This window comes from Acinonyx jubatus, chromosome C1, assembly GCF_027475565.1.
Source record: "Acinonyx jubatus isolate Ajub_Pintada_27869175 chromosome C1, VMU_Ajub_asm_v1.0, whole genome shotgun sequence".
Lineage (NCBI taxonomy): Eukaryota > Metazoa > Chordata > Mammalia > Carnivora > Felidae > Acinonyx > Acinonyx jubatus.
The window spans coordinates 186,518,444-186,590,532 of record NC_069381.1 but is presented as its reverse complement, the minus strand read 5'-3'; the positions used below and the strand labels follow the sequence as shown (position 1 = coordinate 186,590,532).

General features: G+C 40.2%; 1 protein-coding gene across 11 annotated transcripts; it reads right to left on the bottom strand.

Annotated features, from left to right (window-relative positions):
• Positions 1-35,271: 35,271 nt before the first annotated feature.
• CTLA4 (cytotoxic T-lymphocyte associated protein 4) lies at positions 35,272-59,715 on the bottom strand. 11 transcript variants are annotated; one of them, XM_053215658.1, is made up of 8 exons: positions 56,426-56,562; positions 52,891-52,954; positions 50,282-50,402; positions 41,258-41,391; positions 40,378-40,432; positions 38,324-38,671; positions 37,773-37,882; positions 35,272-36,475 (listed from the first exon to the last, which is right to left on the bottom strand). In XM_053215658.1, exons 2-8 carry the CDS (start codon positions 52,900-52,902, stop codon positions 36,371-36,373), a joined length of 885 nt encoding a protein of 294 aa, XP_053071633.1. In that variant the 5' UTR covers positions 52,903-52,954; positions 56,426-56,562; the 3' UTR covers positions 35,272-36,370. The 11 variants fall into 11 exon arrangements, with proteins under 11 accessions (XP_053071633.1, XP_053071631.1, XP_053071634.1 ...); XM_053215656.1 differs by lacking the exon at positions 52,891-52,954 and having other exon boundaries at positions 56,426-56,871; XM_053215659.1 differs by lacking the exon at positions 56,426-56,562 and having other exon boundaries at positions 52,791-55,675.
• Positions 59,716-72,089: the final 12,374 nt, after the last annotated feature.

Genomic DNA, 72,089 nt, shown 5'->3' with positions numbered 1-72,089 from the left:
TTAAACAGCTCACGATAACCCCCAAAGTCACACAGCCAGCAAATGGCAAAGATAAGCCTATTGACTTCGAGACCCACGCCCAGACCTTACTTGCCTGTCCCTATTTCAGTGCGCTTGTCACTCTTCCAAGTGCGCCACATGCATCATGTCATTTACACCCATGATAGGTGTAACAGGTACTGTTATTATGTCCATTTTGAAGATGAGGCGACTGATGCACAGAGAGGCTAAGAAGCCTGTCCAAGGTAATGAACGTAACTACAAAGTGATGGTGCATGGATTCAGAAGCAGACAAATGGGGCTCCCAAACTGTTGCTCTGAACCAAAGTAGGGTTCCCTCATGGCCCCTCATGGCCCCTCAGCAGGTGCTCAGGCATTTGCTGAGTTACATATTCCTGGACCAAAGGTCATGACTGCCAAAAAAGGAAAAGGGATTGCTCTCCCTGCACTGGGCATGAAATCAAGTAACACTGGTTTAGAGCTATATATATGATATAATTTGGTTCTCACAATAGTCCTTAGAGAAAAGAATAATTATCCTCATGTTTAGGTGGGAAAATCTGTGCCAGAAAGGTTACTTAACCTACCCAAGGACATGCAATTAATAAATACCAGAGGGCAAGACTAAAATGTAACATCTGTTTAACTTGGAGGCATTTCCACTGAAATGTTGTTGAATAAGAAAAGCCAAACCCAAAAGAGTGCATGCAATGAACATGTGTAAAGAATTATATCATTTTGGGAAAAAAAAGGATACATGTTAGGTTGTTAATCTAAGTTATAGCAGAAAGTGTGGTAAAAATGTAAAAAGTACAGACATCACACACTTAACATCTATGAAAATTATGCATGTGTATATATAATATTTAAGAAATTTAAACAGAAGTTATAAAAACTAAAAACGAAATAATTAAAATTTGACAAGATTCAATAGCCATTTCTAATGTATTAGTACGCTTTACTGTTATGGATGTATCTTTCTAATCCTGGATTATTCACAGAAATCAAAAGTGAGCATTACATTTAAGATTAAAATTCTGTATACATTCAAATTAAAGTCAGAAAGAAGGCCAGGGATTCAACTATCATTCTATGGTTGCTCAACATTATTCTAGAAGTTCTGGTTTATGCAATAAGACAAGAAAAGGAATTAAGGGGTGAGAGCCTTGAAAAGGAAGACACAAAATGACACATGCAAGTAATCGAGTTATAAAAGAAAAACAAACATGTAAACATAACAATGACTTCATACAACATAGGAACAAACATAGATAGCAATTCTTAACTAGAAAAAAATTAACACTGGTGCGTTTTAATTCCTCTACTACCTACCACCTACTAATTTCTAGCCTTCCAAGGTTCGACGCTATTATGTTTCTCTAAGTCTTAAAATTACCATCTTCTTTCTTTTCTTACTCATTATCAAAGCTTACTTTCCCCTTTGTAGAAGAAAAAAGACCCCCCAAAACTAATTCATACTAAAATGTGAATAATCACTAAAATTCCCATATTATACCAAATATATTTCTTTACACATATTTTTTATTAATACACCATATATTTTAGAGCAGTTTTTTAAGTTCACAAGAGAATTGAGTGGAAAGTAAAGAAAGTTTCCATATACCCCATGTCCCCATGAATGCACAACCTTCCCTACTATCAAAATCTCACACCAGAGCGATACACTTGTTATAGTTGACAAACCTACACTGACATATCATTATCACCCAAAGTTTGTAGTTTATAATAGGATTCACTCTTGGTGCTGTACTTTCTATGCAGTTTGACAAATATATAATGACCTGTATCTATCATCATAGAATCATGTAGAATAGTTTCAAGGCCCTATAAATCCTCTGTGCTATGCCTGTTCATTACCCCCCTCTCATAACCCTGGCCACTAGTAACCTTTTTACTGTCTCCGTAGTTTTTTCTTTTCCAATGTCATATTGTTGAAATCATGTAGTATGTAGCCCTTTCAGATGGGCTTCTTTTACTTTGTGATATTCATTTAAGTTTCCTTCATATCTTTTCATGGCTTAATAATTCATTTCTTTTTAACAGTGAATAATCTTCCATTATTTAGATGTACCAGTTTGTTCATTCACTTACTGAAAGACGTCTTGGTTGCTTTCATGTTTTGGCAAGCATACATAAAACTGCTATAGATATCTATGTGCAGGCTTTTGTGTAGACATTCGTTTTCAATTCTTTTGGGTAAATATCAAGGAGTCCAATTGCTGGTTTATATGGTATACCTATGTCTAGTTTTATATGAAAATGTCGACCTGTCTTCCAAAGTGGTGGTACCATTCTGCATGTCCATCAGCAAAGAGTAAGAGTTGCTCCATGTTGTTGCTAGCATTTGGTGTTGCCAGTGTTGCATATTTTGGCCATTTTAATAGGTGTGTGATGGTATCTCATTGGTGTTTGAATTTGCAATGTCCTGACGACATATGATGTGGAGCATCTGTTCATGTTTATTTCCCATCTGTGTATTTTCTTTGGTGAGGTATGTGTACAAGTCTTTGCATGTTTTTAAAATCAGGCTGTTTTCTTGTTGAGTATTAAGAATTCTTTGTATATTTCTGATAATAGTTCTTTATCAGATGTGTTTTTTGCAAATAATCTCTCCCAGTTCGTGGCTTGTCCCCTCATTCCCTTGACATTGTCTTTCACAGAGCAGATGTTTTTAACTTTAATGAATTCTACCTTATCAATTATTTCTTTCATGAATCATGCCTTTGATGTTTTATCTAAAAAGTTACTGCCATACCCAAAAACCATCTAGGTTTCTCTCCTGTTATCTTTTAAGAGTTTCAACATCACTCCTCATCAGGGAAATACAAATCAAAACCGCACTGAGATACCACCTCACACGGGTCAGAGTGGCTAAAATGAACAAATCAGGAGGTTATAGATGCTGGAGAGGATGTGGAGAAACAGGAACCCTCTTGGATTGTTGGTGGAATGCAACAGTGTGGAGGTTCCTCAAAAAATTAAAAATAGACCTACCCTATGACCCAACAATAGCACTGCTAGGAATTGACCCAAGGGATACAGGAGTGCTGATGCATAGAGGCACTTGTACCCCAATGTTTATAGCAGCACTTTCAACAATAGCCAAATTATGGAAAGAGCCTTAATGTCCATCAACTGACAAATGGATAAAGAAGATGTGCTTTATATACACAATGGAATACTACGTGGCAATGAGAAAGAATGAAATCTGGCCCTTTGTAGCAACATGGATGGAACTGGAGGGTATTATGCTAAGTAAAATAAGTCAGGCAGAGAAAGACAAGTACCATATGTTTTCACTCTTATGTGGATCCTGAGAAGCTTAACAGAAGACCATGGGGAGGGGAAGGGAGAAAAAAAAAGTTACAGACAGGGAGGGAGGCAAACCATAGAGACTCTTAAATACTGAGAACACACTGAGGGTTGATGGGGGGTGGGGGGAGGGGAAAGTCGGTGATGGGCATTGAAGAGAGCACTTGTTGGGATGAGCACTGGGTGTTGTATGGGTGACAATAAATTACATTTAGTATATAAAAAAATATTTTCAATATACCAAAAAAAAGTTTTATAAAGTTTTGGGTTTAACGCTTAGGTCTGTTTTCCATTTTGAGTTAATTTTTGTGAAGAGTTGAAGATCTGTGTCTAGATTCACTTTTTTTTCCTATGGATGACCAGTTGTGCCAACATAATTTATAGAAGAAATTATCTTTGTTCCATTATATTGCCTTTGCTCCTTTGCCAAAAACCGAGTAACTACATTTATATGGGTCTATTTCTCGGCTCTCTGTTTTGCTTCCTTGATCTATTTGTTTATTCTTTCAGCAATAAGACACTGTCCTGATTATTCTGGCTTTATAAGTCTTAAAGTCAGGTATTGTCAGTCCTGCAACTTTGTTCTCCTTCAATACTGAGTTGGCTATTTTACATCTTTTGCTTCTCCATGTAAACTCTGGGACCAGTTTGTCCATATTCACAAAATAACTTTCTGAGCTATTCATTGGGATATGAATGAATCTATAGATCAAGGTTAGGAAGAACTGATATATTGACAATATTGAGTCTATCAATGAATACCTCTTTATTTACTTAGTTCTTGCGGTGCCTGGGTGGCTCAATCAGTTATGTGTCCAACTCTTGATTTTGGCTCAGGTCATGATCTCATGGTCCTAAGATCAAGCCCCACATAGGGCTCTGCACTCACAGTGTGGAGGCTGCTTGGGTTTCTCTCTCCTTCTTTCTCTGCCCCTCCCTCATAGTCTCTCTAAATAAATAAACACTAAAAAAGACTTGCTATTTAATTCTTCTTTAATTTTGTTCATCAGAATTTTGTAGTTTTTTTCACATAGATCTTAAACATATTTTATTAGGTTTATACTTAAGTATTTCAGAGGTACAAGCAAAAGGAGGTTTCTAAAAGACTTCATATGCTGAAGAAGACTCACGAAATACTGGAGGTCTAGCTATTGTCAAGCTAAGATTATTTTTCCCTCTAGTAAGGCATTGACATGAAGACAGTAGGGAGTACCTGGAGGAATGTTTCGCTCTGCCTATCTGCCTGTCAATGGTCTGCAGGTTACAAGGAAATTTAATTTTACCTACCATTTCTTTCTTGCCTTTGTTCTCACATCTCTAGGGAGGAGAGGGTGATGTTAGTGCTCCAGGAAACTGAGTCTATGAGTTTCTGGAGGCTGGGGTCTTGATAAGATTGCCTTTTTCATGTGATTTACCAAGACATTTGTAAACTGATGGAGACTCACGACCTTCATGACTGTGATCTCTATCAGTTAACAATTTGTTTTTCCCTTCCTTTTGTTTTTGGGCAGTCAGGGGTGCCTGAGGAATATCCCACATATCCCGGTGGGGGGTGGGGGTTGCATGGTGTCAGCTTGCCCTCTGCTCCCTCATCAGTCAGTGTTCTCCATAGAAACAGAACCAATAGAGTGTGTGTGTGTGTGTGTGTGTGTGTGTGCGCATGTGCACACGTGCATGCAATATATGTATGTGTACACATTATATGGAATTGGCTCATGCAACTATAAAGGTGACGAGCCCCAAGATCTACAGTCAACAAGCTGGAGATCCAGGAGAGCTAATGGTATAGCTTTAGCCCAAGTCTAAAGACCTGAGAACCAGGAGAGCTGACAGTGTAATTCTAGTCTGAAGGCCAGCAGTCTCTATACCCAGGAAGATGTTTAAATTCAAGTCTGAAGTCAGGAAGAAGCAGATGTCCTAATTCAAAAGCAGTCGGGCAGGAGGAATTCTCTCTTACTCAGGGGAAGTTCAGCCCTTTTGTTCCATTCAGGTCAAGTGACTGACCGAGTCTCACATCAGGGACAGTAATCTGCTTTACCTGGTTTAGCAATTTAAATGTTAATTCATCCAAAAACACCCTCACAGTCACACCCAAAATAATGTTTGTCCAATATTCCACACCCTATGGTCCAGCCAAGTTGACACATAAAATCACCATTACAGCCACATGGGAATAGGAAGAACTGATCTTGCTAAGAATCTAGCTTCAAAATTAGCTCTAGATCATTCTGTTTTCATAGCATCTGCCCTTCCTTTATCTCTGAACCTATAGGTCGTTTAAAAAGTCCAGGTAGCTTTTTAAAGTGGGTTCTAGGACAGTAACAGCAGGGACCTCTCATCTCTATAAACAGGGGAGGGATTAACAACACTGGCTGCTATGGGAGTGAATAATTTCTCTGCAGAAACATATAGGTGAGATAAGATCCAAAAAGTAAGGACTACTTGGAATGCTAACATGTTAAGGGTAATAAAGAATGCACATATTCATGTGCATACACACACTTATATTTGTGTATTACACGTAATACAAATAATTACAGATAGTAAAGGCCAAATGTAGCTAAGAAAATTTAAAAATTAAAATCACATTCTGTTTAGAGAGAGGGAAAAAATATATTTCCCACATAAGAAATGAGAAAATCAGATGGCATCAGACTCCTGTGCCAACGAAGATACACTTTTGAAGTTCTGAAGCAAAATTTTCAACTCACATATCCTTAATCAAATGTGAGGGCAAAAGAAAAACATTTCCAAACTTGCACGGGATCAAATTTTTGCCTTCCACACACCCTTTCTTAAGAATTTACTTGAGGACAGGGGCACCTGGGTGGCTCAGTCAAACGTCTGACTTCAGCTCAAGTCACGATCTCACAGTTCATGAGTTCAAGCCCCACATCAAACTTTGTGCTGACAGCTCAGAGCCTGGAGCCTGCTTTGGATGCTGCGTCTCCCTCGCTCTCTGCCCCTCCCCCACTCATGCTCTGTCTCTGTCTCTCTCTCTCAAAAATAAACAAACATTGGGGCGCCTGGGTGGCTCAGTCGGTTGAGCGTTCGGCTCAGGTCACGATCTCACGGTCTGTGAGTTCGAGCCCCGTGTCAGGCTCTGGGCTGATGGCTCAGAGGCTGGAGCCTGCTTCTGATTCTGTGTCTCCCTCTCTCTCTGCCCCTCCTCCGTTCATGCTGTGTCTCTCTCTGTCTCAAAAATAAATAAATGTTAAAAAAAAATTTTTTTTAAATAAAAAAATAAACATTAAAAAACTAAAAAAAAAGAATTTACTTGAGGACATAACTTAAGAAAGCAAAGGTATGTCTTCAATTTCCTCAGAGGCAAAATGAGAGCAAAGACCAGGCCTTTGGTCTTGAAAAGGCTCATCACAGAGCACAATGTTCCAACAGGGGCACCAGGGACAACATGGGCACCAGGGACAGATCGCAACTTTTGCCCCTACCTCAGTGAGAGAAGTTTCACTCGGAACTGCTTCTTATGGTGGGTTTTTATGGAAGGCTTTATTTAAAGAAAGAGTTCTGCAGCTTTGAATCATTTGGAAGCTCCTAGACTGGACAATCTCCGAAGTCCCCCAGGCTTCAACACCCCACAGATCTGTGAACACAGTCCGGTTTGATCAAATAACACCGCTTGTTGAAATGTACAGTGCCAGGGCTCCCTTTCTGCAAACTAAATCAGAGCATCCATCAAAAATGAAAAGCCATAATTTCTCTCACCCTGCTTAAATCTTTCCCTTTACAGTCTACTTTTTCAGAGCAGAAATCCTGAGAAAGACAATGTGATGTTGTAGAAAAAGAACAATTAGCTAGGAATCAGGAAATCTGGCTTCTAAACCTAATTGCCTTGCTTTAAGCAAGATGGTTAACCTTTGTGGGTCTATGTTCCTTTCCTGCATGAATAATAGAGAGTTGAAAAAAAAAAAAAAGCAAAGCAGAGTGCCATTCAGAGTAAGGGAAACATTTCTGTGATTCTAAGTCCGGAGTTGAAAAAATACATAACTTTGTAGAGTAGCAATATTTCTTTCACTGAAAGAACACTCCAGGCTCTCCAAAAATGTATTGGCTTGCCTGCAGAAGGTTTACCAGCTTTTATCTTTATGAATGAGGTAATCATGAAATAAGTGAAGTCACTAGAACATTAAAAATGAAGTAGTTCAAACTATGAGTACTTTTTTGTTTTTTGTTTTTGTTTGCTTGGTTGTTTTTGTCACTTCATTGGCCAAAGCACATTTCTTAAGCCTGTGGGTCAGTGCTGATTTGTAGAACTTACATAAAGAACTTAGAAAATTCTTTATGATGGAAAGTTATGTATTTTATAATGTAAAAATCATACAGAAATTTTGCATAGGTCATCAAAATGTTTTGTAATCAAATAGCTGGAATGATTCTTTAGGGGTTACCAGGTCCAGCTTCAGTGTCCGAGACTTGGGCAGATGTGAACTGATGTGGCCAGCATTCCAAAGGAACAAAAACTCCAAGCTGGAACTTGTTAGGCTGTTCCAAGGCTAATAATGGCCCCATTTCACGAATTCCTTTGTATTGCTCAAGCATGTGATCAACAGTTTTAACCCAATTCTTCCTATTTTATTGTCTAAAAATATTTAAGGTCCATGTCTTCTGCATTACAACTTCTCTATTTCTGAGGAATGATATTAACACTTCAAGCTAAGTGTCGCCTGGGTGGCTCAGTCGGTTAAGGGTCCGAGTCCGGCTCAGGTCATGATCTCGAGGTCCGCGAGCCCCACATGGGAGTTTATACTGACAGCTCAGAGCCTGGAGCCTGCTTCAGATTCTGTGTCTTCCTCTCGCTGGCACTCCCCGACTCGCACTCTGTCTCTCTCTCAAAATAATAAATAAATACTAAAAAAAAAAAAAAAAAAAGAATAAAAAAAAAGACTCAAGTTAAGCAACCTCAAATCCTTCAAGGATTTTCTAGTTCATAACAGACAAAATAATTGAAGAGAAAAACCTGTTAGAGTAACTAAAAAGATGAAGAGAAAAAGAAAGAGGAGTCCAGGAAGGATAAAGATAAGCTAGTGTAGCATCCACCTGTGGTTCCCAGACTCTTGAGTTTCACAAAGTAAATGTTCAAAGCTAAATTGATCAATTAGCAGGGAACTTTGTTAGCTTTTCACTTAACCAAGTAATAACATTAAGTTTAAACATACACTTTAAAACAACAAAGATCCTACTGTAAACTACCATAACAAAGTCATACAAAGTAAGCATGTTTGACACTGAAATGTAAGGAAGAGCATACATTCGCAAAATAACGACAGTTCTTTAAATGGAATTAAAAGTGCACTACATCACTTGTGTTTTTCTCATCTCACTGCAGACAAATGAAACTTTGTCAAAGAAAAACACTCCTCCTTGTAGGCCCTGGCATTTGAAAACCACTAGACGACTCCATTGTGAACATGAAATTGAACAGAAAAGCCCAACATACTGCAAGCAGGGGTAGTTTCATAGCACTTATGTAGCAAACACCTGGAATGTGCAATTTCAGAGCCTTCTTAGTTTGAACCCCTATCAGAAAGTGATTGTATTTTCCAAAAGAGGCAAACTACCCACCTCCATCTTGTTTCGAGTAGATACAATCCATTTTCACATATCGCTCTTGTATTCTTCAACCTCACTGAACTTGTGTATTAAGACTAATTGTTTTTTGTGGATTCTTTAGGTTTTACTGTACATATGGTCATGTCCTATGCCAGTGAGCTTTCTTTCTTTCTTCCCAATCTGGGTGCTTTTATTTCTCTTTCTTGCTTAATTTCCCTGACTAAAACCTCTAGTACGATGTTGATTAGAAGGGGCTAGAAAAGACATCCTTGTCTTGTTCCTGTTCTGAAGAGAAAAGCTTTCAGTCTTTCACTATTAAGTATCACGTTAGCTAGGGTTTTTTGTAGATAACATTTTTCAGGTTGAAGAAGTTCCCTTTTATTACTACTTTGTTGTTGAGTGTTTTTATCATGAAAGAATGTTAGGTTTTTGTCAAATGCTTTTTCTGCAACTACTGAGACCGTCTTTTATTCCATTAATATAGTGCGTTACGTTGATAGATTTTTTATGTTGAACCAACTTTGTATTCTTGGGACAAATCCCATTTCATTCTGGGGTATAAACCTTCTTACATGCTGGTGGATTCTCTTTGCCAGTATTTTGTTGATCTCCTGTATTTATAGGACAAATTGGTCTGTAGTTTTCTGTAATATCTGTATCTGGTTTTGGTATTAGGGTAATACTGGCATCATAAAATGAGTTAAGAAGTGTTATTTAGAAAGATACTGATGTAAGAAACAATGGACAGAAGTAACAGAAAGATCTCAAGACATTATAGAAAAATAGAGAAGTCGTGCCTTATTAAATAACTATCAGCAGGAATTTTGTAGACTATACTCTAAACAAATGTATTTTCAGAAACTAAGAATTTTATATAATAGGTAGATACACAATGCAAGCTAGACCCAAGGATATAACTGTTGTAGCACAGAAAATGAGCATCATGACTTGATGGCTAATTCCTAATGGAGAAAACTTGAAGATTAATATTAAAACCCCACTGTTGACTATTCATTGTTTGTTGAATATAATTATGCTGAAGTTAACTATACAGGAAAAAAATGTTTAAAGTTTTCATTCCTAGTCACAGTTCGGTTGTTTTTCAATCAATCTTTCCCACCCAACCCCCGCTCCCACCCCCCACCCCGCCCCGGCACACACCCCTTCTTTCTTTTTCTTTTTTAGTAATAGATTTATCTAGGCACATAACTACACAGCTAAAGCCTACACGTCTCAGCCATCCTTGCACGTAGGCATGGCATATGACTAGATTCTGGCCAATAGGAAATTAGAAAAGGTGACGTGCAACTTACAGGTCATACCTTTAAAAAGGTAGCAGTATACTCTTCTCTCTTCCCTATTCCTGCTTGTTGGAATGTGGAAATCATGGTGGAAGTTACAGCAGCCATCACAGACCACAAGATGGAAGCCATGTGTCCAGCATGGCAGAAAAAAGGGACCCCAGGGCCCTGACGTCACTGAATCTTTTCACTCAGACCATTAAGTAATAGAGAAATAGGTTTCTATCTTGTTCCACTGCTATTTTGGCCTTTATTATAGCAGCCAAACTAGTATCCTAATTAATACAATCTTTGTCTACAATTCCAAGTTAAAAAAAAAAAAACTTTGAAATTGTTGGAGGCTAATATTTTTATCTATCAGTTTACAGCTTTCATTTCTATCCATGATTTGGGTATTGAAAAGCAAATGAACAAAAAGACCAGATAAGAAATCTCCCTTAAAGAACACTGCTTTTAGAGGGCTTTCCACCTACACCCCCACCCTGGCCATTTATTTTTCTTCTCACTCTTCCTTGAACACACTCCAGTCAAATCCCTTCTCCCCACCCTTGCACCAAAATTGCTTTTGCCAGGATCAACAATAACCTCCATGATGAAACTCTCTGGTTATTTCTCAGCCCTCATTGTACTCAACCTGTCAGCATCTGATGCATCTGTATATTTTCTCCTCTTTGAAGTATTCCACTTAGTTTGCATAATAGCTCACTCTCCTGGATTTCCTCCATCCCACAGGCTGCTCTTTCTCAGTGTCTTCTTCATCTATCCTACCATGTGTTGCTACTATGCCTCTGTCCCTACAAATCTCTTTTCTATCTACATTCACTCCTTGGTGATCTTATCCAGTCTCATGCTTTAAATATTATACAGATACTACAACTCCCAAATTGTACTTCCAGACTACTAGAATGTAAACTCTATGAGGGTAGGAATCCTTCCCTGCTTCTTTCCTACGACATTGACAGAGCCTAGAACTGGATCTGTCCTATATCAGTGCAGGAAAAAAATACTGAATGAATGAACAAATAACTAAAGGTGCTTTGCTTTATAAATAATCTCTTTAAAGTGCTTTACTAGTTACTTTCCCCTTGAAAGTCTTAACAGAGGGCAAGGAAAACCATATCCTTGCTCGGCATGCTGAGCACATGCAGAATAAATTTCAGCTATGAATTTCTGGTGGCACAGCCAGGCTGTATTTCACTCTCACTATTCTTGGCCAGCTATGCAGAGGCTGTGATGACGGTGTCCTCAGTTGGTTTTAAGAATTTATAGACCTGCAGAATACAGAATGCTATGCCAAAGTCAATAATGGGCTTAAAGAAAATGAACGCTTATTAGTATTCAGCTCTTCATGTCTGTGAATTCTAATTCCCAATACAAGCTCTGTTAGGGTCATAAACAATGCTCAAAGACCAGCACTTGCAAAGGGTGTTTACAGGGTCTTCTTTGCTTCTGGGTATATTTAACAACCTGTGCTTACCCAAAACTTAACCAGGAACTGCAATTAGCCTTTCCCTGTACAAATCACGTGCACAAGTTTAATTTCTTAAATGTTCATTTAGTGCTATCTGAGTGAGTGACTCAGGACGGGTATCTCTTCATATGTGCATGTTTCAGTGTGCGTACATGCGTGAGTGAGTGTGTGAGAGAATGTATCTGGGTCTAGGTTCTTTTTTTTTTTTTTTTATTCTGAGGGGGAAGGGGCACAGAGCAGAAGAGAGAAAGAATCCCAAACAGGCTCTGCTCTGACAGCACAGAGGCTGATGGAGGGCTCAATCCCACAAACTGCAAGATCACGATCTGAGCCAAGATCAAGAGCCAGACGCTCAACCAGCTGAGCCACCCAGGCACCCCGTGTCTAGGTCCTGAAAATACTCTGTTCAGATCTCCACCAAGAAAAACAAGAGCTGACCATTACCTGAAAATGTGTTTAAAAACAGAGAAAGCAGAACATGCAGGAGAGAAAATACGTCTTCCCACTTGGGAACTTAATTCTCAGAAATGGCATCTCCTGAGTTTGTATCTGACAGATCGTTGCCAGTGCTTCAGTTTGACAGTGTATACCTACCTCCCACATCTGAGAGAAGTGGAGCTGAGAAGAGGGAATATTGTGGACCCAGTTGACTGCCCACACAACCGACATCCATTTCTCCCTTCTTCTAACAGGACTCAATTTTGTTCAGATATCCAACCTCCTACTCATGCAACTCAGGGGACAATTGACCCCATTTGCAGCTCTACAGGTAGATCTTGATTCATCTAAGCTAGGGGTTAGCAAACATTCACTTTAAATGGCCAGATAGTAAATAATTTAGGGTTTTCAGCTACATAAATCCCTCTCACACATTCTTCTTTGTTTTTGTTTTTTGTAACCCTCTTAAAATGTACAAACCCCCCTTTTTTTTAATTTACATCCAAATTAGCATATAAAAAAATAAAAAATAAAAAATAAATAAAATGTGCAAACCCTTTTTAGACCATGGGTCATATAAAAATAGGCCACAGGCTGGATTTAACTCGTAAGCTATAGTTTGCCAATCCCTTGTCTAGCCTGTCAAATAATTTCATTCCCCTTCAGTAGCTGCTTTCGAAGAGAGCACGGCCAATTCTAACCAATGAGATACAGGGGAAAATCTGTTGAGGGTTCTTGAGAGAAGTCTCATCTCTACCACCACCAAGAAACGATTGCAGCTATCTTGCCATATGAATCAACACAGAGAAGGGAGAACCAGGGGCCAAGGGAAGTGAAATCAGATCCTAACTGCACTGTGCCTAGAGTCCATCCTGCCTCTGAACTTACTGCCATGTAGGATAATAACTTTTGTCACTGTTTAAACCAATCCAAATCATTATTTTCAATTTACCTATAGCCCAAAGCCTAAATTCTAATGGATCCAGGTGGTAACGACTTCAGAGCAGATGAGAGGAGCAACAAAGAGAATACTTGAAGAGATGAGATGGAAGATGTTTCCCCAGCTCCCTAGATGTCCTGTCTTTCCCTTTATTCTCTTCAACCCTCTCTCAGATTTCAATTTATGAAGATGATCTGAATGAGTATTAATTACTTTAGTTTTGAAAACCATAGGATTCTAGAGGCGAAAGAGACAGTAGGGATAATATGCTTTAATTCCTTCCTACAGTAGATGAGAAAATGGAACCCAGAGAGAACTAATTTGTCCCTAATCACACAACTACTTGGTGGCAGAGATGCGATTAGAAACCAGATCTCAAATCCAAGTCTACACACAAAAATATATGATCCAAGGTCTATATACTAGGAGATAAAGTCTCCTAACAGCGCTTATCATGAAAGCCTAGAAATCAAGATTTTCTCTTTTGAACAGCAAGAGATTTTGTTATACCCAGACATAAAATCACTACATCTGTGTATTGGTCAGTGTTCTACAGAGAAATATAACCAATAGGATGAGAAATTGTTGGAGGGAGGAAGATTGAGAGCGAGATTGAGAAAAAGAGAGGTTGAAAGAGAAATATTGAGATTATAATGAATTGGCTTATCCCATTACGGAGGCTGACAAGTAGTCAGGAAGCTGAAGACCCAAAAAAGTCAATGTACAGTTCCAGTCCGAATGCTTGCAGGCTTGAAACCAAGGAAGAGTCAATGTTTCAGTTCAATCTGAAGGCTGGAAAAAAACCAACATTCCAGTTTGGAGGCAATCAGGCAGGAAAAGTTCCTTCCTGATGGCAGGAGGGTCAGTCTTTTTGTTCTATTCAGGTCTTAAACTGATTGAAAAGGTCTCACCTTAGGGAGGACAATCTTCTTTTCTCAGTTTACCAATTTAAATGTTAATCGAATCTAGAAACACCCTCACATTCACACCTGGATGTTTGAGCAAATTATCTGGGCACGCTATGGCGCAATCAAAGTAACATAAAATAAACCATCACAATCTGTCATCGCTGACTTTCTGAGATTTCTGGGTCTGGGTAAAAGGGAGGCAAAGGTGCCCATATAGCTCCCAACACATCTATATTTGACAACTGCCCCTGGCCCAGAAGCTATGGAGGATTGTGGTGCCAGGGGAAGAGGACGTACCAAGGCCTCCTTTCTGAGCCCATTCATTTGGAGCTGGGTAAGAAGGTGGATAAACTAGAGCTAAAATAATAACCTCATTTACAGCAGAATTTGAAATGTAAATCCTGACATTTAAGAATGAAATGGAGAAAAAGAATAAAAAGGTAAGATATGGCTTAGAGAAATTTACTCTTAAATCATAAGGAGGATTTTAGAAAGGCAGTGAGTTTTATGAGAATAGCATTATATCTTTGTGGTCTTTCTTGAAAGCAAGAGCCGCCAAGTTTTGATGAAAAGGAGCCATTTTCATTCCCCCAAAGTCCTGTGCTCACAAGTGTAGTGGAATGAGGAGGGAAAAAAGCCATAATAGAAAATACAATGGAAGAGGAGCTTTTACTTATTGGAATTTTGGCAAACCACAGAGCTCTCTGTTAATGGCTATAAAGATCTCGGAGTCCCACTATGAAAAGACTAAAGGCCTCTAGTTGGTGGTAATGGGTGTTGACACCTAATACCTTGTAAATGTTCAAAAATCAAAATAATAGGAAGAAAAAAATAAGGAGCCCTACATAAGTCACACAGAGTAATAAGTTTGCAAAAGAGTAGAAGCAATGTCAGCACTTTCTAATGGGAAGTGAAAGACCGATGAGGAACTCACTATTTAAAGAAATCAAGAGTGGCCCCATGAAAATGAAGGTTCTATTTCACGACCTTAAGTACAATTTCCTCTGAAACTTTTGGGTGATGAACAGGGATTATTTTTAGGAAACGTACATTTTGCAGTTCCACTGCCTGGACTGCATCTTTACGGAATTTTTAGGCCATCAAATGGCTTACATAGCCTAGAGTCCAACCAGAGGCAGGAAGGAGGTTTAGCCATTATTTCTATGGCTTGTGCCAGTACCGATACTAGGGAGAACGCCCAATAAGACCACAAATGTAACACACCTGAGCAACAATATCCTGTTTTTAAAAAATTAAAGAGAGGTTGGTTAATTACCACACTTTGGAGATCAAATCTGGTTACACCCTTCCAGGCTGAAAACCTTCCTACCAAATAATGTACCTGGAAACCTCCCCAAAGGGTGCATGTGATCCCCCACCCCACACCTAAGAATTCATCTCTCTACCTTCTGACAGATCCGGAAAAGGGAGAAAGGGTATTTGATTCTTGAGGCCCCAGAAATGGCATGTTGTTTTCCTGACCTCCTTCAGAATTGTGGCAAGGGGTAAAAGACTGGAAGCAACATATTTAGAACTGGGCTATAAATTAAATGAAAGAGACAGAAGCAGAAATGCCCAGTATTTGTTTACTGTCTAGGCCGTTGTCCAGGAACTGAATTATTCTCAGCTTAGCAGAGTTAGCCTCTCTAGATTCACCCTTCTGGAGCAGTCTCTCCACCACCGTAACTGTCACACAGCTTGGGCACCAGCAGGAGCAAACTGCAGGCCCTAAGCAAGGGGAAGAGAAATAGTAAGGCAGGGTGGGGGTGGGGTTAGGAATTTTGGCTAATGGCTTTCCAGACAATATTACTGATATATATATATATATAAAATATATCTATTTTAACCTCAGGGAATAAGGGTTTTGTAGGGTTTTTAAATAAGAATTAAATGCTCTGATATTTGGAGACATGATTGCTCAAATTATATATGAGAAAAGAATCGCTTGTATTGTGATTGCTTAAAACTCTTAGAACTACTGATGAGGCCAAAGATATTACTACATTGAAACCTCAGAATAACGTTGGTTGGTAGGCATAATTATCTTCTCTGTCTTTTATATAAGAAAAGCAAATGAGACTCATAATTAAATCAAAATGTCTTTAACTTATAAGCCTGGCCGGATAAGGCTGTCTGAGTTTAGAGGCTTTGTCCCTTCCAGGTACCATCATACGTTTCTTCAAAATTGGGAAAGGGGAGAGAAGAGGATGCAAAATACAGGAAACTTAAAAAGACATTTGTTTCATTTTTTTCCTATAATTTTTTTAAATCTCCTGGACACTAGGAAAGTGCCAGACACTAGGAAAGTATTGTAAGTATTATTAGCAGTTACTATGAACATATGTAAGCAATCTAATGCTAATGATATTCTACATTTTAAAACAATCCTCAAAATAGCTGCTAATCTATTAATTTTTTTTTCTTTTTTCTAAGTAAAAGGTACAGAGAAGAATTAAGCTATAGCTCTCTTTTGCTCCATTAAGGACAACTTTGAAAGAAATGTCTCTTCAAATCCCATTGGTTTTCATGATATCCAGTGACAGATATTCCCATAAGAAAAGATTTGTGAGAGAGGCTAAATTAATAACCCTTAGCAGGAAAGGATGTATGTCCTGCCTCTGTTTTGGATGGTCTAAGTCTAGTATGTTTGGTGCCGTGAGCCAGCACCAGCTGTTAAAGGGACAAGATGAAGTATGTGATTCTTGGCCAGCAAGGTTCCGATGATGGGTGAAGGGATGAGGTCCTCACCAGAAAAGCAAGCTAATGCTAATTGACAAAGGATGGCCAAGTAGGTCAAGGCCTCAGTAGGCATTTGGAGGGGTAGTCAAAGGCTGTTCAGGAAAAGGAAACTGAAGTAAATCTCTCTGTACACATGAGACAGGGAATGGCGCTTCATAAAGCCAATGTCACCATGTCTCATGCTTCAGAAGACAACGAAATTTAGGTGTTAGAGAGTATCTAACCATTGTACTCTGGTTCCTCCTCTTAGCAAACCACTTCCATCTTAAGGAACTGGCTTATACTAAAAAGATGGTCTTTCTGACCACATTCCTTGGGAATGATGTCAGAAAGGCCAGTCACATCCTCGGCTAAGCTCTACTCAGAAAAGAGGTGGTCCCTGGAGTGAAGAAACACGAATGATGTATTGAGAGTCTATGTCCTCAGTGACCCAGAGCAGAGACACAAGGCCTCAGAAGGTTTACGTGGCTCCAAAGTAACTTATGGTGGCCATCCCAGATAATGCTGGGTAATCTTTAAGCGGGTCTTCCTTCCTAGTTCACAGTCCTCAGTCTTTTCCTAACCACATTTTCTTTTTTGCTGGGCTTCCTCTGGTCTAAGTGCCCATTCCTTAGTTCTCAGCATCCTTCTTTATCAGTGATAAAGCCTAGTAACCCAGAACTGTGATGCCCAAAGTGACCACATCACATCATAACAGACAACCCAAAGAACGTCTTATATTCAGTTTCTGGTGCTGTAAAATGAGATCATTAGCTTCTTCCTCAGTTCTCCAAGTTCACATTTTAAAATGAATTCCTTTACGAGAAGTCTGGAAACAGGAAGAAATACAGAACTATTTCCCTGTCCTAGTTTTATTCCACAGTTAGCCATGACAAGAAATGTTCAATTTCACAGAGCAACTTGTTCTAATGAGAACTTTATCTATGGTTCTGAACCCTGGCTACACATCAGAATCTCCTGGGAAGCTTTTAAAACATAATGCCTGCATCCCAGCCCTGGTGTTTCTGATTCAATTGGTCTGAGTTGGAACCCAAGCAACAATAGTTTTTTACAAGATCTTCCAAGTGGTTGTAGTGAACACCTTGGGTCCAAGAACCACTGCTAACTTCATAAACAGTGCCTTACTGTATCCATTTTTATGAGTCAGAACTCTATGTTCATCTGAGGAAAGTGGCTTAGAGGAGATGTTTCCTTGATTCATGGGCTGCTCTTGCTGGTCACATATGTTTTCATCATAATTGACTTAAATGTCCTATGACTCATTTCAAAAGTCAAAAGAGCCCAAATTCTATTTTAGCTGTATCTGAGCAAGTACAACAATTTTCATCCTTTTGCACTTGAAAAGTGCATTCTACTTTACAGATCATTTTCTTGGTGTAGTGTCTCATTTCATCCTTACCACAATCCTCAGGTAAACAAATCAGATGTTATTCTGCCATTTTAAAGAAAAGGAAATCAATGCCTACAGAAAGGGAGTGTTTCCCCCAGGATCACACCAAGGGAAAGTGGCAGAATAGGGTCTAGAACCAGGTCTCATCTTTCAATCTGGTCTTCTTTACAACCCTCAATGCTGTCCACAGCCAGATTTGCAACCCAATCCTATTGACCCAGTCCTACAACTTGACTCTGTCTGCCTTCAGTGCTCTTAACCTTAAGGTGCATGAAAATCTCCAAGGGATCTTGTTGAAAATGTAGAATCCAAGTCACTGGGTTTGGAGTGGAGCCCAACATTCTACATTTCTAATGCCAAGTGACACCAATGCTGCTGGTCCGTGAACCATACTTTGAGTAGCAAACTCACAAAATCACAAAATATATCCCTTAGAATAACACTGAAGAAAAAAATCCAACTGAGTTTCACTCATCTTCTGGGTACTCATGACACAAGACATTTATTGAAGCAAATCATCAGATCCTTGGCAGTTGTCTTTCTGACCAGAACACGTATTATTCTTTTGGCAACCAGATCATCATTGTGCTCATGTCTGGAATCACATCAACAGCTGGAGTTGCAGCAGCCACTGACTATAATTTCTCTTTCTCTCCATCTCTCTCTCTCTCTCTCTCTCTCTCTCTCTCTGTTCTGCTTCTAGTTCTCAGGCCAGAAGGATAGGCCCACTGGGACCAGTGAGCCATCTGGCCATGCAGCTGGCCTGGACTTCCGAGCCTGAGAATATAATGGTGATTCACTGTGCGTACGCCAAGTCCTTAGATGACATCTTCAGTTCCTGGAAATAAACTGCCAGGAATGGTTATATTGGCAAAGGGTTTTGTCTTGAAACCCACTAAAATAGTGCTGCATTGGCATTGATGAAAATGTGCTTTTTCAGTTTGTTCTTATCCTTAGAATAACCTAATTGTTGAATAGCTTTGTAATATATAAGAATGTTCTAGAGAACACAAAGGACCCAATGGCTTAAGTTTAGTTCCATTCTTGCCATGGAACTAAATATGGACTAGACAATTGGGGGCAAATTTTATGAGTTTTCCATCCTTTAGAGAATTAAATGATACAACTATATGATCTCCAACAATCTTTCTATGAACCACTGACTCAGAGTATTAGTGCTATCTTCACAAAGTAGGAGGAAAAATGACTTCAGAGAAATGTTACCTCCCCTCTTTCTACTTGTCCATTTCCCCTCAAAAAGTATCCTACATTCCAGTTGCCCCACAGGCCATTTAATCATTGCCCACTATTCTATTGGAGCCATCCAATCCTAAACAATTAGAATGTGTCAGAGAAAAAGGCAGAACTATTCCCATTAGTCTCTCTCCCTTTTTCCAACGAAAGTCCCCAGGGAAAGAGAAGCTATCAAAGGAGCCTGAACAGAGGATTTTCCTCCCTCCCAAAGAGACTCCCCCAGGGATCTGGGGGAGAAAGAGGTAGAGCAGAAAGCAGAGAGTACCTATACTTCACTCTCTTTTGCCAGTACCTGGAAAACAACAAGACCTCAGAGAAGGAAGGGAATGGCTATAGGATGCACACATGCCAAAGGGACTGGAGACAGCCCCATCCAAGGCACCCCTGCCCCAAGCTGAGCCTGAGAGTGGCTGAGAGCCACTATCCCTAAAGGTTGAAGAAGACAGAAATAATGGAATTGGAGAGGTGTGGGAGGATCTGACGACAGCTTACCCCCATGTCTTAACACTGCAAGATACAAAAGTATGACACAATCCTGGGGAGAGATGGGGAAACCCCAGAAAGGACTGAGGTTAATAGTTCTTTCCACTAGCCTAGCAGAATGAAGCTTGCAGTCAAAAATCAAAATCTGAAATTGAGTTACTAAAATGAATGAAATGAACTGAAATATACATTATCTTGGCTCTACATCCATAGAATGTTACATTACATTGCCTTGTATGAGTACCTCCAGTAGGAATTAACCAAAATATTGGGGAGTCCAATTATTATGAAGTATTTCTTGCAAACTAGGCATCCTTTAAAGCACCTGGAGCAGTTTATGTCATACAGGAGCCTCTATGAATATTTCTTGCTGGCTATCTGGTCATCTAAATAACCAGCATACATAATGAAGCACTAATACATCTCCTTTCCTTTATTTTCTTGTGCTAGTTTGAATACAGAAAGAAGACTATTCAAATTAGTAAAATGTGACCTAAGATTAGGCCCTGAATAATAGCTTTTTCCAGATCCATTTCCTCAGATTACTCCAAAGATCTAGCCTGCAAGAATTCAATCATTTTCACCAGGGAACTGACCTGGGAAGCAGATAGTTGCTATATGGGGTCTTACAGGAACTAAAGGCATTAACAGCTTTGAAGCTCTAGGACCACTGTGAAATCTGGGATGCTGTGTTTTGGAGTGAGAAGTTCACCCTTGGCAGCTGTGCTATAACCAAGCATGGCCAGGTGCCAACTGAAATTGAAAATAGGCTTTCAAGAGCCTTAGGTCTTCATTATTTTTAACATTATAGTTCACATTGCCAAAAGTATTCTTCAACCTCTCCCTTCTGATAATGTGGAAGGGGAGTTATGTATTTTGAGAAATAAATAGCTGAATAGTAACCACCTCCCTACTGGAAGTTCAGGATAAAATCTAGCAAAGGCATCAGACATCTTCTGAATGGCAGCCATATTGGATTCTGTCTTGCTGCAGAAGATTCTCCCCCCCTGGCTAAGACATACTTCCAAACAACAGCTTCTACATCTCTTCTTGTATGAAAGTGAAATGGTTTCACGTTTCAAATCTCTAACAGTCACTACTTAAAAGTACCAACTCACCACCCATGAATCCTGTTTTGTTGCTTTCTTTGTTTTAAAAAACATGTTTTTAATGGGACTTGGAATCTGAAGTATAACACAAGAAAACAGGGGAGACATGATTTTAACACTCAATCAAATGGCAAGGTTGTGATACTGGGTCTTATTTCAACATCAACACTGATGTGAATGCCTTCCTTACTGAAGTTTTAAGTCCTAGCTACGGTTAGCCCCCTGCACAGATGATTTTAGTGGTATACATTAAACCCAGAGCAAAAAGAATGAAAGAGTGAGATGAACTTTGACTATTCACTCCACTCCTAGTAGAATGCAAAGGGTGTGCAGAAACTAAATGTCTAACAAGAATCTCCTGTCTCTAAGTTTCAAACCCCAACTTGAAAAGGAGAAGTTATGGACCCAAGATTTTCTAACAAGTCAGAAATCTGAAAATAGGTTATGGGGCAAGGATAGGAATGCCCTCAGCCTACCTAGCCTAGATTCTCTTCCTCGAGTTTAGTTAGGTCATTTGAAATTAGTTGTCCTGTCTTTGAAATACTCCCCTTTCCCTAAATGCCCACACAATCACTCAGATCTTAGCTGTCTACGTGATGTCACCTCCCCAATTCTGATTTTCCAAGTGAAAGTAATAACAGTTCCTACCTCATCTTATGAAAATAAATTAATTCAATGTTGAAGTTTCAGAACAGTTTTGGTGCATAGACAGCACTAAATATTTGTAAATTATTATCCCCGAAGACTCTCATGGTTTTTCTTAAACATATGCAAACACAAAAATACCACTTGCCAATATTGTAGAAATGTCATTTTCAATGGCTATAATCATGATTATTCTAGAACCTGTAGGTTAATTACGTGTTCTTGGTCAGGGTCTTCTCTTAGTTTTATGAGTTCACTATCATTTTCCCTGAAGTTTCTTGGACAGGGCAGCCTTTGTAATCACCCACCTCACTCACTGTTTCTTCATCCACCAACAGGAAACTCATAGCTATAACAATTGAATCTAAGCATACCCCATTGACCCAGAAGCCATCCCTCCATTCTCAGTCTGTGAAAGTCCTCTCTGCCAACCTACCAGCAACGGGAGAAAATGCTGACTCTGCAGCTGGACATAGACAGCTTGGGGCTCTTCAACTAGATGATTATCAGTGAGGAGGTGGCGAAAGAAGATTTTTAGGGTATAGCTTTGCTGACAGAAGCTGTTCCAGGGAGTCTGAAAGTATAGCTAAATCTCAACAGAACTGACCCCGTGGTCGTCTCCTCTCTTCTGTCTTTGCCCTCTTCCCTTCTACTAGGACTTGAGGCCAAACAGACAACCAAGGGTTATGACTGCAGTAGATTTCTATAGCAAGGATGCTGTAATTCCCAGTTAGAAATTATTTTTAGGACAGACTCCCACTATACTATGTTGTAAGAAAAAAATAACTAGTAAATTCCATGTGTGGAGAATGATATTATGGCATAATATGGTGACAAAAAGAGGTACTAAACAAATTCCTCATTCTCCCACCCCCAGCCTAGCAAAAGCATTAGGTATCTCCAATTATACATGGGTCTCTGAATGAGAAAAGCCATAAAATCATATGATGGGATCATCAAATGCATGTGTATACACAAATGAATTCATGGCTTTTCTCTGAATCACGAATCTGAAGTCCTTTCATTAATTCTTAACAAATGGGCCAAGTTCAGGCTATGCATCCCTGTAAGAAGAAAAAAAAAAAACAGCTCACATCTGTTTCTTGTAATTCATTAAGTGGCAAAATGCCACTCTACTGGTTCTGTGCACCTATTGTTTAACTTGGCTCTGTTTTCAGCAGTCTGAATGGTGTTCTCTTAGATGGACAATGTGTTTATTCATTTAGCTGTAGCTGTTCTGTTATTAGAAGTGTGTCTTTGAAACAGACTTATAATGTCTGGAAGGAAGGAAAACACCCAGACGAAAAAAAAAGTAAGCATATAACATTTTTTTCTGAATGCTCTTTGCCCCTTACACAAATATTAAACACATCATACTCCTCAGAACATCTTTAGGAAAGGTGTAGTTACCAAAACAGTAGAAGATCTTTACCCCTGGGCTGGGGCAAAGTGGATGAGCTCCTATTCTTTATTCCTCAAACATTGATAGACCTTCACACGATGCCTCACCTTTATAGAAGTCAGAATCATGCTTCTGTTCATCTCCATTATGCTAAAAATGATAAGCAAAATCCTCCTGTTCAGAGGAAATGAATATTTTTATCACAGTTTTTAGTACACCTTCTCATTTAAGTTAAGGCATCATTTTGTGGTGCTGGAGGGCTAAGATTTGGAATGGTACTATGGAAAGAATTCAAAGAGCACTTCCTGATGGGTTCTTTCAACATAAACAGGATTGTTGGGTTCACCTGATAAGAGTTCAACATGGGAAAACAGAATGAGAGAAGGGACTTTAGCTAAATGACTTGAGTCTCTTCAAGCACTAGTGTTGAATGATTCCATAATAGTAATGTGACTGTATTTTTAAAAATCTACCGGTGACCAGATTTGCTAAGGAGATAACATGAAGGAAAATCTGAGTAATGAGTAAAGCTGCCTGTCAATCATAAAGGAATTCAATAGGGTGAAACAGAAAGAGGTCTCTTGAGAAATGGTTGGCCACACGGTACAACACCTCATCAAATTTCTTGCTGGCGAAACCCTCTTGCTTTGCTGAGAAGGGCTCATTTGCTGAGCTTTCACAGATGTAGAAATATAAACTCAGCAGGTTGCAAAGCCAATTGGCAGTTTCAATGGTGTCACTTACAAGAAGAATTTGATAACCAATTCAGAAATGAATTGTGCTTCTTTCCTCTCTTGATGAGCACACCTCACCAAACCCATTCTTACTGTTCCAAGTGTGCGGTCTAATTTGTTGAGAGTCTAATGGGTTGTGGAGCTTATGTATTGAGTTCTTTCCAAAAAGCAGAGCTCTGAGGTTTAGGGGCAGGGAAGGAGGAGGAAAGAAGGGCATTATTTTAAAAATCACATGACTTTCCTTTCGGTCAATAATAAAAATTAACATTCTAGTAAGAAGGTACTAGGAAAACAGCCTGTGTTGAATACGTTTTACTTGCTTGTTTTCAATCGTACAGGACAATAATTATATTAACATTTATGTTCTTTTACAAATATATCCAGAAGTAGTGCCATAATAAAATAAAGCTGAAAAGAGACTGAACAGTAAAAACATTCTGTAAGAAGTTCTGGGCCTAATAGGACTCTGTCGCTAAACTAAGTTAATTAACATCTCTAAGCCTTGACTTTCTCATCTAAATCAGTCAAGCAGCCTGGCATCACCTACTTCTTAGGGCAGTAATGATGGTCCAAAGAACTGCCATTTCCTCTCACTGCTACATTTCAGCAATGTACATGAAAATGCTTTTAAAACAGAAATGTATTCCTCAAATGGAAAGTATTGAGAAAATTCACACTCAGAGAAGTTAAATGACTTGCATGAAACGGGCAACCAAATAGTACTGTCTCTGGGACTCGGGGCTAGTCATCTTTATTGTCTACAAGTATTTCCTCCCTAGACCCTGTTACCTTTTCAATTTCTCCTTGTGAACCCATCATGAAACCAAGATGACAATTTTTATTTTTTTTAATTTATTTTTTTAGTAGGAAATTTATTGGCAAATTGGCTTCCATACAACACCCAGTGCTCATCCCAACGGGTGCCCTCCTCAATACCCATGCAAGATGACCATGTTAAAAGAACATGCTTTAGAAATAAGCACTATACTCAGGCCTTTACCACCCAAAAGGAACTGAAAGAGTGTAACATCAAAATGCAGAGCAGACCTACTTAAAGGGTTCTCCTCTAAAATAACTGAATATTCTGCTTTGAAACAACATTTGGGAAACACCCAGACATGGCGCTAAGTTGTCCCTCTATGGATGACATACTCCTCCTCCCCAAGTCATCCACCAAGGAGGCCTGTGGGCTTTTGCCTACTCCCATGTACCTCGACACAGGTCCGCTTCCAGCCACTTGAGGAATGGGTTAATGGAATTTTGTGCTTGAGGTCTGTTCTTAAAATATGCAGAATTCCAGAATACAATTTATTCTTATATCACTCCCTGGGAAGTAGATGACAGCTTCTTACCTAGCAAGCAAATGCCCTCCAACCTCTTGAGGGTTTCTCTTTATATTGATCTTAAGTTTCTTCAATGCCTGGCCCCTTTTTCGTATTCAATCAGGTACTCATTCCACTGGAGATATTCATTGAAAACTTACTCTTTGCCAGTCACTGTTCAATGTCCAACCTGTTACGGTTGAAAAAACGGGCAGAGTGGAAAGAAAATATTTCAAGACCCTGACACCAGCACTGAGAAACCCACAAATGACCTCAAATCCCTGACAATTGTAATTTATGTCTGGGATTATACTCATAATTAGCCAAGATGCAACTTGCTCAACATAGTTCACGTCCAGGACACAGGGACTTGAGATGTCCTTCCATATGAATGAGGACTGCTCCTTAATTCTACCCTTAGGCTCTTAACAAAGGGAGGAAAGAAGAAAGAAAAAAAGCAATTGATCTTTGTATGAGCCATTTTCCATTTCCAATCTAACTTTGCTTCTCTCTTAAGTTCCTATCTTTTAAGTTATTGAGCCAAATCAAATCACAGCACCCAGGTCTGATTGGTGCAGTAACAAGCTACTCTCACGGATTGCCTTGCACTTCCTACAGATCACGCTCTGTGAATATCCCCCAGATTTACTCAATTTGAGCCACATCATGTACTACTTACTCATCCCTGAGTCTTTTTGCTCATGTACTCTCACACAGCCAGGCATTAATCACCTGGCATTTCTACCATTTTTTCCCCCAAGCGTGCTTCTCTACACTTGTTCTTAATTGAAATTCATCTTGTTTGTATCTGAAAACCTCTGCAGTTTATCAAGGTTACTCTGGATTCTAATGATAGTTCTGTAGGCTTTCAGACCGAAGGGACCTTGGACATAGCAAGTCCACCCAACCCCCTTATGCTATAAGGGAGGAAACAGAGATCTGGATGCAAGGAGACATTTCCAAGGATATGTGATGTATTAGTTAGGATCTCAGCACTAAACACAATTCACCTCTGATAGTTCACCTAAAGAAACTGGAATAAAGGGACTATTTACAGAGTTGTGGACAGGGTTCAGGGAAAACAGCAGATACTGAGATCCCAGCAACAGCAAAAATTCTTTACTTTCCCTAGGGCTTAAGGAAAAGGGAAAAACAGAGGAAGACAGGTGATGTGGTCCATTCAGGTCAGCTTCTCCCCTTCTTCCAGCAGGGCAGGAAGCATAGAGAATAGATTTGGAGAAGAATAACCAGTGGATATCGTGAATTCGATCACCCAACATCTACATTAAAAAGAGCATCTCCATTTGAACCAGTATATGTCTTATTGCCAAGACTCCATTTGCCTAATATTTGCTGAAGGGGAAATGAAAGATAAAAGAAAACAAACTGGAAAAACAGAACTTTCCTGTGCCAGGCACTCTACCAAGTATTTTTGGGGGTCACGAAGAGATAATAAAAGTATTCTGTAGTAATACACTTGCTATGTATATTAGTACATAACATAGTGTTTAGCTTATGCCAAGTCCATTCTAAGCCCTTTATATATATACCAACGTTTTTCATCTGCAACCTCATTCTATAGATGAGGGAACAGAGACATATGGTATTGAACAGGACTATCCCCAATTGCCTGACAGCAGAGCTCATTCTTTAACCTCTCCTGCACACGGCCTCTAGAAAGTGAAAGAAGTCCCTGAGGGAATTCATTATGTATTTGGAGAGAAAGTAATATTAACGTATGAAAACTTAATTTTGAGAGTCAAACAACAATTACATCAAAAATTATATAGATACAAAACAGCACAAGAATAAGTTCCAGGGATGAGGGTTCAGCTGGGGCTGGAGCAATCAGCAGAGTGACCTGGTGACTATCAAACAGCACATACCCCAGAAATGCTAACCTGCTGGGACACAGCCAACAACAGATCCCAGGTCTCCCAGCTCTCTAAACAAGGACTGCTGGTCCCCTTGCCCTTGACAATTTGCTTTTCAGGGCTCCAGAGATATTTCCTTAGGAACAGGGTTCCAAAGTACAGATGTGGTACTTCACCCCACGGTACCCCAGAGGGTCACCTTGGCCAGCCTCCTGCCCTCAGGCCAGGAAACACACGCTCTCTTCTCAAATGAAGTAATTTTTCTGCATTCGTCTTCACGGTTCTGTGGGAAAACCAGTGACCAGTATTTTTAAGGAATTGAACACAGAACTATAAATCTATGCACAGGAAAACATTCAAATAATAGAATATAAGCAAAGTAAGGCTAACCTTGTCCATTACACCTTTGTGTCTATTATCACCACTTTTGAATTTAAATTAGACTCACGGTGGGTGATTATATTTCCTTTCCTAACTATCTCAGGATTTTTATTAAATACTGCATTTTTCTAACAGAGCGGTCTTTTGCTCAAGGACAAAGCAAATTATTTTCTTTACATTGCGCGTGCATTTTGACCTTGAAGGGAATAGACATCACATTTGGTTTTACGATGTTGCTGTGTGGTTTTCAATTAGGTTTCTGTTAGGTTCTGCAAACAGAAAAACCAGTGTGTATCTAATTTAATACCTATGAATTTCCACAGATGGTCGCAGTCTAGTGGATAAAGATTTTGCCACATGTTTTCCAATTCATGACTTAAATTGTGCTTCTACCGCATTCTTTTTTATTAAAAATTTCCATTGACTCTTTTTTTTCCAGAGAGTATGATTATAAAATAATTCAGTTTCAGTAGGCATAAATACATCTAATTTGCACAAATTTGTATGTTAGACAGCCAAGTAAGAGATAGCTCAGCTGCGACTGAATAAAGGTGCTAGGGTGGTTGTCAAAAGTCAAATTCATCCACACTACTTTGATCCCAGTGTATATAGTGCACCAAAGAAGATGCATTTCTTAAGGGGGGAATGGGGGACTCTGCTTCCAGGGTAGCCAGGGAATTCTTCGTATGTCTCTCTATGCTCACAAATGCAGCCTTGTTCCCCTCCTACCTAAGCCAGTGCCAAGGTGCTGAAAGGCACACCTTGAACTGACTTGAACTCAAATCCCTCTGCCACTTACTGTGATGAGATCTTGGGCAAGTTATTTAACAAAACTTGAAGTCATATCTTCCTATCTAAAGTCTAGGTAGACAAATGTAAGAGGGACTCTCCCATTGCCCACAAGTGAGCTCAATCTAGAGAAGACCCAAACAATACTGCAGAGGGGTGAAAGCTAAATGGGGGAAGGACTAGTATGGTGAGGGTAACCAGTGTGAGGGTTTAGGAAGGCTCTTAGAGGAAGGAACACTGGAGCTGTGTCTTGGAAAAAGCAGAAGAGGAGGCTACAATCCCTGGGGTTATCAATAACATCTTGAATGCCATCTGTCATGAATATAATTTCCCAGAGAACTGTACTGAAAAGGATTCTGAGATGGTACCTGGGATCAATGGCCTACAGGTTAATCCCAGAGCTAGTCTATGGCCATACCTCTAGGCAAGATCTCCAGGAAAATAGGGTCCTCCTTGACTAATGAAGTTCAACTGGACTCTGGCCTCCACTTAATTGCCCAGCATGCCAATTCTTCCTGACACCCTTCCTAGCCCCCACCCCGAGCATGGTATCCTAATCTCTGTACCCCCAAATAGCTGGAGGCGTCTTAATGTGAAGCAACTGACCCTCCAGAAGAGCAATGACCATCTGGCTTTGGGTATTTCCTACCATATCACTTCGTGCCATGGCGCTCACCTGCCGAGTTAGCGACTATGGACAGTGACGCCTGCCTGAATGAAGCCTGAACCCATCTCAGGTCTCAGATGCAGCCCATAGGAGAGCTGCCTGCCCAGCAGGGGCTAGTTCCTCAACCCGGTCTATTTCCTCAATGCCCTGCCCCACCCAATCTCCTGGCCTTCCCCTTCCCCACCAGCTGATGTTGATGAGGACTCAGCGGGCCTGCCTTAAGCCAATCTGCAATATGACCCAACAAAACGTACTCTCCCTGGGCTGAATCCATGTCTACATACAGGAAGAAAAATCATGCTGATCCCCTATTCTACCATGTGCCCCTGTGGAACACTGGGGCTGAGTGCTCTAGGAAGCCCACAAAGCAAATTTAATTCTATCTACATATGATAGCCCTTCACATCTTGAAAACATTTCTCACGCCTTCCTTGAACCATCTTCTCAAGCACAGATTACAAACACTATAAACGCTCAAATTGGCACAACTACAATCCGTGCTACTTAGCTTTGTGCAGGCTCAAAGTACTTAGCAGTTCCTTTGTGATAGTCCTTGCTGCTCTCTCACAACGAGCTTTTACCCCTGTGCAGTACTTACTCCCACTTACTCCCATCTGCCTCCACCACTGTCCATCCAAAGTGGAACCATTGCCTTTAATGCCCATTCTTGGCAGGGAAAGCCTTTTTCTGTTTCTGGGCCCAGGTGCTCCCACACATCAACTTCCGGTAGAAATTATGCACCTACCTCTGTCACGACCTTGCCTGGATAGTGCCCTTGTTCTGACATGGGTTTCTCTCACTCTTCCATGTGGCCTGTGGCCTTGGGCCAGGCTCTATAATTTTGATCCCAGAATACTGGTCCACTTGGTTTGCCCTCTGGAGGGGATCCTCAGGCCCCTGTCTTCTGCCTTTGTTCTCTATTTTTTTTTTTTTTACCTCAAAGGGACTTGTTGCTATTTTCCAGCACCCCTCACTTTCAACTCAGAGACTCTCGCTTCTCTACTCTCACCCCCAACCTTCCCTTCTGCTCCGGACTGATTATTATTCTTTCACAAACCAGCCCCATTCCACGGGTCATAGAGATACATGCAGGGTGGGTCCTACTGACTTCCACTGGTCATTGCCTTCTATTACCAGCCTGTTTTCAACGCGGAATGATCCCATTTTCAGGGAGCACACCACAGTTACATGAAGATCAACCCTCCCCACTGGTTGTAAAAAATGGTTTCTGTTTTCCCTCATCTCCGAGTGAGAAGCTATAACACCTGCGACCAGCCAGCAATGTTGTCATACTTAACTTCAGCGCCAGTGAACGGGAAATCAGCTACTGCTACAACTGTGGATTCGAACCAGCAGTCCACTGTTAAATGTCTTTGATTTCCCGTTTTCCTCTCTCTGGTTACAACTTAGCTGCTAGAGCTAATCTTATAATTGAGCACCTTCAAAAAATCTTTTCAAACATTTGTCCAGAATATTTACTTATTCTGACACCCATTTGTAGACCCCATGATACACGCTTTATACTTCCCTAGCACTCCAATCCCCATTTACGTTCCGTGTTGCCGTCTTCCTTTCACAGGTAACCCCCAGAGTTAAGATAATGGTTGTTGGAAAAGAAAGTGGGCTTTGGAATTCACCATCATTTCTAATCCTGACTCTGCTGCTTACTAGTTATGTGCCTTTGGTAAAAACATCATGAAGTAATAAAACCTTTGTGAACCTCAGTTTTCTCATCTGTAAAATGAGAATGCTGGCAGTCCCTCCTCTGCAGAGATGTCATGAGAATTACTTAGGCCAGTGTACACCCACGTGGTGTTAATGGCTTCACAAGTTGGTTTCTTTTCCCTCTTCATTCAGAATAAGGACCTCGTGAAGTATAGCCACCATGGCAGCTTCCTCTACAGGAGAGCAATACTAGAGAATGCTGCTCTTTCTTCACAAACCCAAGTTTCTTGTCTTCAATGTCCAGTCTTGGTTGGAGGTCACTTCGATGTGCCAGGGACAGAAAAAGATGTTCATAGGAAACTCGAGACCTTGTCTGAGTTGCAAGTTAACTACAAAGAAGGAAAGCAAGATTTATTTTCAACAAGTTGGAAAAAAAAAATAAGCTAACAGTGGGATGACTGCAGCACAGGCTAAAATATCGTCAAGGTGAAGCACTAAGAGGAAGGAAACATCCTCAGAAAAGTGCTGTTCATGAGAAATCATTTGTGTTGCTTTCTAAAATGCGAAATTGCCTCCTGAAATATGTTTCCTACAATTCCTCCCGGAGAGAGCCTCCTCTTGTTGTTCGACTAGATAAGATTCTTTTGTAGGACTAATATCGTGTTTTTAAAACACTGTTGGTTGCTATGGCGACCTGATTGCGTGTGATAAAAAGAGCACGTATCCTTTCACTGGGCTGTTACATGACTTCCTGCAGAATTTGGAAGCTTTCTCAGCATACTGTTGGCTTTGCTGGCAGAATCTTGGCAGTGTTTTGTGCTTTCTGTTTGCCTCTGCTGCATTCTTCTGTAGCTTTGCTGAGGACAGGCTGCATCACCTGAGACTCTGTTGCTACTGCCCTGGAAAGTTAAGGGAGAGATAGAAAAGATACAGCCAAGATGGGAAACAGCAGTAACGATCACAAAGAGGCTTACCAGAGCAGCTGGGGTGGAGGTGGGAGGAAAAGCAGGTTTTCTGGGGGCAGGCTGGAATGGTGATAGTGACACTCCAAGGCAGCCTGAAAAACATAGCCCCTGGGCAGAAAGGTTCATAGTGTCACCCAATGCACAGCCTTGATGTGAAAACCTAGAGACCTGATTCTCAGCCTGGTTCAAACCCTGTCTTCCCATGGGGACTTGGAGAACAAGGTTGCTAATGTCTCTGAGCCTCATTTTCTTCTGAAACGTAAAGATAATTCCCCAAGTCCCTTCTCCAATCTTAATCATCTGTTATGGTAGGATCCTGAGTTAGACCAGGACTGCTGAAAGTATGATGCCAAGACTTGCTGGATAACTAAAATCCCTAGGTCTTGTCTCCAATCTTATAAATGAGAAGCTCTGGGTCTGAGGCACCTCAATCCTCATTTTTTTCTAAATGCTCCAAATAATTACCAAACACAATAAATACAAGAATACCTATAATAGAGTGTACCCAGGAAAGCAAAGATTTCCAAGAAGGATCTGAATGTTGGACTTCTGACCATATAGACCAGAGTGGGTTGAATTCTTCTAAGAAAAACATTTGGAAAACTAATAGCTGCCCCCTCTTTGTTGCACCCAACAACACTAAGTAGCAGTCCCACACATGCCCAGGAATGGGGACAGGAGAGGCAGAGTGTTAGAATTGAAAAAGCAGTCATTCTCAGGTTGTTCCTGCCCAGAAACTTCTGCGGAAGGTCTCCAGCACGTTTTATTCACACCACATTAGAGGTATTAACTTTCCTGCTGATAGGGTTGTCAGATCAAACATAAAGCATCCTGTTTTTGGGGTTTGTGGCTTTTTGTTTGGTGGGGGGTTGGCTGAATCTGGCAAATCTACCTATAAACTCCTATCCCAGCCTGCAGCCAAAGTCACATCAAGGAAAAAGGAAAAAACCTTTCCTCTCTCTCCATTAATAGAATGTGTCATCCTTCTGGTGTGAACAGAAAAAGTTGGCCTAAGATAAGACAAAATAAAGAATAAATAAAACAAGGACCCCAGGGCAGCAGGTGCAAAAGAGAAGTGAGGCAATGGGAATAACTTTCCAGAGAAAGCCATTTTCTCTTTTGCTTTGAGACCTGCCAAAACAACGACTTAAATGTATAACTTCTTAAGTTTTTTAGCTGGCTTTGCTCCAATTAACAGCACAGTGACATCAACATTTTGCAAGTTCTGTCCCAAGTAAGTTGTGTATCAACTGTGAGGGTGGAAGAAGGCTCAGACACAGTATAAAAATATAGTCTGTTCTAGCAACAACCTACGGTTTAAAAAAGAAAGGCAGTAACAACGAGACTCATCTCCTTTCCCCTCTCAAAAGAAAAAAAAAAGAAGAAGAAATTATTGGAAGGCTGGATTGAGATAAAAGTGAAATTTTTGAAGCAGGGCAGCCAGCTGGAGCTCACACTCCAGAGTCTTCAAGGTTGAAGCCAAGTGATAGACTGACCCACACACAATTCTTCTGGTCAAATGGGAAAGAAATTAGACTGAGACCAAGAAAACATGGAAGGCAGTTGTCCTCTCATAGTCCCAGATGTCCTAGCTTCCCAACTTTTCAATATGTCGACTTGAGCGTCTTCTGGATGCCTGAAGCTGTGTTGTTTCCTATTTTGGAGACGTTCCCACTGGAGCTAAGGAGAAAAGACATGCACACCTGAAATTATTAGAGATGAAACCAAGTATAGCTGTGAAACAGAAGGGGAGAGATCAACGTGGGCTTGACGTGTCAGCAAATCTGATGCTGGATGAAGAATTTGAAATTAATCTTTTTGGATGTGAAAATGAGGGCTAAAGATATTTGGGGGTGAGAAATAGGGAAATAAGAAGTAGCAGAAAGGAGAGTGTCATGTTGGAAGAAGGGAGGGGAGCAGAGGTATGTTCCGGGAGATGCTGGAGTAGGGGCTGATCCAGGCAGTGCTGGTAGCTCCAGCATGTTCCCTTTGTCATCCACATTCCTACCTGGGAGCAGTGGTTCAAGGGAAAAGTGTTATGGTACCCAGCCTTCCTCTCCATGGTGAACCAAGCCCTATTGAGATGAGTGGAGTCTTTGGGCTTCCCCAGGACCCTGGTGCCAGAGTTGGAAATAGTGATGACGTTTGACATGCCATGAAAAAGTTGGTCCTCTGATTTGGGGGCAATGAATCTCTCTGATTATTGCAGGTAAAGGATCTATCCTCAGAAAAAAAAAATAGGGATCAGAAGAGGCTTTCATTTGATGCCCAAAAACCTCTATATTTTCTATCTCCCCTTCCAGTGGAAGCCCAGGTCCCAGTCTTTCTTGCCCTTTTGCTCTGCCCCAAAGGAAACTTTTTTGAGTTAAGGAAGATTTTTTTTTTTAAGCTAATACTGAATAGAGAGGGTGATGCTTAACTCAATAGCTAATGGCAGAATTTCAGGTATTAAGCTTATATAAAGTAGTCCGTGGTCTAATGTTGTCTGAAAGATACCTGAGAGGTCCTTCATCTAAGGCCCTTTGTCATTTAAATTTGCCATCAAAGATGGAAAAGAATTTTCTCTCTAAAGACATTTAAAGAAGTAGAAATAGTATCACTATCTCCACTGGGGCTTCTAAATTGTGTGTTTCTCCATGGCTTCCAATCAAAGCCTAAGAGGGCAAGAAGTACAGTCTTTGACCTAGTAGGAGCTCTTTCTAGGTAATTGTGACTACATATTTTGAAAGACAAATTCATTTTTATTTTTAAAATCTTTGTGAAGTTCTCATGTGTGCTGTCCCATTTGTTTGTTAGCACTTGCTGAAAAAAGAGAGAGAGATAGAGCGCGCTCTGGGTAGCAAGAGGGTGAGGGGGCTGCCTGCACAGTGATTGTCAAAATTTGATGAGTATAAGAAGCACTGGGGAGCTTGCTGGGAGAGCACTCTCCTGGTCCTATCACCCAAAGCTTCTGATTCAATGCATCTGAGGTTAAGCACTTGAATTAACATTTTTACTAAGTGACCCAGTTGATTCAGTTACAGGTGGTCCCTGGCCACACTGACAATCATTTCACAAGACAATAACAGGATATAGAGGTCAAGAATAAGAAACCTTGAGAGGAAACCAAGCAGACTGAGGCCACATATTGGTTAACCAAGAATCACAGAGGGCTCAGTGGGTCAGGCCCCCGTCTGCCAGCTGATAGCAAAACACGGGACCACAGGTATGTTTTCCCCACATTTGTGAAATAGTCCATTTGGAAGCCACAAGAAAAAGCTCCATTTACTTTGGAAGCAGATCAAAATGGCTGCAAGGAACACAATAGACAACAGAGGAGTTGCCATGGCAACCGTAGGAGCCACGCTGAGGAAGTCGTGCGTGGGCAAGAAAGGGGAGATGGAGAACTTATGCTAAAGAGAATGCTGTGTGACTTATAAACGCTGCTGTATCTGCACTAACCCCTTTGTATCTCAAATAGTTGTAAAGAAACCAAACGGACAGAGGAGGAGTTCCTTCCAAAAATGGCTTGCAGATAATGGCTGATGGACAGCTGACTCATGAAGCATTATTTGCCTTTTTATCAATTTGTTCCCAATATTCCTAATAATGGAGACTTCACTGACAGCTGAATGGATCAATTAAAAACAAACTCAAACAGGGCATCTGGGTGGCTCAGTTTGTTGAGCGTCTGACTTCGGCTCTGGCCATGATCTCACAGTTCGTGAGTTCCAGCCCCACGTCGAGCTCTGTGCTGACGGCTCAGAGCCTGGAGCCTGCTTCAGATTCTATGTCTCCCCCTCTCTCTGCCCCTCCCATGCTCATGCTTGCACGCTCTCTCTCTCTCAAAAATAAAAACATTAAAAAAACCCCTGAAACACAATATTCAAATATAAGGAAGATAAAGACAACTCTGGAAAATGACCACCACAGATTTTTATTTAATTAAAAATATTATACATGTTGTTGCATTTTCATGGAAAATAATGAGTTAAAAAACACCAACAGTGTTAGTTTTTAGAAACTTTCATCACCCCGTTCTGCCACCTGCTGCTTTTTTCTGTCCATGGCATGAACCATGTGTTAGGAATTGGGGCCCTTGTGAAACTAGAGCTTCCTTGAAGTTCATACCTACAAGACCCCTGGAGTGAGCCATTTTCTTGAGGTTGGTGTTCTATTGAGTTACATCAGATACACCAGTCTGGACTCCCTTGCAAACCTTTGAAAGGAGCTAACATAAAAGCCCAAAGCACATGTCAACACCAATTCAGCTCAATGTGTCTATAAGAATCAGTTATGACCTCATCCAGTTTCCAAGCCAGTTACCAAGTGACTTTGTATTCTACCTGGTGTATTAGTGTCCTGAGCCCCTCCATAAAACTCTCCCTGAACCCATGGTGGGAAGACACTGCCATATAGTGTTTATATTAAAACCATCAGCAAATACACAAAAGCACATGTGGCCCCCATGCACAATACTATCAAATAAAAAAAAAATACATATTGGTACAATACAACCTTTGGAATCACTGGCTAAAATATAGCCACGTGAGTATTTTTAAAGTCTTCATGTAATTCCACATTTAAGAAAAATAACAGCACAAAACTTTAACTTGAAAACATCACCTCAGCTATAAACTTCTCATGTGTAAATACAAAGTGTGTACAATATCATCCTCTCCCTAACTCTCTTCCTTTGTATTCTTTGGACAGCACCACCCCCTAACCCATATCCTTCACCTACAACATAAGACTGCATCCCTATATTGCTCCCGAGTGATGCTTTTACTAAAATTGGATCTGACGTGACAGAAACATCCTGGCTCTGTTTTCCTGCACCTTTGCTTCAAATTGTAGTACACTTCATCTGGATTTTGCATCCAGCTTTATATTAAAGAGAGATGAATCCCCCCCCAAAATACACAAATAAGCAACATAGCTGGATAGCAAAAAGTTAGAATTGCCTCAGCTCTTAGAACTTGGACAATGTTCTTCCTTCTTCATAACGGTGTGTCAATTGATGGGAATAAAATAAGGCTGAAATTGCTTTTCACATTCTGGCTCTGTTGGGGGCATTTTCACATAGACCCCTGTAGTAAGAGGGCTTCTTTTCTTTAGCTGCCAAATGCAAAAAAGAAACAGTAATTATTATTGAGAAATACAGAAGCCATTTCTAGACATAATAGGACTCACCAAATACTGGGTCCCTACCCTGTTGAAAAATGAATGTTCACCACATACAGAATTATAAGCCCCAGAAGATTTTCTTGATTCAGCTATTACAACTCACTTTAGGTAAATAACTCTGTGCTATTGATGTAAAATGGCAATCATTTTCCCTGACTGCAAGAGAGGAGTAAGAGACTTTGAGAAAGCTTTAAAAAGGACACCGAAAATGCCTATGGTGATCGACCACATCTTATCTGTGAGGGGAGGAGCTTGATAAGATAATAAACTTCAGTTACTCTGTTCAAGAGCTGTATTTCTCATATCCACTCCTCATATACTCTTTATAACTTTTTGCCCACATTAGTGCCCATTTTTTATCACCTCCGTAAATTGAGATTCTGTGTCCATGTGGCAGTTTCTAGAAAATGAGGTAAGAAGAATCTACAGCAATTGAACAGGTTGAGTAGAGGATCTTGGAATCCAGTGAGGGGCAAGGGGAGGGAGAGAAGGAGAGGGAGGGGAAGACAGGAAGCCAGGGAGAGAAAGAGAAGCAGGGAAGAAGTTTGTGTTGAAAAAAGCAAGCCATAGACAGAGGTAGATGAAAGGAACCACCAAAAAGAAATCCCGATAGGAGGCCTGATTCCATATTTCCATCTCTTCCACCAACACTGCAATAAATAAAACCTTGTATTCTCATTCACTGGGCTAGAGGGGAGGGCAAGACTCTCCATTTGAGCAGACTGGATAACAGGGAGCCCTGGACAGGTATTGGGTGGACAGTTACAGCTTGGACAAGGAAGGCACAAGCAGGGTGGCACCAAGGGATGGCTTCCAGGTGAAGTGGAGTGACATGAAGGGGGAGACTAAAATCCATCCAGTGGTCTTCTATAGCAGCATTTTGTCCAACTTAATCTTACATTTCAGGGTTTTTAAGTACAATTGTCTTGAAGATAAAGTGCAAAACAGCTGCCCCGTGTTGTTCAAATGGTTACTCAAACTGAAACCCTGTTCAGAAGCACACAAACATTCAATGTCAAACACACTCATCTAAAATGTTAGTCATCCTGAAACCTCAAAGGCCAATGCCAAGGGTTGTAGCGTGTTCTTTACCACTGCCCTTCCTTTACCACTGTTCTGCATTTATTGCTTCATCTCCAGAAAACTGAACTCAACAGCATCATTCGGTCAGTTGCTATCACTGGAGGCATCCCCACCAGAAGTGTTGTGTTGTCAGCATTGCACTCACCATTTTGCTCAAAGAAACAGCTGTGATAAGGAAGCTATAAAAAAACAATCCTGAACTGACTGCTGCGAGGATCCAGAGGAGGAAGTCAGAATCTGGGCAAGGTTCAGGGTCTGCAACAGAAGACAAAGCACAGCTTCCTTGAGACTCTCTTTAAACTTAAGGGCCCTACTCCCCCCCCCCCCCATTAGTGAAAAAAAGAGCTTCCAGACCTTGGTGTCCACCCCTAAGTAAGTCTGACTGCTGGGGGCCACTTCTACAGGAATGTCCTATCAAAGGCCCAAAGTCAAATTTCACAGTGCTTATCACTCCAGAGTAAGTGCCCCAACCTCCAGTAGAAAAAAACACTATCCCCAACCCATTTTAGTTTTAGTCAGAACGCTGTTTGGGTCACCACCCATTAACCAGACTCCCATGCAGTATGCCAAAGAACTCTTAAGGAGAATTTCCATAATCCTAAAAATGAACCACCTGAAGTTGAGGAACAAAACTGTTTTCATGCAAAGAAGACAGCAATGCAAAAGGTGTAAGCTTAGTGATAAGGTTTTGCTCACCGATGACATAAATCTGGGTTCCATTGCCCATGCCTGCATAGTAGGGTGGTGGGTACATGAGCTCCACCTTGCAGATGTAGAGTCCCGTGTCCATGGCCCTCAACCCTTGGATGGTGAGGTTCACTTTGTTTCCGCTGGAGATGCCAGTGCAGGTAGAATCATCTAGGAAGGCCAACTCATTCTCCACTGTGTATGTCGCAGCACAGACTTCAGTCATCTGGCTGCCAGTCTGCCTCAGCACAGTCACTCGGACTTCGGCGGCATTGCCTGAAGACCCATATTCACACACGAAGCTGGCGACACCTCGGCTGCTGGCCAGCACCACTGCAGGCTGGGCCACATGCATCCCTAACAAGGGAAAATTAGAGGGAACTCAGTGAACTCCTGCTCACCCGCGACCAGGCTCAGGCAAAATCTCTGGCTGAGGGAAGTGGATCTTTGATGGACACTCTCCAGCTTCACCTTCCAGTCCTTCCCTCCCTTCAGCCAATACTCTTCATCCCTTCCCTTCTCTCCCCATCCATCCCCTCCATCACTCAGCTGACTTCCAGCCCATCTCCATGAAGGTGTTTCCTTATAGAACAGAGTTTCTTGAAGGCAGTTTGTTGTAGCAGGAAGAACATTGATGTCAAACTGAAGGCCAGGCCCTACCATGAAATATACTTGATTTGGGGTGAGTCATGCCTCCCCTGTAGCCTTCATTTTCCTTCACATGTACTAAGAGAGGATTAGGTCAGATGAGAACAGAGTGCCTTCCACCTCTGATATTCTATGGTTATCACAGAACTACAGGAACTTTAATGAGCAGTAGGGGAAATTTTGGAGGTTGAGGTACAGAATTTCACCTTACCTCTCAATGCATACGTCACAAACCTCTGCCTATATTTACCTGGCCAGAGAGGCTGAGCCCCAGGTCACTGCACCGGATGTCACCTTTCCCAGCATTATTATCAGAAGGAGGGACGCTGCTAGATGAAGGAAGCCACAGAGCAGAGGGCACCGGGTCGTTTCCTCTCTAGGTTGAGGCAACCCTACTATTAACTTCTGTGGGCTTCCCCTGCTGCCACCACCACCTCTTCCGCCACTCTCTCCTCCACTTGAACACTCCCATGCTCCTTTGTTCTTCCTCCCTCTGGCTTCTACAGGATAAAGGAAGCCAGCTCTCCATTCAAAAAGGCTTGCATCTTCTAAAAAAACTTTAGCTTCATGTCAAACTACCTTCCTGCAACTAACTCAGCCCCTCTCCAGTCGATCATACAAGTGACACTCAACACTTGGATGAACCATGCCACTAATTAATTCTGCTCAAACACTTTGATGCCTTGCATACCATTGACTGCAAAAACAAATGAAATAAGTGGCATTTATGTCCTCTATGATCTAATCCCAACCTATCACTCCAGTCTGAGTTTCCAGGACACCTCTTCCTATGTATAAATGACTCTATAGAAATCGCTCTATCACTAGTCCTTTCTCCCAAGTACCTGAACTGGACAACGTCTGTCCTCACAAGAGAGAACAACATGGTAGCAGCCCTTGCCAGAATTAATCCAGCAGCCCTGGCTGGCTAGATAACAGTCTTCTTCCCCAACCCTCATCTCAGTCTATCAGAGCATCCCCTGAGCATCCTCTGAGCATCTTTTGCACTGTTATAAATCCGTCACAGTATTTAATCAAGTTCTATCCCATATTAAAGTTTTTTTGCGCACTAATTTGCAGCTTCCGCCTTTGGCTTATAACTCCTAGGAGCGGCCATTATAATCTGCCCATATGAGCACCCAATAATCTTTGTTGTATTGATGCTAAGCCTAAAGACCAAGTTTCCTGCCCTCCCCCCAACCCCCAGGCAAATTCCCAATTATCACCAGTAAATCTGGTCACACTCGATTTTTCAGCGGGAGAATCTCAGTAACAGGTGGAGATAAATTTTCTACAAAGTAAAGGTAATTACTTCTAAGAGTATTTAATCTTTACATGTTCAAAACATGTAGAATAAGAAAATGTATATAAATATTTCTTATAATATTATTGGTAATAATTTAATTATGGAATACCTTTGAGCATCCAAGATATATCGTACAAACCACATGGTTTCTTAACTGATATGGTCTAGAGAGAGAGAAGGTTGAAATTCAGTGAGAATGCTCATCATTTTATATGTAGCAAACCTAGAATCAACCTGTAAAGAGCTTTATTTCATCTGAAAACTGGGGAATCTGCATCTGAAATCCACAGATAGGTCAGGTGGCAATTAAGTATCTTAGGCTAAACAGACTGATGGTGTTCTTTCTTCTCTTTTTCCTTTTATTTCTTTCTGTGTGTGTGTGTGTGTGTGTGTTATGGTTTCAAACTGCTTTCATTTTTTAAATAATTAGCTAACTAGTTTATAGAATTGACTGAAGACCTTAAGACTTTGAATTGAGTAAAGAAGGCTTAAATTTTAAATAAGTCAATTCATTTATAAAAGTGAGCTCGAGGATCTTAAAATCTCAAATCGGGTAGGAAAGAAACTTGATATGTTTTGCTTAAATCAATGTTTTTGAAAAAGGAAAATCTTGAGCTCACCCTGATTCCAAGCTCAAATATATTAAGGACTGTGGAGATCTTTCCTCTTAACTCACTTAACTTTACAGTAATTTCTTCCAATCATACAGAAGTGTATGAAATTACTTGTCTCCCAAACCAACTCAGATGTATCTATTAAGCTCCTAGTCAGTGCCTGGGACTCTGCTATGAGCTGTATCTCTGCTCATTTGCTGCTGCCAGCTGTCCCCTTTGCTGTCTTGGAATACAGAGTTATCCAAGCCAGGAGTTTGGAGTTTTACCTTTAGCTTCTGGCTTTGTTATAAATCACTGCCCTTGACTGCTGAAAGAAATGAAACCCAGGTGGGAGAAACACCTCCTCCACCTTCATGCTCCAAAAGCCTCACTCACCTTTGGAGAAGACGGGGATAAAGAGAAGAGAAAACAGAGCACTGCAGGGCCAGGTCCTAGAAGCCAGGTCCAGCTGAGCCCCATGCCTCCGGAATCCAAAGCAAGCCATGGCTTTATGGGAGCAGTGTTCAGGTCTTCAGGAAGCAGAGTGAAACCTTTCAGGATCCTGAAGCTTTGAAATGTGTTTGAACCCACACAGAATCAAGGACTTTATATAGTTGGCTTTGATCCCAGGTATGTACTATACATGTGCACACACAAGAGGCACCTGAATAGAAAGCCTTTTTGTTTTGGTTTTACGAGAAAGGAAGTCGTGGGTTTAGCTGTTACGTCGAAAAGATAACCTCAAACACTCAAAGTAAAACTGAACAAAACAAGCCAATCCATGGATGGAAAATGCACTCAATTTGAAACTGAAGCTTCTTGCTCACTTTGAGGATAAGTGGAGACTTGGAGAATTTCCTGGAGTGCAGGAGTCTCCCTAAGTCCCAATTATGTCCAATTATCTAGGCATCTTTTACCACCCAATTCACTTCATTCACATCTCCAAAACTATGAAGCTGCTGGTTCTGAGCCCTTGACCCAATGACAGCAGTAGTCTGTAGACATTAGTAATAAAAGCTCTGTATTCACCATCTCTGGCAAGTTTACAAATAAGAGTTTATTTCTCCAAGCTCCATTGAGCATTTTGTTGAGAGAAAAGACCAAAATCATAAGAAATGAATGATTTTGCTTCTGGTTTGCAAATTAGGAAAGAATTCGGGTACTCTTGAAAGCCTTAACAAAGACAAAATAGAGTTGGAGACATTCCAGCAAACATCAGCCAAAATGATCCAAGAGATTCTTCCATAAGAAGATGGACATTTTTTTTCTAAAGAGAATTTTTCAAGTATAAAATCCAAGAACTAAGGTTAAATATGACTGAAGTTCCTAAATGTATGAAAGCTGTAAACAGTACAAGTGTTCATCCTATAAGAGAATACTAAACATTGGGGCCACCTACCTTAAAACTGATGAGTTTTCATATGCTTCAATAACAAAAGAGACATTTATTGAAAACCTATGCCAGTTATATGGTATGTGCATTTAGATTGAATGGGGACCAGACAAAACACAATTAATGCCTTAAGGGACTTCTAGGAGATTGACATGCAAACAGTTACAGCATGACTATGATGTTTGCCTATTCCAGCCCTTCACGGTTTCCCATTGTCCATACAGCTCAGCACAGCAGAGGAGGCTTTATAGAATATGGACCTAATGCCTCTGTGAGCCTGTCTTCCAGCATTCCCACACATGACCCCTTCTTCCGTTTGTCCTTTCTCCAAAACACCTCTTTTGGGTCTCATCAACTTTATGCGGCTCCAATGCCTATTTTCTCCCAATATCTAATCCTCCTTCTCGTCATCCAGGAGTTAACCAACATGACAGCCTCTCCTGAGGCCTTTTTCTGTACTCCCCTACCACCTTATATAAGCCTTCCAACCCAGCTGAGATGCCAACAGGCAAGAGCAACCTAATGGGCTTTTACTAGGGGCCAGATCCCAGATAGGTCACTGAAGATACAAAAGTGAAAATTGTATGTTCCTGCCCTTGAGAGGAGACACAGCAGAAGGAGTGGGAGATAGTTACACCCATGATCATGACAGAATAGAGAAATGCTGGAATTGAAGTATCTTGCACAGCCATAGAGGAGCAGAAGCCATTGGTTCAGCCTGTGGAAGTCAGAAAGGGCTTCTCAGAGAAAGTAAAACCTGAGCTTATTAAAACAAGAGCAAGGGCTGGGTATTGAAACAAAAAGAACAATATGTGCCAAGATTGGAAAGGGCATAAAGCACTCATTATGGCCAGAGGACAAGACAAGTATGGGAATCCACAGTAGGTGGAAGCTGATGCTCTTAGCACTGAGGGCGTATGCACCAAAAAGGAGCAAATTGGCATGGCTGAGTTCACATTTTAGGGGAATTCCCGCTTGCACGGGAGAAAGGATGGGGAGGATAAGTTCAAGAAGAAGTAAGATGTAACCAGGAAAACCAAGAAGGAGGCTATTGCGATACCCCAGGCAACCAGGAATTGACAAACTTCTTCTGTAAAAAGACTGACAGTAAATATATTAGGCTTTGCAAGTCATATGGTCCCTGTTGCCACTACTCAACTCCACTGTTACAGGGTGAAAATAAGCCACAGAAAATACATAAATGAAAGGGCATGGCTATGTTCCAATAAAACATTATTCACAATATCAATTATACCCTAATTTAAAAAAAAAAAAAAAAAGAACATTATTCACAAAAACAGGTGGAGGCTGGATTTGGCCTGCAGACCGTGGTTTGCCAATTCCTGGTGTAAAGTAAGGCAGCAACAGCAGTGGTGACAGGTTCCTAAGAGGACTATTCCAAAGGCAGTGAATGCATAGAGAACACCAAATTTATGGCTTAAGAGGTACTGTCATAGTGTGACAGTTCAAATGTTTGTCAATTTTATCTCATTCAAGTCTCAAAACAAGGCAAGGATCATAGGTTTTCTCAATTTATAAAAGATGAAACCAAGGCACTGAGACTTGAATTTATCCAATCCCCCATAGTCAGTGGTAGAGCCAGGATCTGAAGTGGGAAATGCTGTTAATCACTGCACTAAAGAAAAGGTTTTAATGTCCAAGAGAACTAGATTTGAATCCTAGTATGAAGACTTGCTAGCCGTTGATCTGGGGCTCAGAGCCCAATGTCTTCCAGAAAATAGTGACTACAACTCAAGGCTGTTGTAAGGATTAAATGAGATAATGCATATAGCATGTATAAAAGAACTACTATGGTATCTGGACATTCAAGAAAGCTCATTGAGAAAACAGAGGTACAATTTCCGGGAATAGGGAACATAAGCAGATCAGGAAATGAAGATGATGAGTTCCATTTGGGTACATTGAGTTTATCTACAGAATGTAAGGGGGAAAGACTCCAAAATGATTGCTAACATGGTCTGGAGCACAGGAGAATGATCTGAGTTAAGACATTAGTTTAGGCAACCATGAAGCCACTGATGAAAATTTCACAGGCAAGGTTTCAGGTGAACGCTCTATAAACATTTGTTAAATGAATAGATAAAGGAGTGAAAACAGTTTAATATAAGAAGACATGAAGGTTGTAATAGGAACTTTCAAAGAAGCTTACTAGGTTCCCTAATTATACTTTCATGAAACTATTTCTGCAATAGCAAGAAAATTTGATTGTTTTGAAAAACACTAGATAAAAAGAATGTTGGTGAAAAAGATATATTCTTTTCCCATGTATCATCCCATAGATTATTTGATAATTACAAAGGGGAAAAGATAATGGATAAATCTAGCAGGTACTGCTTTAACCAAGTGATCAAACTAAAGATCACCCATGATGAGACATTTTGACATCATGTGACTCCAGATATAACGCACTAAGAAGAACACGACACATCTGTAGTAGTATTGCCAAAATGGGTTAAATTGAATCTAATCGTGAAAAAACAATTAAGCAAATCCATGTTGGGATCATTCTGCAAAACAACTGGCCTTCAAAATGGGCCTTTGCTCCTTCAAAAATGTCAATATCGTGAAAGATTTTAAGAAGAAAAAACCTTGAAAATTGTTCTAGATTAAAGGAGACTAAGGAGACATGATGATAAAATCCAATGTGTGATCCTTGATTTAAAAATAATAACTACATAGCACGTTATAGAGACACTTGGGGAAATTTGAATTTAGACTATATTTGACAATAGGATTGTATTAATGTTAAATTTGCTGAGTGTGATCATTTAACTGGGGTTTTGTAGGGAAACATTCTGTTTTTATATGATGTTTGCTTAAGCATTCAGGGATAAAGTCTCAGGATGTCAGTAAGTAACCCTCAAATGGCTCAACAAAAATATGGGTGTATGTTTGTGTTAGCCCAGAGAGAAAAAGAATAAAACAACAGAGACAAAATATTAACAATTGGTGAAGCTAAGTGAAGAGTATATCTGTGTGTTCATGATACATTCTTAAAAATTCTTTGCAAGACTGAAGTTTTTCAAAATAAAAAGCTGAACGCAAAAATTGTAGAACCACTATTACTATGGAAGGCACTATACCACAGATAAGCAGACTGAAATTTAGAGAAAGGAAGTGACTTGCCCAAGGTTATTCTCCACCCCCCTTCCTTACATCCATTTTCCACCTGGGAGGCAGACCCACAGGGACAACTGGGTTCCCTGGCAGATTGGCTTCTGGGAGCGACCAGCAGATGGGAAGCACCTGAAGAAGATCCAAAGGAAGGAGGGCAGAGATCAGGATATTTCTTCTCTCTCCCAGATTCAGGACCTTATCTCCGGCAGTAACAGTAGCTCTGCACAGCTACAGCTTTTGTTGAGTACCGCCTGCCCCTTCTATGAACCAATTCTCACTATTTCTTTTCCCGGTCCTTTCAGTATTGGGAGTGGACCACCTTCCAGGGTTGCTAGCATCTGTGTGCATTAACATCTTCTATTCCTGACCCTCCTAATACCTCTTAAAATAGTCCTTTTGCTGAATCTCTCATTTGAACCACCTGTTTGCTGTAGAGTCCCTGGTTGATTTAGTCCCACAGCTGATAAGCAGCAAAAACTGGATTTAAATTCTGGTCTCATTCCCATCCAGTACTTTTTCCCTATTATCTCATGTACAATAATAACATATTTATTACAGTCAATTCTGTGCAATTCTTCTATCTCACCTATATCAAATTCTATTTCCATGGCACTCACACATTCACCCTAGCATCTAACTAGGGCCTCCTTTGTACATAATAGGTGATAGAGAATTTCTGCATTTCAGTTTAGGTCTCAACCCATTTTATGTTTCTGGCATCTCATTTCCAGCTCTGGGAAAAGGGCTAGTAAGTAAGGATTCAATCAGGGGACTGACAGATACTAACAAGCCCAGCACAGTGGTGAAGAGTATGACTGGAGTTCAAATCCTAACTCGACTGCATGATGTGTGATCTTAGGTACAGTTTTTGAACTTCTTTGATCCTGAGCTTCCTCATCTGTAAAATAAATATAGCTAATTATGGTAGCTATCTTATAGGGTTATTGTGATGATTCAGTGAGACTATGCCAATAAAATGTTGAAAACTCTGCCTAGACTATAGTATGTGCTCAGTAAATGTTAGCTTATAGGTTAAATACGGAGAAAACTATGGGTTACAAACTTCAGCTGTTATATAAACCCTTTCATTATCATCTCTGATGAATGAGTGGTACATCAGACTTAAACCAGGGACTATTCTAATACTCACATACTTACTAAATTTCTGCTATCGGTGTTCCCATCAGTATCTGAAACCAAATTAGACATTAGACATAGCCTAAGGATATTGTAAGCTCTCAGTTATTCAGTGGTTGAATACTCAAATGTCTGGGGGTACTACATCCTTGGATATTTTCATTTCAGGGTAGAAAGGGGAAAGTCGGTTTTGTTATTTACTTTTACCGCTCCAACAACAACAACAAAAAACGTTGGTGGTAGAGGAAATGAAAATAATTGGCTAAAATTAGGGCTCGGGGATTCACTGTGATTTCATTTCCTCACTATCTTCCTGTATCCTACTAGTTTGAGTAAACCCCAGACTGGTTTTGTAGTACTCTTAGTGGTTACTGGATTTGAAAGATCTCTCAAGATTTGCATAATTTCAAGTGATGCCTACAGTGGGTGTCTTCAGAATTCCAGATGAGATATAGTTTGGGTAGGGTAACTGCATTATTTTACTTAATTATAAAACTCCTCTGAATTTATAAAGCTCATTCTGAGATTAATTGGACTTTTCAGTTTTATTAAGCTTTTTTTTTCCCTAACCCTCCTCCTATTATCCTTTCCCCAACTAGCTTACCCCAAAACCAACCTTTTGTTCAAAGATGTGCACCTGGCATTGACTGCGGTACATACTGCAAAACATCCTTTGCTTGATGGTTTCAGATGTAATGGGAGGAATGAAAAGTCTAATATTTGCATAGCCTGCAGTTTCAGGACATCCCATTACGTTGAGCCTATTATCATGCCTAATTAAGGTTATATACTCTGTTTTTGTGCTAATTAGCTCATCACAGTACAACTCCTTTCAAAATTGACTTCAAAGGAAAAAGAAAATCATCTACTCAAGTGATTGCTAAAGAAGGACCTATCAATCATCTCACTTCGAAAGAGAGCTAAGAGAAAGGAAACGATATGCAAAGTGACTGGAAAGAAATTTTAGCTTCATTACCATTAAAGGGTGAAAATATGGGCTGGGCAAGAACTCACTTAAATAAATGTGGTAGATTAATTTTCAGTCCCTAGGGAGCTGTAATCTACATCATAAAGTCAGGTAAAAATGGATGCTTCTGAGCTGTGGACCTTCTGACAGCCCCTTTGTGGGGAAATAGAATAGATTACTGCTGTCCTTTCAGTCTACATTGCCACCTTGCTGAGGGTAAAGTGAAAAGGGTTGTCAGGGAAGCTAAGTTTTATTTGCTGACTTAATGACAAAATGAAATGCTGAAACCACTTCAGTTGAAGGTTAATCCTATCTGTCAGAGCTTCACTTACGTAGAGATGAAAACAAATATTTTTGAATGAATAAATGACAAAGTCGTTTGTAGGAAGAATCTACGTTCCAATTGCCTAAGCTCCTTACTTTATATGATTAAATCTTTTTGAATATCTTATCTCCATTTATATATAATGGTCTCTTATTATATTTCTGATTTAGCCATTATCATCTCTGATTTTCCCTCAATCTCCTTAACTTCTCACACCTAAAACTAAGATTAAATTTGGATTGGGCTTTAGTCTTAATCCTTCACCCTGTTGCAACATGGCCAACCATGAATAATTTGGGTGAGGGACTTTATCAAAAGCCAGGAATAGACATTTTCAAAATAGGTAACCTCTTTATTTTACGGATCAGAGAACTGATGTTGAAAGTTAATTGACTTGCCCAATATCACACATTTAGGGTTTATCCCTGTGCATGTAGATCTTATTTCTTTATCATCAAGAAGAAATAAAAAGAAAAAATAAAAAGGGAAGGGTAAATAGTCTTGTATTTGACCTATGATGCACCCCAGCTCACCCCACCTGAATGATAAACTCAGAGTACACCCGATTCCCATTTGGAACAAGTTGAGATAGCCCAGGATTATTTCCATTTTACAAAAGCAGAAATGTCACAAGTCACTAATGTTTTCTTGTCCTACTGCAAGCTCAGAGTGTGACTGAAAATTGTCTTTAATGCTGAATAACCACCCAACCTCAAAGAGTTACAAGCTCTCTCTAAAGAGTAACATTGGAAGTACCAAACATTTGATGGAATCCATTTCTCTAATGATATTTGTGGCCTGTATAATCTGAGCTTCAAGAACTTATTTCAGTTTCTTGGTTACAGAGGCAATCACTGTTTTCACATTTTGAGCTGTGTTATTTCTAGCCCTGCTGCCATCGTAGCATTTGAATGATTTCAGGCCATGACCTCCTTCACACCTCCAGTTCATAGGAAACTTTTATGTTCACACCTTAGAAAAGGAGTGTCTTTGCTCCTTTGCAGTGTGAGCATTAGCAGCTATGATGGTGGAGAAATGTGTATTAGATAATAAGGAGCACAGTGTATTTGCACAGCCTATTACAGGCATTGAATCCTAGAAGAAACGTTAGTTTTGCTCTCCCATTTTACAGAGAATGAAAGAAAGACCCGGGGAGGTGAAGTGATCTACCCCAAATTACATGCATAGCCTATTGGTGGCAGAACCAAAATGAGGCCCCAAAGTCCTTAACTTAAAGTCTCTTCTCACTATGCCTTCACTATCATCCACCATCTTCCCAAGACCTCTTAAACTAACATGACTTCTGGTTTTAATTTCCTGCAAGTTTACAACTTGAAGCCCAGCCCCAACAAACTTCCTCATAGGTTTTAGGTACCGACAAACACAAATCAGCAAGTCAGATTTTGAGTAAAAATTGAAAATTATGGTCTTACAGCAATACCAAAAACAACAGGCAAAAGATGGAAACAGCCCAAGTGACCATCAACTAACAAATGGATAAAGAAAATGTGCTACATCCACTCAATAGAATATTATACAGCCATAAAAAGAAATGAAGTACTGATGCATGCTTGAATACGAATAAACCTTGAAAATATCATGCTGTGTGAAAGAAGCCAGACACAAAAGGCCACATATTGTATGGTCCATTTATATGAAATACCCAGAATAGGCAAGTCCTTAGAGACAGAAAGCAGACCATTGACTGCCAGGTATTGTGGGGAGGGGGGAATGGAAAGTGGCTATTTGATGGTACAGGATTTCTTTTGGGGGTGATGAAAACATTCTGGAATTAGATAGTGGTGATGGTTGCACAACATAATGAATGTATTAAATACCACTGAATTATATACTTTTAAATGTTTAAAATGGTAATTTTATGTGTCCTTTACCACACATATATACATATACAATATGGTTATGATGATGGATTCAATTGGCATTAACCATCTTAGAAAGCATACCACTGGTCTTACGATATGTGTTGACCATACGTTTTGCTCTTCTCTGAATGTAATCTAGACAAAATCTATAGCCAAGTTGACTACACTCCAAGTATAAAAAGAATGAACTGGTAAATGCATCATTAACTGGCTGAGGCAAGGGAGAAACGTTCTTGTTTTTCCTCATCATCTACAATTCTAACCACACATCACACTGAATCATAACCAGCAAGAATCTGAGATATGGATCATTTGGCTTTGCCTTTCCCTGGGCACAGTTTTCTAACAGGTTACTCAGTTGTGGAATAACTAAATGAGATGGAGAGAGGCCATGTAGGAAATTTTGGCTCAGTGAACTATATGATTCAAGCATGTTTTAGGAGAATATAATTTGAGAGCAGCTGGTTGCATTTAGCAGCTTTCCTTAGCAGGCCCCATACCATGGATTATGCTCTAAGAGGAAAATCTCTGTCCCAGAGCTTCATCCATGAGCAGGAAACTGAATAATTGCACTTACATGAGCACATCAGGGCCTGCTGAAGGCAGTAAGAGTAATGCACTGAAATGAAAACCCAGGGTCTGCAGTCTTTGTCTGGCACATACATAGAGCCCAGCTTCCATGCCCATCTAAGAGAATCCTGTTAAAGAAATGACATTGACTTTAAAATCCTGAGGAATCCATTGCTTATCGTTTTTGTTATTTCTCAACATTATTTGAGTTCATTCTGATCACATACAGTTCTTACCCTACATGCAAACTTTGCAGTTCTGGTCATTTGTGTTATCTGGTTAAAAAATACTGACAAGTAGAATATACCACAAACATTTGTTTCCTGTCCTCCCAAAGCATAAGCAGGTCAAGAAACATCAGTCAACTGTATCCCCTGCATTTTACCTTTTGGATAAGATAGACAATGTGTACTGAAGAACATATGAGGTTGTTAGAAATTTTTAATTCATGATGATACAAGAAAGTTAAAGGAAGTTATGATTTTTCAAAATTAAATCTTTGCTACTGGAATTTACTATCCTGATTTGTAAGACAAATTCAGGAACCAAGTTTGTGGTGATAAATATATTAAGCAAATGCAATTTTTTTTCTTATCACTTGGAACCACTCTTTTTATTTGCGAAAACAAATTACTTGCAAATCCTCTGACTCTGTCTAGATATGCAGGCCTTCTTTTAATTAGCATCATAAACTGTCTATGTAAGTCAATGTCCTTTGTAAATCTGAATATATTCAAGGACTTCAATATCTCCTATATCAAAAAAATAAACTGGAAGGGAAATCCACAAGATTTTTTGATTTAAGAGAATGGAAGTAAAGAGGAAAATGAGAAGAAAGAATAAGAGAAATGAGAAGCAAATGGAGCAGAGAAAAAAAAGACAAAGCAGAAACTTTAAATGAAGGATAATTTGCATATATTCAAACAAATATCAATTCCGACCCATCTGACAGAATTAATCAACCATAAGAGAACATTGGTTTTGATTGTGGGTGGAACTTTCATAAAATTCCAAAAACCTCTTGAAATCACAAAGCCCCTAAAAAGATGCTCTGCTAGATGTTTTTATACAAAGAATGTGCAGATAATGTCATTCTAGCACTAAATTTAGCAAATAAAATGATTGTGATTGGTAAGACTCATAGAACCAGTTTTAAAAGTCTTTAACTCAAATTACTGCAGCATAAATGTTTTTTTTTTTTTAGTCACCAACTTAAAAGTCAGGAGACTCTTACTTACATTTAGCCATATTTCTATGACACTGGTTAGACAATAATTTTTTATAGACTTCTAGCAGTTTGGGATGTCACCTAGATTCACTGCCTCAAGCCCTGTTGTTTCGGTATCCGGATTTCAATTTGAAGCTTTAAAGATTGAAAACTAATTAGTAAAATCTACAAATTGTTTTCTATAAGATATTTTCAATAAATTCTGAGACAATTGACCTTTACCAAGGTGTTTTCTAGCAAACATTTAGCCCAGCTAAAACATATCAGGGGAAGATATGATTTTCTCACACTCTCTAACTCTGATTTATTGTTTCAGGGTTGGTTGTAGCAAATAAGGAGTAAAATGCATAAAATGGTGACATGGGATTTAAGAGTTTTGAATTATAGATGTGGTTCTAATGCTACCTAAATGGAAATCAGTTTAATTATATAATCTCGCTAGTTTAATTTTCTCATCTGTGAAAATGAGGAGGCTCAATTAGAAAGAAACTCTAACTTTCAGCCCTAAATAATTTTTAATTAAAAGCATATTTTCCCTTCATGATGTGTAAATGGAAAAAGCAGGTTAGAAAACTGTATTTAGAATATGATTCATTTTGTAAAAATAAAGTGAAAATACATGCAGAATTATATACAGCAACATGCTACCAGTGATTATAGAATTTTTATTCTCTTATCTTACCTCTATTTTCCATCTTTCTGAATGTATATATATTATTTGTGACTAGAAAAATAAGATATTACAAGCCATATAAATTAAAGTCTTTATTGTTTATAGAACACTAAGTATATACCCGTTCATCAGAGCTTGAACATTCCTATTTTGGGGGAAAAAATTGAAAGAAGATTCATGCAGACATTTGAAATATAAGATGAGTTTATACAAGAACTCTGGTTTCTGAAATATCAACCAAAGAAGCAATTTCACCAGCACAACGTATTGTAGCATCAGCTTCTCTACTTTTGTGACCGCATTGGCATCACGATACTCTGAAAGCACTTCTTGTGTTAATTTTCCTAGAACATCATGAAAAACATCATATACGTTCAGAAACACACTCCTTTTCCCAAATATAAGTAATGTGTTGGATATGGTTAATTGGACATGCAAATAAATGGATTATGTGACCAGTATAAGAGAAAGACATTAGTGCGGTAAATTTTAGAAGAGGAAGTAGTCTAAGTTATCCAGGCCCTAATATACTGAGATCTTGAATATGGGAATCAGAACTTTAAGGTCCATCTCTTGCCCTCTGATTGTTTGTGAAAAAGAGAAAGTGATCCTCACAGGCAGATGGTTAGGCCTGGCTTCATATCATCTGTAGACTTTGCATTCTCTAAGTGTATGTCCTTGGTTTCCAACTTGACAGAAATCATTCAAGACATACCATGCAGGTCATTCAAACAGATCACTCTCAGTTGAACATGGACTTCAGGTGTCATGGGGAAAATCTGTCAGAATCAGATATTCAGTAATATAAATTAGACACGATACTTAGCATACAAAGACAGAAAATTCAAGAACTAACCCTAAGCACTTTTAAAATTATCTGGCCAATTCCTCTATGTCAGAATTCCTACCTAAAAGTATCTTTTGATGTGCTATGGGAGTGCAGTTGAAGGCTCCGAACCATGCCAGCCTCTTCCCTGGCAGAAGGAAGCAAGAGAAAGAGAAGTTCTTCTTGGGGCCATACATTCAAGGTGATGCTCCACTATGTCACAAAGAGAATTCCAAGGAAATGTAAGGCTGACTGGCTTCCCACAACTCATTATAGTTAAAAAGCAAAACAAAACAAAAACTTTCAGTGATAAAAGGTTCAATCGCTTTATCTAAAATTGCAAATTCAAATGACTGCAGCCCTTCAAATATGTCGTCTTGGAAGGTTATATTTTTCCAGTGATACTGTCATTGTTCAGAAAATCCCTGGGATGCCACTTTTTGGAATTATTCTCATTTTTATGGAGGGGAAAAAAATGCAGTGTCTTATTACTGTATGGTCATATCTTGGTGTTTTAACCACCAACATCCCTCAGATAATGAGGAAATTGTTGTTGGTGGGAGGGAATATCAAATTATTATTCATACAAATAAGTGTTACCTTTGAAGATGTTGGAAGGATTGTGCTATATACAGGCCTTCAAATACCAAGAACATTTTCAGTAATGGTGGCAGCACTAGAACAGGGATGAACATCTTAGATTCGAGTGGGAGTCATGACCCTACTCCATGGCCACACAAAGCAAGTGTAACATGGGGAGGAAGGCTGATTCTCTCATGAGCCATCACTACTGCAGAACTGCAGCTGAACTTCAGGCCCCTGGGGGACTAGATGGTGGGTTATGCCAAACCTTCACAGGGCACAATTTAAATAACAGCACTGGAGCCCACGGAAAAGAGATTGTACACAGTGAGTAGAGCACAAAAAGTAGGACTCCAGGCAGCTAGTAGCCTGATACTTCTTTATTCAGAAAGCCTGTCCACATACTGATGAGCCCCAGGCCCCAAGATACAAAGATGGAGATCAGGTCAGGGTTTCTGGCCCCAGGGGAAGGGCAAGACAGAGCAAGACACTCAAAAGTCTCAAAGCAGAAACTCAGTCCTCTGAGATGCAGACAAAGGGACTTAGAGGAAATCTAAGCCTTACCTGAGTATGGCAGGAGCCCAGTGGCCATTTTCCAAAGTGAGAGTCCCATGGTCAGAACTACATTGGATCTAAGTCTTGGATAGTGACTAATGCAAGCCTCATTCAGTGAAGGACTGAGAATTTTAAAACCCTTAAAACTTCAGTTAGGAAAAACAGGGCCTGCAGGTGAGGCAAGGCATTTGGGAACACAGATGAAGAAAACTGATCAATATAGAGATATGAGACATAAATAGGGCTGATTGGATACCCAAGATCACTTTCTGAAGAGGCTATCACTCATAAATTCTGAAACATTATTTTAGAATATCTATCACTTTATTGGCAAACCTAACAAGAAAACTTCCATGCTTCCTTTTCTTCTGGGTTTATTGTCCTTAGAAGAGTGCTATTGTGCTCCATGGATTGATGGGATTTTCTAGTCACTACTTTTTTTAAATTAAACTATCCAAGTTTAGTTGGGTTGAAACCAGACCGTGGTTTTCAAAGAGCAGACGAATTGAGACCAGACTATATTCTAAACTCCCCCACATTCTGGTTTCATTATGTTCTTGAAACCCAGACCAATTTTATGAAAAGAATTGACAAAAGTGGGCTTGATTCTTAGCAAACCTGACCCAGTTAGAACCTGACGTTGGACTAAAATCGGCTTTAATTTGGGGGTGCAGTGCTAACCGTAGAAGTGAAACTGAATGAATATGTGCAAATGCGTAAGAACTGAAGAGGAGGAAAAAATTATTAAGTGATAAATTTATTAACCCAAATCTCCTAGCAATCAGTGGACAATAACTGGTAAGAAAATATTTCCAGATCTAAAAGCCCAGCAATTACCCTAAGAGCATAATTCTAAAATAACTTTTCTGATTAAGTTCAAACTTTCCAAGAACATTCACCTTTTATCCGAAACCGAACCATGAGAAATTTCAAACTAAAAGTCATTGTAAACTGCTTGCATGAGAATTGTGTTTTCATGATGGAACTATTGAGTAATCATTGTCATTTACTAACTATACAATATTAAGGCAAGAGACAAAAAGTCACTGGGGCCAGAAAAGAGAGAAGGGGAGAAAAGGAAAGAGAAGAGAGAAGGGGTATGGGGATTAAGGAATGAAACAACGAAAGAAGAAAGGGAGGAAGGAAGGAGGGAAGCCAGAGTGGACAAGGGTTGTTAAGACCATGGTTTCTCAGAGAAAGTCACTTCTGACCAAACCCTTTGGAAGCAGAATACTGTTAATCTTAGTCCAACTGCTTCTCAGAAATATCATTTTTCTTGGTGCGCCATTTGCCATCTGGCCCAATCCTCAGGAGTTCTATCTCCAGGGAATCACAAAGTAGTTGAGCTAATATTGATACTCAGCTCCTGCTGTTATTATCTCTGTAAGCCAAAGTTTCTCAACTTCAGAACTATTGACATTTTTTACCAAAATGGGATTAAGCATGCAAAGGTCTTATTAGGAGAAGTATCTATGAAAGAAAATGGGGAGGGAGATGGGGAAAGCTGGAAGAACCATCAGATATTTATGCAAAGGTGGCCCCTAAGGGAAGGAGAGTGGGAGGGAAGGTTGGGTGGAAACATGCTAGACCCCTATACAGTCTAGGAGAGGTTTGACAAGAGTGTCAGTGGTCCTTGAGCCAAGGTGAACCATCTGGAACAGGCTTGCTTTAGAATTTTTGCCACTCAGAGTTATTGGCTAGGAGCAGCCCATGGGAGGCAATGCCTCAATATAAACAGGGCTATGGATGTCAGAGTGCCCCAGCTTGGGTCTTTGGTCCATTACCCTCCTTACAGTAGGGGATTTGTGAGGTTTATTTTCATAATCCACCCTTGTGCCACATGGATCCACTTTTCCACTTAGGTTCAGGCAGCTTCTCTTCCACTTTTCCTATGAGCCTTTCTTCCTGAGGGAAAACTCCAAAGAGGGAAGTTAATGGATGAACAACAACCCTCATCATTGCAATTGACCTCAAGACAATAACGAGTCTTCCTCCTCTCCCTCCCCCAGTCTTCATTCTAAATTCCTTCCCCACATTCTTAGCTATCACTTCAGTAGACCTGGGTGAGTTACCTCCTGACGTGACCCAAACCTTCATTTCTGATTATCTGAGCCCTTGAAAATCATATCCTTCACAGTTCTGGGTAGCTACACATGTTTGTTCATAGTTAAAATAGGTCAAGAGTACCAGGAAACATCCAAGTAGATCATCTGTGTGCCACATGTAATCCTCCCTGTCCCATTGTGTAGAAGCAGCCTTATCTCCTCCTGTGATCATTGTCAATTACCTCTACCAGTGTGGTGAAACTTCTTTTTGCCTGCTGATCCTGGGACAGAGGACTCCGAGGCATCCTCATGGCAGCCATAATCTGTAGTTCTTGGGGAGTCTTTCTGTGTCTTCTAGCAAGAAAGTGTTCCTCATCAGTAGCAGAGACCGAAAGCACAAAATCTTCTAATGGGTCAATGGGAGTGGTGGTAAAAGGGCTCACTTCCTCTTCCACCCCTTCATTCTTTGACTCATGTTCCCTTTCTACTGGGTACACAGCACCAAATAGGAGGCTCTGATTTAGTAAATGCATTGCATACTAAAGGAAGTCACTCCATCCTCCCAGAGTGTTTTTTCCAAGCTGGCACTTCTGTTGCTTTCAAAGGACATTACCGCAGTCTATGAGGCTGACAGCGTCTGGGTACAATATGTGATACAACCAATGGACCTGAGTACATTCCAACACCTCCTTCAATGTGAAGTGGATTCCCTGGTCACATGATATTCAGAATGAATACTCTGCATGTAGATCAGGCATGCTAGAAGTCCCTGGATAGTAGTGTTGATAGGAAGCTTTACAGGCAGATAAAGCAAGTCTTCCTAAGAACAGGTATCTGTTCCTATGAGAATGAACCACTGGCCTGTCTGGGATGGAAAAGTTTCAATGTGGTCAACTTGCCCCCAAGTAGCCAGTTGGTCTTCTAAAAGAATAGTGCCATATGGGAGGCATGGTGTTGCTAATAATTTGGACATTCATAGATAGCATTAGCTATCTGCACTGGTAAGAAGTCCATACTACTGGACGAATATGTTGCCTCCATTTCTTCCACCAATGATGAAGGCTGGCTAATGTCAACTGCCCAAATAATTGTATCCTCTTAGTTGTTCAGTGCCTCTTCTTCCATGGTGAATGCTTTCTGATGGGCATTAATGTATGAAACAAAAGTTTTGTGCTTTGTGCCCACTTCCAAATGTTTAGCCTCAAGACTCTACCCCAGACTTCCTTTTCTCCAATCTCCCAATCCTTTTTTTCTAAGTCCTTTATCAGATGTCCAGGCCATCGGCCACCTCCCAGGATCCATATTCCCACTTTAGGCCACTTTACTTTCCACAAGATGAAGGAAAGCTCACAGATCGGTCCACTGGAAAGATTCTTTCCCCCCACTGTCTTCCAGGGCCATACTAAATGAAGCTATAAAGCAGCCACTGTCAACATTCAGCTTGCACGCAAGTACAGGCAGAGCCACCCATAAGCAACTCATTTGGCAATAGGTACAAGCTGGGAGAGAGGCACTGGTATGAACGTAGTGGATGACATGGGATCTGAGCCATCTGATCATGCAGCTTACTCATGGCCTCCAGCTCTTCTTAGGCTCAATCCCAGATATACCATTTCCATCTTGTAATAGACTGATTTGGGGCCATGTGACTTTATAATCTGGTGGCTCTAGTAGAACCCTGCTCATTGTTGGCCATTCCAGATGCACAGTCACTTAGAGTCCCACGGTAAACTGTCCTATGTCTATTTGGGTCCAGTAACAAGCCAAGAACTATTTCTCTATTTTTCAAAAGGTAATGCTGCAAATGCCATGGCCTTACTTCAGAATCCCAGAGGTCTGCATTATGGTTCTCCTGCTAGAGTGTGGAATAAACTCCATACTGCATCTTTTTCCACCAGTGATCCCTTCTCCACCACAGGGTCTCCTGAGTGATACGACACAAGTGGCAGGGCCGATTGCACCACATTCTAGATGTGATATAGTATACTTCTCTGCACTGAACTGCACTCGAAGCTAGCAGCTTTCCATATCCCTGATACAGGGGTAAGAGCAATATCCCTAGATGTGGGGTGAGTTGCCTCTAGAACTCAAAGAGTCCTACCAAATGCTGTTTCTTTCTTTCTTTCTTTCTTTTTTTCATTTTCTTTTGCGTTCATGTGATAGAAAATACAAGATACAGCAATTTGTCTTTCGCTTTCAAGGAGCTATTCCAGCATGCCCCTGAGTACTGGACCCCTAAAATCTTCACTGAAGTGCCTGACCCTGAATCTTCATACCCACTAGAGCATACATGGTTTACCAAAGCCCTGCATACTAGTCACCTCTTGTTCAACCTGTCATGATGTCATCATGATATCATGATGTCATCTATGAAATAAATCAGTGTGATGTTTTGTGGGATGCCCAGGTAGTCAAGTCCTCTTCAGACTATACCATATCAGCGGGTGAGAAAAACATAGAACTGAGGCTAAATTGCAAGTGAATATTATTTTCCACCCCATAAGAATGCAAACTGTTTCCGACCCTCTTTTCTAATTAGAATGAAAAAGAATGTGTTTATCAAAACAATGGCTGCCTACCTTGAGCCTCAGCCCTTACAGTCTGCTCTAGGAATGACTCCTTATCTGGTACTGCAGCTGTACTTGGGGCTGCTACTGCCATAGTAGTCTATAGAACTATTGGAATCCATCCAGTTTCTGAAGGGGCTAGACTGGTGAATTAAATGGAGACATTTAGATCTGCATTCTTTATATCTTTCATGATGGCACTAATCTCCACCATTCCTTCACCCCAAGATATAATATTTTGGGGGTCTACTATCTTGGATGGGGAAGAAGAAGGTTGGGAAATTTTAAGATTTCTACATGGCCTTGCAAAGATAACTCATTCCACAGACCATAAATCCCCTATGGAGGGTTTCTCCAATTTCCAAGTATATCAACTCCAATTTTGCAATCCTGCAGGATTCTATTTATCCCTTGGCTTCCATAGGCTCTCACTCTAACAAAGGATGCCATGGTGACACTTTGGGACTCCAAATATTGATGTCATCTCAGACTCTGTGCCCATTAATTCTCAATATGTCTGGTTATTCCCCTTCCCCCATTTGAGTAAGTGGTCCTAGTCTCTCAAGGAAAGAACTGAAGGAATTGTCCTAGTATATTCTTGCCATGGTGCTAATGGGTCCATCTTCCTAAGCACCTGGTCACCTCTTCAGTCAGCAGGTTCCAGATCTGAAAATTAGATCCTTTGAGGAATTGAGCAAGGGATTGTGACATTTTATGGCGGTAATTTTCCTCAGTTTCCTGATCCTCCGCTGTTGCCTTTGTTTTTCTTGCAGTTGCATAGCTTTCCAGGGCTCCATCACCCCTAAGTATGTCAATAAGCCCAGCACTGTGACTCCCTCTTTTACCATAATCTCTGGTATACAGAGGAGGCAACCACTGAGATGTTGATGCCCCTCTCCTAGCATATCATAGCCTTGGCTATTCTCTGGTCTCTCTGATGGCATAGCATCCTCTGATGGTTCTTCTGGTCTCATAGAATATATCCACTTCAGCATGCCGACCTCCTGTGTTTTTTTTGTTTTTTTGTTTTTTTTTTATTCCTTCCTTTCCATGTGCCAGGGCAACTCAGGTATTTCTACTTCATGAGTTTGGGGCACTGCATTATCCAGTCTTCTAAGAGGCACCCCAACAGTGAGTTTGTCACATCCCTTAACAACTTCAGTAGGGTATTAAATCCCCTGCCTCAAGAAAGTGCTCTTAAGTCAATTAATTCTATCTTATCCCACCTTATATTCCAGCCCCTTTATCAAGGCTCCTCAAAATCCAACCCCAGGAGAATTCTCCTGACTCCTGCAAATATATGGTGACTAATTATTGCAGTTATTTGGCTATTGAGCCTCTTTACTTACCAGGCCCAGCATAACCTCAGCCATAGTACACTGGGCTTAATCCTAGTTAATGGCTTAACCCAAAGGAGAGGAGATGAGGATGGTCCTGAAGGTGGCATCTGTAATGGAGGTGATGTTTCTACAGCATATTCCAGCACCATAGAACTACTAGCCCTTATTAGGGAAGGCGGGCCACCTCTGCAAGCCCAGAGGTTTGGGAAAGTTGCAGAGTCAACATCCTTGAGGCATCATCCAGATATCTTTATCCCACATTTCAGTATTGTACATTTCCGCACCAGATCCCTGAATAGACCTGCCTTGGCTGAACATTCAAATGTCTCTGGCTCTGAGACTCTAATGATTAGGTCTCAGTCTGCCTCTTAGCTATATCTGTTCCTCTACTGCAAGGGATAAAGGCCTCTTTGAGAGCTACTACAGAAATTCTCTGACTCTCACACTTAGCAATACTGCTTCCTAACAGTCCTCAGTCTGCCTATATCTTCCTGCAGGCCATTAATACAACTTAGGAGCTGGAGAATGCTGAGAGAACCATCAGACTATTACGCAACCTTAACCATGAGTAAAGAAGAAAGGGAAGGAAGGCTGAATGGAAGCTTTCCCAATGGTTCCATAGTCTGAAGGGGGGTGGGGGTTCAGAAAAACCTCTGGGAAATCTGCACTCTAAAGACAGCTATCAAAGGTCCTGTGTCTTTCAAGAAGTGGCCTGCCCCAGTATCTCTGCCACACACAGTCATTGGCTGGGAGTTGCCCTTGGAAAGCATGGCTTTAGGAAGAGTGATAGATTCAGAGTACAGAATGTAAGAACCTTCATCAATTATGCTCCTTGTAGTTGAAGGTCTTGAAGCCTAGAATTGTGTGGTTTTTTGTTTGTTTGTTTTACATGAGCTCATCTTCACTGAAATTTTTTACTATTGGCATCCCAGGGTTTTCAGGTGCGAAGACGTCCCCATCAAGCAGTTTCTCATTTGCTTCTGCTGAATCTTAAGTGTTTTACCAGAGAAAGACTACTTTTAATGTTATTTCCTTGGTCTGGGTTACTTATTTCCACGCAGGTAGTTCTGATTCAAACTCCATGCACTCACGTGTAGGCTTCCTTGAAAGTTCCCCCAAATAGCAAGGCATAATTTTTATGATCTCCACTTCAAGGGTGATGTAACAGTCATTCATGTTCCTAAACTTAAGCAAAAAAACTAAATCCTAGATTTTGTCTTAAAATTACAGGTTAGTTTTATTCTTTAAGATTAATTGCCAGGAACGGGATCTTGAGTCAACAAACTTTATGGCGTTTGATATACATATATAAAGTACTAACCAAATGTATTGCTTTGCATTCCCATCATAAAGATACAAATCCTGCAGCTTTTCTGGCACTTCTAGCTTTTTTCTTGCTATATCTGCTAATTTCATAAATGTGAACATTTTTGCATTATTTTAGTCTGTTTTTTTAGTTAGTTTTTGGTCATAAAACTGAGCATTAACTGATTAAAGAGCAACAGCAACCTGGGGTGCTGGTGTCTGGGAAATGTTCAATAATTTTGCCCAGAATGGCCAGGAGGAGGGAGATCCAACTTCTCTGAAGTTGCTGCCTGCTCTTGAATCTTCTGTCCTTTTGCACCCTGCTCTTTGGTCTGAAGAATCCACTGAACCTACCAGAATCTTTGAAACTTTGATTTTCCTTATGTAACCCCCTTCTGCCTGGGCTGCCCTACCTTTTCATTAGCCTGGCAAGTGCCTACTTTTCCCATGAATACATTTGCCCTCCTCCCTTACTTCTACCCCAATAGATTTACCATTGCTTTTGCCACTGCTGTACCTTATAGATACTTCTATCAGCATCCACAATGCTCCACTGGCTTTCATAATTTTCAGGTCTTCTCCCCATATTCTATTCCTTAAAGGCAGAGAGCATATCACTTTTGTCTTAATGTCATCAGCATTTCGAATGATGAGTGTGTATGTAATGAACACATAAAATGCTTCAAGATTATCTCTGAGAGGAGAGGGGGGTAAAGTAACATACCTTTATATTCTTTTTTTTTTCTCCTTTTATGTCCTCTTTGCATTTCTTTTCTTTGATCAATCAGCATATTCAGGTGTCCATCCACCCTATCAGGCTGACCTCCATTATGGTGGCTTTTCAATGGCAACAATCAAACCTTTCCAAAAGAGTAATTAGTCTGAGTTCACATGATTTGGAGGTTCCATACAGGTATCAAAAATCACAACAAGTATTCTAACAGTCATGCACCTAGACTTCTTAAAAATCTAGATCTGGAATGTCAAATTGAAAAAGCATGTGGATGCCAAATCAGAACTTTCCATCTTGGTCTGGACACAGCCCTACTTTCACTAGGAAGCTGGAAGGAATGTTATTAAGGATCACAGCTGCTCTCATGAATTTGCAGTTTCCAAAGTGCATTAGAGTTGACAGCACTTGCTGAGCCTCCAATATGCATAAGGAGAAGATCCCAAATGGGTTCCAGATGTCCACGGAAAGGGACTTTCAATAGTTTGGACTGAGAAATGAATTCAACAATAATAGAACGATATTCTTAAGATGCCCGCATCACAACCTTTTTACAGGTGAAAGCAACCCTGAAGTGAAGTTGTAACTCCCGTGAACACATACATACACACAACCTGGTCACACAGAAAACATCTCAGCAATGTTCTCTCTCATTCCCAGAACAGTGAGCATGGAGTATGGGAGGGAGGCTCCGAGAAGAAACACCACCCCCTTTCCACCTACATTGTCCCACAGTTTTAAGCCCTCACACGGGTCCAGAAGAAACCTAAAACTTATTATATGCTTGACTTAGCATTAGAAATGCAGGAGGAACTGGGTCTACTGGAAGAAAAGCAATCAAAGGCATTTATTTGTGAGCTGAAAATATGTTGAAAACATATTACAACATGGTAACCTAGAATTTTAGTGGTTTTGCTAAGCCAGAAAGAAGGAAAAAGGAAAGAAAATGTGTTTTTCATTTCTTGATTTGTATCATCTGGAGTAACTGAATTTTTGTCCAATAGGCTTCCTCAGGTTTCAGGCTCCAATAAAGTTTAATTGAAAAGAAATGCACCTATTCAGTCTTCCTATAGCTTGTAAAATTCAGGATTTTTGATACTATGTCTATGAAACAAAAGAGAATCTTTAAACCAAGTTATGTCAGGTGGGAAGGGGAAGGAAGAAGGTCTGCCTGACATAATTCCTCTTTCTCCCCTTTTCTCTATGGCCCCTCCCAGCCAGGACAGTTGAGTTGAAGGTGTTTCCCTGCTAAAGTTACTTGATTACTGTTAGTTCCTGTCCAGCCTTGTTTAGTCCTAGAAGAGGGTCTAGTTCAAGTTGAACATAAAACTGGAGGGAGTGCTCACACTCTACAGACCTACCTGAAATACACTGAGATGTATCGCCCCTGACTCCTACCCTCTTTATCAAGAATTATTACTCATTTGTGTAGCAGGTAGTCTGAGCTAGAAAAAAAAAAAAGCACCATAGAGGAGAAGAGACTATAGGAAAGATGTCATAAATAATACTTATGCAACCAGATATTTATATGCACATACATAGTATGTGGGCAATAAATGAAATGAACTTGATTTTTCTTCACATAAAGCTGCTGGAATATGGCTGATAAGTCAGATATAGAAAAGAAAGAGTAGATCATGATTGAAAAAAAGAAGAAGAAAAACTCAAAGAAGATGAGGGCAGAAAAACACTGTTAAAAATTTATGTACCAGCCTAGAACATGATTTATAAAATCAAGGCAATGTATATTCATTTTTATTATAAAAACAATGCATGATAACCACATATAAACTAGAAATTCCTATATCCCAATAAATAGTATGCTAACACTATGATAGATGTATACATACTAGACTGTGGACAAAGGACTCTATTAGTCTTGCTCACCACTGTTAACTCAATATTCTTAAGATGATTGGATTTGAGATATTTTTCTATGCATTTATACATATTAAATGGAATTAACCCATGCATACTATTTTGCATTTGACAGTATATTATAAACATAATTTTGTGTCAACATATATTCATCTACAGCATTATTTGCTGTATTTTATGATGGTCATTTATGTCGTAGACTCTAAGTCTAAAGTTCTCTTTTGTCTAGCAAAAGAGCGGACACAGGAGTAAAAAGGGAGATGGCTAATGTCTGGGGGAAAAGACAAGAGCCCCAAATAAGGGTCCTTGCCCTGTATTTATTCAGATCAGAAGGCTTGCAAACGTGATGGACATGTACAAAGAGACAAAGAAACTAGGGCATTAACTTGTGGATATGAGGGGGAAAAGGGGATTTTGCAGATATACAGTGTTTGGGGTTTGGGTCAATATAAAACAAATTCCAGGCGCTGGGCAGATGGGTAGATGGCTGTTAACAGCAGACAGGAGGCGCCGTGCCTGTTTATCTTTGCCAGCCTAGGGGATGAGGCAGACAGGGGGAATAACCTCAGGGTTAACAAGACACCTTTTCTTTTGTTAACCATCTCTGCTCTGGGCTGCTTGGCCTGCAGTGCAGTGGTCCAAAGTCCAGTTCACCAATTTACCTGCCCTGGCCCTATTCTCCTATGAAAGCAGCTTTCTGCTGTAGTACTAAACTTGGGGTGCTTTCACCCTAAATATCTAATCTTGTTATTCCTATGTATTGGGCACCTTTGCACCTATTCTATTTCAGGCCTTTGCCTCTCTATATATATTTTTGGGGGTTCAGCACCCCCTCCCTATTTTGGGGTGCCTTTGCACTTCCCTATTCTTGGCACCTTGGTGCCTCCCTATTCTTGGAGTGCCAATCTGGTTACCCAAACTCGGGTGTGAGCATTTTAGGACTTTGTGTTTCTTTGTGCCTTGTTAACCCATTGGTGTAGGCCCAGGGGATTCCTAAGCTTATCCCCCACACATTTATACTAAAATTTACATAATGAATTCCTTTTCTGTCTGAGCTCACTGACAGGTGGCCTTTCCTCCCTCCTTCTTCATCAGGACTATTGCTCATTCCTTTGTTTCTCCTTTTCCTTGAGCTTTCATAGAGGTGTTCTCAAGCTTTTATGAGCATTATACTTTCCTGAAGACCTTGTTAAAAATTCACACCCCTGAGCCCTGCCCCTAGAAATCTGAATTCATTTGACTGACGTGAGTCATGAGAATCTGCACATTTAAAAATGATCCAAGGTGATTTGTCTGCAATGGAGTGGAGAGATCCCAGTATGAGAATCACCATTTTGCCAAACTACAGCATATTACAAGCATATTTTCACTTTTTCTCAATATTTGTAACCCCCCACCCTATGGAAACCCTGCCCTATTTTGAGAGGAATATATAAAGGTCTTCTTCTAGGTCCAAGCGATCTAAAGTAAAGAATTTGGTACTTATGGATTCTTAGCCATAAGACGGGCCAATGTATATAATCCAACAGAAACACCCAGGCTTAACACCTCTACTGGTTTTGAGAACAACCAAGCATTTGAGACAGACTTGCGACAGAAGGATCCTTCCCAAGGTCCTCTAATAAAATTTTAACCTAACTCCAATTTTACATATGCCTTTGAGTGAGTGAGTGAGTGTGTGTGTGTGTGTGTTCACTTAGACCATACTTCCGATTAAAAAGGGCAGAAAACATACTGGGAAGTTCCTATTTTGTTTGTCTCATTGAGTAGCCTTCTCTCCACCCCTGCTTCTCACCCCTGTCTTTGGTATGATGCTGGCAAGGGGCTGACATAGACATAGAGAAGTGTCATTTATGGAATCTTTGAGTAAGCTTCTCTTCTACAGTTAAGCTTAGAATCCCATGGCTTTTTGGAAGCCAAATAATAGTGGACTGTCTTAGTATTCTGTGACCCTGTCACTTCACCTCTTTCAAGGATGAGTAGGAACCACAACAACAGTGGTAAATGAGGTCTGATTTCTGAACAAGGATTGTGGTGTGTCTGGAATCATGATAGAAGGGGCAGCAATGTCTGCGGCAGCATCTGTTCATGCCACTCACCTCTCCTCCAGAGGCTGGCACAAATATGATCATGCGAGAAGACTTCTTAAACCCCTTCTAGGATCTCCATTACATTGACAAAATCCAAAAACTTAAGCACGGCCATCAAGGCCCCTCTACCGAGTGTTTTTATGTCTCCAGACTCCCCTATTACCCCTCCTCTCTCCAGCCTTCCTCCAAATATGCATGCACACCTACTGTGTTCTCCAGTTATAACCACACTCCACTCACATTCTCAGAATCACCATCCCCTGTCACTTCTAGGCCTTTACCACACAGTTTCTTCTTTGTGGAACCTTTTGGACCACTCTTGGCATCTCTCCATCTGAAGAACTTCTACTTATCTTTTATGTCTTGGTTTAGACATTGCTTTATTCTAAGAAGCCTTCCTTCATCCTTACCCCTCCATAGTAGGTTGAATAATGGCCACCCAAAGATATTATGTCCTAATCCCTGGAATTTCCTTATTTGGAAAAAGGGTCTTTGCAGATGTAATTAAGGATCTTATGATGATAAGAATACTACCTTAGATTGTCCATGTGGGCATACAAGTGTCCTTATAAGAGAGACAAAGGGAGATAACACAGAGGACCCAGCCACATGACGATGAAGGAAGGTGTTGGAGTGATGTAGCCACAAACCCAGGAATGCCAGGGCAGTTGCCAGAAGCTGGAAGATACAAAGAACCGATTCTCCCTTATGATCCCTAGAAGGAGAGCAGCCCAGCTGGATTTCTAGCCTCCAGAACTATGAAAGAATCCGTTTCTGTTGTTTTAAGCCGCAAAGTTTATGTGGTAATTTGTTAAAACCTTAAAAACTTAATACACTCTCCAACCTGGAAAAGTTCTTCCTTCCTTCTCCATGACACACCTGGTACAGAACTTACAGCACTCAATTAATATCATTTATTTGCCTGTCTTAAGACGCCCATGAAACTAGGATAAGGAGGAGCACTGTCTGTTCTGCTCCCCACTGTACCTTCAGTGCCTACATTGGCGCTTTCATAAAGTAGCTGTTCAACGAATATTTGTAAAATGAACACATGAATGAATGAATGAATGAATGAACAAGGAAATATTTTATTATAGAGAGAAAACATGGACACCTAATAATGACTATCTGAAAGTCGATTATGTCCATAGAGGGAGAAGAAACTAAAATATATTGAATGTCTACTCTACCAGTTACCATGCCAGATGAATAATGTATATTATCTCATTACTCCTCACAGAGTAACCAGAATAACCAGAGTAGTTATTACTGCCTGGTTTTGTAGAAGTAAGGTTCAAAAAATGAAGTAATTCCCTATAGCATATAAGACATCCATGAAGGCTCTGAGGGTGTAATGAGGCCCAACGGGTAAAAGATAGGGTGGAAGAATTCAACTTAGAAAGCTGTTTTTTGTATTAATAACCAGAGCTATCCAACAATGAGATGAGCTGCCTCCTCAAAAAACAGACAATAGCACTGGGTACGTTAAGCAAAGGCAGGATGATCATTCATCAGGATATAAAACAATATCTGAATTAAAGGGACATTGGTGTAGATTCTTAGATGACCTCTGAGAATCATCCCAACCCAGGCTCTTCGGTTCTAGGGTAAGCTGGGAAGTCATAGAGCAGCTTTGATGAAGGTTTAATCACCATGTGAATTTATTCTTATGGGCTGTAAAATCTAGTAGAGAATTAGCAACCTGCAGTCCATGTCCCAAAATGGAGCTGAAGTTGGCATGAGAGCCTAGTTCCTCTTGAGACCATTCTCTCCCATCTTTGGGTCAGTGACCCACTTTCCCTTTCCCTTCCTCTGGTGAAGATCTATCCTCAGCATTAGCCCAAACCTCTCCTCTATTTCCTGATACTCACCAGGATCAAAATGTTCAGAAAACTACTTTTGAAAGTTGTCTGAGCCTTAATTTCCCAAAATTTCCCAAAGTGTTTTAGACCCACTAGATATTCCATAAAAAATAATCTTCCCTGGAGATAGGGTTTACTCCATAATGACTCAAAGACACTGTATGAATAATTCTTTTTTATTTTTTTTTAATAAAATCTCTGACATGAACTTATTGTTTACCTCTTTCTCCCAAGGGTGGACTACAGAAAATGAGATCAGTAAATCAACAGTTCAGTTGGACTTCTGATCCCCAATCTGATACGACCTCTTCTTTCAACATCCAGGGATACTTTGTACTTTGTGCTTCTCTTAGCATCCTTATTTCACTGAGTTCCTAAACTGCCTTGTATTGCTGTTATTTGTCTTCTTGTCATCTCCCTATGAGATCACAAGCTACTTGGGAGCCAAGATAAATCTTACTTGTTTTTTATTCCTTGAAGTACCTTTACTTAACACTGTATAGCATGTGCTAGTCAATTGAACTGGTCCAAGTTTGACTATATTGTAATTTTTTAATTTATGTGAATCTGATTATATTTCATTAATAGATAAGAATTTTTTGGCTGTAGGGTAAATAGTACTTTCTGAATTCACATCGATGTGATGACCTTTCAGCTTGGAAAGATTAACAACTTACTATATGCAGAAATGATTACAACCAAGATTTTAAGATTTTTCTCTGTTGCCTATCAATTAAAAGATTTGTGCATTCTTTCTCAGACACACCAACATACTTAATGATTGTTGCTTAGGTTTTTATTTTCATCTGATTTTCTAAATTAACACACAATAAAATCTACTCTTTTTCTACTTTGTGTTCAATTCTATGAGTTTTCACACGTATATAGACCACCACTATCATCAGAGTACAGAACAATTCCACCATCCCAAAAAACTCTCTCATGCTATCCTTTATTTTCATGCCTTTCTTCAGCCCTGATCACTGGCACCCACTTGCTCTAGGACTATAGTTTTGTCTTTTGGAGAATGCCAAATAAATGGCATCATACACTATGTAACTTTTTAAGACTGGCCTCTTTCACTTAACATAATGCTTTTTAGATTCATCCAGGTTGTGTGTATGAACATCTGTTCCTTTTTATTGCTAAGTGGTATTCCATTGGATGGATGTATCATAATTTACCCATTTACCCACTGAAGGATATTTAGGTTGTTTCTATTTTTAAGTGGCTATGAATAGAGCTGCTATGAACATTTAAGTACAGATTTTTGTGTGAACATAAGTTTTCATTTCTCTATGGTAAATACCCAGGTGTAGGATTTGCTGGGTCATATGGAAAGTGTATGTTCTCTTCATAAGGTGCTGTCAAACTGGCTGAACCATTTGGCTTTCCCACCAGCAATGTATGAAAGTTCTGGTTGCTTTGCCTCTTCACCACCACTTGGTATCATTAGCACTTTTTTTTAATCATTGTAAAAGACATGTAGTTATATCTCATTGTTATTTGGGTTTTTATAACGTTTATAAATGAAGTAATTCTATTAAAGTTGGGCAAGGGGGGGGGCGGGTATTGAGCAGAATACGTGGTCCCATAGCTAGTTTTAATCTTATTTTCCAATATCCCAAGTGTATAATGTAGTAGCTACCTTACAAAATATTTCAAGATTGAGCTTAGAACTGTATTATCATTTTCTGAAAATATTTTTGAAGTTTAACTGACAGTGTATAGTAGTAAAGCAACTGGATGATCCAGCTGAACCTAAGCAGAAATCATGACTGGACATAACAGAAAATGCAATAACTCCAGCACAGGGTAAAGGCAAAGTGATACAGAGTGTAGAAGCGGGAAGTCACCTTTCTGCCATAATCTCTGGGTTGGGTTCTTCTTCCCAGGACTCCCACTCCCTACGCTGTATGCATGCTGAGCCATATTCATTCCCACATGAGGGTTTTAGCACATTCTGTCCCCTCTGCCTGAAGGACTCTTCCCCATATCTTGGTAAGATTGGTTCCTTCTTATCATTCAGATTTCCTCTTAAGTATTGGTGTCATCAATGATATCAACAGCACCTATCTTAATGAAGGGCCACAAATCACTCTATTTTCAGCATGGTTCTCATCATTACCTGACATTATCTTATTTATTTATGATCTTCTCTCCTTATCAACTCAATAGTTTCTGTGCCCAAAACAATGCCTCACACATAGTAAACACTCAGTAAATGGGTGTTGAATGAGTGGATGACTGAATGGATAAATGTACTTGTAAGAAACTTTCTTTCTGCAGAGACTGTGGGGGGATGTGTTACTCATGGTACTTTAAACCTAAGCCCTGACCGTAACTTAGTCTTCACATCTTTGAGGCATTGATGGGAAGGGTAAACAAACTGGAACCACCATTTCAAGGTTGTAAGCACTTTTCTGTCTTGCGAGGCGGAGACTCAAATCTTTGATACAGACCATAAAATTGTTCAAGTAGGCTTTTCATTTATAGAACAAAGACCCTAATCATAAATACACATATCTGAGATAATGTCATACCAGATAATGTCACACACTGCTCTTCTGAGAATGTGAAAGGTTGTCTGTAGGGTAAGCAGACCATGTTTCCTTTGAAGAAATGTTTCTTTTCTAAGAATGAACTTGGATGATGCTGGGTCTGCACACTTGCTCTTATTCTCATGGAGCAGTGTTTTGTATGAAGAGAGGCATGCAGAAAATCTGTTGCTGGGACCTTGAAAATGAAGGCTATACAGACCCAGTTTCATTTCATGCTAAAGTAAACTGCCCTGGGCCTGGTGGCATGCAATCAGAACTCTAAGATTACAATCCAACTTGTGTGTTACTAAAGCCTGAGTGACCTAAACTCCGAGAAAGATTTAAATTAACTAAGTAAACAAGCAAGCAAGCAATCTGCCCTTTAATTTTGGGATTCAGAAAGGAATAATAAATACACAAACACACACTTACCCACATACATATACCACTGTATGTGCATTATCTGTAACAATACTGGCCTATTATGTTCTGTTGTCTGTAATCAATCCCGTGGATAAAGGTGACCTCATTTAGAAATAGGCCAATCTAGGAAATAAAAAAGCCCTGGGAAACTGGACCTTGGAATGAGCTGCAAAAGAAAAGTCTTCCACTATTCGGGACTCACTGCCTTGAACCTGGACCCTGAAAAACCAACATGTTTTCAGAGTGCTCCTTACCAACAGTTTTTCTTTATAATAAAATGACAGTAACTATGACAATGGCATCCTCAAGTGTGAACATAAATCCTTCATCTTCACAAAATAATTTCATTCAGCCACTCAGTCATGCGATAAATATTTGTCGAATACCTACTATATGCCAGACACCTTGTAGACACTGAGAAAATAGTGGTCAGCAAAACAGACATTATCCCTAACTTGTGTTGCTTACAATATAGTAAGGGAACAAACATTAGTTAAATACAACAATGCCATTTAAAATCATGAAAAAGCAAGGAAGCCCTGGAAGCATTTAACAGAAAAGCATCATCTAGTTTAGGGAGCAAAGGAGTCTCTCCTAAAGAGAGTAATTATTCCTGAGCTGAGATCTCAACATTGAACAGAACTCCACAAAGAGGAAGGGAGGAACATTCCAGGTACAGGGAGTAGTATGGACAAAAGCCCAGGAGGGGGAAAGGACATGGCACATTCTAGGACTGGAAGGGAGACCAACCAGGCAACAAAGAGGTCTAGGAGTCAACTGATGCAGAGTTTATGGGTCATAGTAGAAATCTTTGCCTTTATTTTGAGATGGTAAGAAACTTTGAAGAGCTTTGGAAAGATCACACTCCAGTGCAGGACAGAGCTCCCATTGGAAAAAGCAAGAGGTGATTCAAGAGAAGCATTTAAGAGGCGTGCTGGCCATTAAGTTATGGTCTCTCATCTCACATCGACTCTTCTATACTACCCAATGTGATGCTGAGGCTGAGAGTCTGCAAACATTTCTACATTCAACAATGGGATCCGTGCTAGGCTCTGTCAATAGAAGGTGTTAAAGGAGACTGCAAGGCTGAAGCAGGAAGAAGGGACTTGGTTTTTCCTGTCTGTTCCATGTTTGTGTGAACATCACCCAAGATTCACTTTGCTTTTGCAGC

Bases quoted from the DNA above. Each gene is read 5' to 3' on its own strand.
- CTLA4 (XM_053215656.1), bottom strand. From the start codon at position 56,716: ATGCATTTACTAAATCAGAGCCTCCTATTTGGTGCTGTGTACCCAGTA. The intron at 38,672-40,377 runs GTATTCCATAAT...TTCCCTTGTTAG, and splicing joins TATATCTTGGATGCTCAAAG to GGATGCATGTGGCCCAGCCT. The intron at 36,476-37,772 runs GTGAGTGCAATG...TGCATTTGGCAG, and splicing joins CTGTTTCTTTGAGCAAAATG to CTAAAGAAAAGAAGCCCTCT.